Genomic DNA, 72,089 nt, shown 5'->3' on the forward strand with positions numbered 1-72,089 from the left:
ATGTGATCTATTACTTTAGATTACCCGATTACATTATGAGGGATCTCATATATGTAGCTTTTTTTAAATACATGCATGCATTCACGTATGGTAGCATGAAAGGATAGGACATAAAGGAAGGAAAGAAATATAAAAGCAAATGAAAATCCCTAAATCCAAATATATTAGGGTTAAGGAATAAAATATTTTAAGTTAAATGTAATCTAAAACAAGGTCATTAGATTAGACCAGACTTAGCCAATTTTGGCTGAGGTATAAATAATGTGAACAAGATATGTATTGATACGTATAATTAATGTACAGTCAGCCGAGCTCAACAAAAGAAAGGGATAACGATTAACGGAGAAAGAAAGAGGATTCAGGTGAGTTTCTAGCCCCATTTCCTTGTTATGTTTTCGGGGCTGTGTGCATACTCGATGTGACAGTTAATACACTTACCTTAAATGGTAAGTGTATTCCATGATATATGTGATAGATAAGAATGATTGCTTGTCGGTACGTGAACGATCTTTGAATATTGCACGTACTGTCAGGTTATAAATAAAGATATGAATGTTGTATGTAATGTAAGGATGATGTATGAACATTATGAATGAAGCCTGTCGGTACGTGAACGAACTCCGGATATTGCACGTATTGCCAAGGGAAGTGATTAGCTCCTTACATGGACATTAAATAATAACTTATATACAGTTTTCCTTATATGGATAATATATAGAGTTCCTTCAATAGATACTGTATAATGTTCCTTCTATGGATAGCATAGTGTTCCTTCTATGGATATTGTAGTGTTCCTTCTATGGATAGTATAGTGTTCCTTCTATGGATAATATATAGAGTGATCCTTCTATGGAAAGTATATGGAGTGTTCCTCCTATGGAAAATATATATAGTATGGGTAATAGTAATGGCCCTTTAAATAGATATTAAGTGACGTTCCTCTTATGGATATTTATACAAGGTTAGGGTATTAATACGTGTCTTCGGATACGGGAAGAAATGCATGAGAATGAATTGTATGTTGTCCGATTAACTAGAACTCACTCAGCATAGCTGACTTTTAGTATGCACGCAGGTGAATGTGTTTAATGAGCTAGCATGAGGAGGGCACATGGTATGGATTGAAAGGCTGGCATCTGAAGATAGAAGAGAAATGATGTTTTAAATATGATGTTGTATATTATGTTTTAAAGAAAAGATAAGATGTTTGTAATGAATGATTAAAGTTCACGTTTTCGCGAAAGTTTTAATTAACTCTGATTTTAAAGAACTGTGTTTATGAGTAAATCCAATGTCCAATGTAGGGCACCGGTAACGGGACCTTACAAGAAAACATCACTGATTTTCATGTCTAAGATCTTGAGTTTATTAGCCATGCCATTCAACATCATTATGTGTTCACACACACCACTTACCCTGTTATACTTTAATGTAAGCATCTTTAGAATTATAGTGCTCGCATGCGCTTTTGAAGATCCTTTGAATTGTTCCTCCACTGAGTCTAGATAAGTTTTAGCATTTTCAGAATCTGGCATGGCTCCCCTGATAGCAACTGAGATGGAATTTTTGATTATCATCAGGCACATTCAGTCAGATCTTTCCCACCTTTCATATTCTTGTTTTTGTTCTGCTATGCTTTCAACAGTAAGAGTAGCAGGAGCATCGTGGCTCAATGCATAATCAGGATCCAACATGCCAATAATAAGTCTAACTGAGTCCCTCCATGAGGCAAAGTTTTCCCCAGTCAGAACTTCAACTCCAAAATATGGAGTAATAGTGGATGCTAGATTAATACTTGAATATTGGCTTCACGTTGGATTTGACCACCATTCAAGTAATATGAATATACATATATAAAACAAGAAATTTGGCACATAAATACACACATCACCGTTGGGCAAAAGTGCATATTTATGCAAATTAGGCCTGTATTTTAACATATATATCATTAAACAACTAGTCGTTGGGTTCATTATTTGACGATACTCATTAAATAAATTTTATGCTCAATTGACTTGAGTAACTCTTCTAGATGGTTTCGTCTTTCAAATCATGAAGTATGTTTTATTTATGATGTAACATATTAGAATAAATAAAACAAATTTCATACAATAACAAGAGTATGATTCATTCATTCATAATTATACGGTCTTTATTCGCAAACTAGCTACGAGCCAATATTGTTTTAACTATTCAAAATATATAGTGGCCATATGAAAATAAAAATGCCAAAATAATATCTTATATTAAATCAAGCTATCCGAGCAATATCAACTAACTCTAAATGGATCATGCAAATTAAATAAGTCATCTTTAGATAGGGTCGGGCCACATACAATTATTTTTATGTTCTTGAGTTATGGGCCACAAAAAATGAAAGTTTACAATTTTGCATATCAGTAAGTGGAATCAAGTTATGCAAGAAAAACAAAATATGATTTACTTTTGTGTTACGGCAATAGATCAGTTTCATGAGTAAAAACAATTCTTTTGCCATCTAAAAGTTATGGGCCACACAAACTTCAAATTCACATTCAAAACTTTCACATGCAAATTAAACACAAAGTTAAGGTATCTTATCCATAAACACAATAAAATATTTATTATTATGGTCAAAGAAATCTCGATCGTGTAAACCATAGAATATTTATCAGATATCCAAACAATTTGTTTCACATAAATTACTTTATATAACAATTATTGTTCCGTAGTCGTAATCAATTAACAAAAAACGAAAAATTCAAATGGCAATATTTGGGATAAATTTTCAGTTTCCAAATAAACAAATCAATGTCAAATATCACGTTTAATAAAACTAATTAAACAAAAGCGAAACAACGTATCGATTATATGATTGAACTGATATAATCAACATACGCTCTGATACCACATGTTAATTATATCGGTTAAACATGAGCAATATTAAGAATCACTAACATGTAAACTCAATCGTGAACATTAGATAAATGAATTATTAACCATATTTACTTGTAGGGATGGTTATATTTGAAGATGATGAAGCCATTATACTAATCTTTCTTACTTCCCTTTAGATATCTTAGTTTTGATGGACATGATGTGGATATGAGATGGTCATGGTATTTGATTGTTTCTCTATTTATATGCAAGCAAGGCATCAAAGAGCAAGAGTGTTTTCATCTCATGTAGTTACATCCATCAAATAACTACTAATTTATGGAGACTTTTCATTGCCATTTGGCTAGGTTCAATGAATGATCTAAAAGACCAAATTTACTATGCATTATTTCCAACATTTACTTGATGTAAATAATTACCTCCATTGCAATAAAATATACACATTATGGATGGAAAGTCAAACAACTAGGTGTTCGACTTTATAAACGTTAAGGACATATAAACCCTAACTGCACTAACGTGAGGAAGGCAACCCATATCTTCCCAGCCTTGAATCTTCCAGTTCATCCAAATCTTCGTTTTGCCACATCATATTTGTTTTTAATTTAAAAAAAAACACCTCTTTTGTGCAATGAACACCTAAATCTGTTACCTTCGTAAGCTCCATGTAATACCTCCTAATACCATACCATAACACAACAATCAGATTCAAAAAGCTAACTTAACTGGTAAATAAACAATAAAAATAATCGAACCATGATAAATCCCGTTTTCAAATTTGAGAAAATACTATCCATGTTTCACAATCATTGTATTTCTTTCTTTGGTAGCTCTGATTAGAATATTAGCTTTTTTTCTTCAACTAAAAAGAGCCCTAATTAAGATATAAAAAACAACAACGATAACAAACTGTAATTGGGTCACATAAACGAATCTTTCTACTCATAAAATTACCTAAATTAGTGAGTCAATAAGCAAGGCTCTTCTTCTTGTTGTTGGTTCATACTGTACGGTGAAACCAAGCTACAATTATGCAAAAAAGAAGCGAAAAACAGAATTAGAGAAATTCAATCAACTGCAAGAACCAGCTAGTATGAAACGCAATAGAAACCCCTAAATTCAAAATAGAAATCCCAAAACAAATGAATAAAATAAAGATTACCTACTGAATTTGTCACGCCCTACCCAGACGGGGGCTATAAACATGAAAGATTTATATCAACTTAACAGTGGAAACTACAAATTTATTTATCTTATAAACATTCATTAATTCATAAGTGTTTTCAAAAGGAAACTTTAATAGGTTTAAAAGGTTTTTAGTCGTGCCCTTTTAGAGGATTCCATTGTTGCTCGGATGGATTGGTTGGGTCCAAAGAGATCCAAAGGTTAGTGGCACATATAAAGCGGCTAAACTTATGTTCGGATGAGAAAATGCTCTGCGGGATGCGGTATTCGGGGATTGTGATCTTTTTGTTGTGTTGGCAAATGCTCTAAAGGTTGCCAAACAATGGTTGTACGGTGAGTGCATGTCTTTGCAGGCCCTTAATCGGAACTGTCACCATGTAGACAAGGTTATCAAGTTCAAGGGTGATACGGGAGGGGTGGAAGACTTCCTTGTGGGGATCCCTATGCCACAACTTGCAATAGATGTAGTTGCTTTGGGCGGGATAATTTTGGACGCGACCTTCCTTGACTGTATTTTTTCACTTCCGTTAAAGACAGTAAAAGGCATCCCTCCTAGCTGTCGCATGGCATTTTCCCATGCCTTATCTGTTTCATTATGCAAGGTGGTGTCTAGGCTAGAGTCCAATGAAGCGTGGTTTAAACTTTTGATATTACCCCCGTTGCACATTACAAGTTGTCAAGCCTTCCAACAGACAGGAGCGTAGGTTGGGGAATAGGGAATCCTTACAATGCCATTCTATTAGGCAGGCCCTATCACCGTTGGGTGATGGAAGCGGATGTGTTGATCTTATCTAATCGCTCTTTAATCAACCGATGGATATGGGCTCAAGAGCCGATGAGGCCTCATTCGGGGGTGATCATTCGAGGGAGGGCCTCAATGCTAAGCAATGTATTCAAAAAGTTGCCAATGGGCACTTCACGACCGCAGTTAAATTTTATGCTCTTCGGGTGTTGCTCCTCTTGGTGATGCTACTATGAAAACTTTGCTTGATAAGCATCCCATCTTGCCCTCGCCCGCCTTGCCTGAGGCCTTACTCTCGGTGGCCCCTTTGGTTGTGGACATTGAAAGTTTTCTAGGGTGTATTAAATCTTTTCCTAAAGGGACTTCTTGTCGGAGAGATGGGCTTTGGACCCAACATATTTTGGATGCCCTATGTGGGGAAGGATCCGCGATTGCCGTGGGGTTTCTTAAGGCTATCAATGAGGTGGTTAACCTGTGGTTAGGGGGAGATGCCTTTTTGCTTTGGCAGAGTTTATGGATTCGGCCCCCCTAACGCCACAGCTTAAACCCGACAATGGGGTTAGGCCTATTTCCATTGGCGTAATTTGGAGAAGGCTTGTATCCAAAGTGGCTATGAGAAGTGTTGGGAAAGAGATGACATAATACCTTGGTGACTTTCAATTCGGGGTGGGGATCCCGAGTGGAACGGAGGCGGTGCTTCATAGCGCAAATATATTTCCTAACATGTTCCACTCTGATGGGTCATTGACTTTGCTTACAGTAGATTTTTCTATTGCCTTCAACCTGGTGGATAGGACCACACTCTTGCAGAAAGTTCGTGCCAGATGCCCATATATTTCCCTATGGGTTAGTTTTCTTTACGGGCAACCAAATAGGCTATATGCAGGGAATGATTGTATCCAGTAAACTACTGGGGTTCAACAAGGCGATCCTTTAGGACCCCTTCTTTTTGCATTAGCTTTACATCCCCTTATTCATCATGTACGAGATGGTTGCAAGTTATTTTTCCATGCATGGTACTTAGATGATGGAATGATTATAGGAGACGCCATTGAAGTGGCTAAAGCCCTGAATATTATTAGATCCAAGGGGCCAAGTTTGGGACTTGAGATTAATATTAAAAAGACCGAAGTATTTTGGCCATCGTGTAATGGGATAAAGGAAAAAATAGGTTTATTTCCTATCTGGATTGGGAGACCGGAGTTAGGGGTAAAACTCTTTGGAGGTGCGGTTAGCCAGGACACTGGGTTTATCAGCAGTTTGGCCATTACCAGATGCTTCAAGAGCTGTGGAACTAATGAGATGTCTTACTCGACTGCATGACCCTCAATGTAAACTTCTCTTGCTTCGCTCATATATGGGCGTGGCTATGTTGTTGTTCGGACTCCGAACATGTCAGCCTATGTTTGTTAAGGAAGTTGTCTCTATTTTTGACAAAAGGCTTCGAGCGGCGATTGAGAATATTGTGGTATGTGGGGGTCCGTTTTTTGGGGATTTTCAATGGAGACTAGCCTCCCCCTATCCATTTCGGTGGTTTAGGTTTATATTCAGCTGAGGATGTTTCCACCTATGCTTTCGTAGCTCGAGAGCACAATCTTGGAAGTTACAGGACCACATTTTGCGTGATTGTGGTGTTGATAGGTTAGATTCCGATTTTTGGTATGCGATGGATTATTTGCACAACTCTATTCCCGATCTTGATCTTGGCGGGGTTCGCTAATAAGGATACTGCCCCCCTTATAGCCCAAAATGCTTTGGCGAGTGCTCTTTATAGTAAAACTGCCCAAAGTTTGGGAGAAAAGTTTGGCATGTCCTCTCGTCAGAGAGTGGTATTAGAATGTCTTCAGGCTCCTCATGCTCAAGACTGACTGTCACCCCCATCGAAGGGTTAGGCTAGCACATGGCAGCATTGGAGTACCAAGCCATTCTTAAATATCGTTTAATGATCCCCCTGTTCCCAGTTGATGAGCCCTGCCCGGTCTGCCGTAAGGTTTGTTTAGATAATTTTGGTGAACGCGCGGTTCATTGCAAAGAACTCCCGAGGTTCAAATAGAGGCATGATTTGGTCAGGGATGTCCTTTGTGATGTGTTAAAATGGGCGGGAATCTCGGTAAGAAAATAGGCTCAAATGAATTTTTTTGTCGGATCCGCGTGAAGGAAGGTCTACTCTTAGACCAGCGGACATTCTTGTGTTTGGATGAGTGGGGGGAATCATGCTTGTGTGGACCTTACCGGGGTGTCCTGTCACACCCCAACCTAAGCCGGAAATGTCGGGGCGTAACTGATTGCTCACAGCTTTTCAAAGGTTACTATCATGAAAATTGATAAATGACAATATCTATTTAATTTTATTTACATAATACAATTACAGTTAAGTACATCAAGTATAAAGAAATTACAACAATGATTAATTAAGTTTGTATCCTAAAATGCATCTCTACGTGATCTTCATCTTGCTAAACAACCAAGCTGATAACCTGCAAATGCGTATAAAATATATTTTTGTCAACAACACATGTTGAGTGAGTAAAACACCAGTTTAAGAAACAACAGTAATAATATATAGTAAATAAAGAAAGATGCAAACTGTTCATGTGAGAATAAACAGCTAAGCCATATCACATAAACAATCAATCAAACCATAAAGAAAGGGCTCAACCAATCCATATAAATGGACATTGGTTACCAAGAAAGGACTAAACCATTGCCATAAAAATGGACATCGGTTGCCGAAGTAAGTAAACAACATTCAAATAAAGCAAGTAAGCAAATAGCATGTTAGGCATAAACCGATATACACACAAGGATTAACAGTTGTGGTTTTGAATACTAGATAAGAGATAAGTATATAAGATACGCACATGTCCCAAAATGATTTAAAAATAAGTAAAACGGGGAGTGATTACTCACCTAATCAGAAGAACGAAATTTAAATGAGGATGATGAGAAAAGTAAACCCTTCGGGATATACCGTCAAGGATTCCTACTTAGATAATATAATGTTAAATTAATTACAAATGATGTAACACAATTTAAATGAACTAAGATTTTGATGTGATTAAGTTATGTATGAGATTAGAATGGTTAATGATTGATTGATTGATTAATCTCTACGATCATTGTTATTAATTGTCTTATTAATTATAAATTCCCCAATAATTACCATGATATAATCTATAATTAAATACTTAAATAATTTAATTAATACAAGACACGCTTGAAATAACAAAATCTAAATAGATAAATGATTAAATATAAAAAAATTAAATAGAATAGTTTAATTAAATATAAGTTTATAAAGACGGTCAACGACAAGAATCCCAAACGATGATATCGGGTTTAAATAAGTTAAAGTCTATTATTAATATATACGTACAATACTTACACACACACACACACACACACATATATATATACGGGATAGTTATTCTAAAAATAAGTAGTTTCCTAGGAAGATTAGGAATAAATCACAACCATTAGATCATGTTAATCAATGGTAGAGATTTAAAATTACCAATAACCAACATAGATTCCTAGAATTGTTCTTTTACAATAATTTGTAATGTTAAATGTAAAAAATTTATTGGTTTTAGCAGTCCTAGAAAACTCCTTATTCTTATTTGAACATTTATATATATATATATATATATATATATATATATATATATATATTATGAGTTTCATTTAAGAACTCTTATATATGGTAAGAACTTTAAAATCTCATCTAAGCCATTAAATATATAATCAATGGCAAAAAATTAAAATGGCATTAGTGTAATTAAATTGAAAGTTAAGGAGATTAAATTAAAGAGGAAAGTGTAATAAAGGGATTATAACACATTATTGCCTTTAACCGTTCATAAATTATCAATTACCTATCATCCCTATATTTTCTCTTCTCTCTCTCTAATAACCACCATAGTTCTTTCTTTCAATCTGACATTTCATTTTTGTTTGAAGAACGTGAAGTAGCACCACATGAGAAAATAAAAATATTATTTATTTTTTGAATAGTTTTGAATGTGCACATATGTAAATATCTATGTTTTGTTTTGCATAAACATCTTTGGTTTTTATATATACTTTTTGTTGCATGCACATATGTAAAGTGCATGATATGATATTTTTGAAAATGAACAATGAGTATGAAAATTATATATCTTTAAATGTACATTCATTTGAAGAAATTAATAATCAGTTTCAAAATTTACATAAATGTAAATGATACATTTACATATATGCACAACATTTACATATATGTAAAAGTAGGTAATGTTTAAAGACTTGATCATCAACCTATAAGTAATGGAGTAATGGACGGTTGGACCCCCATATTTAGTAAGAAAAACAAATTTTATACTTCAAATATGTTTAAAAGGAAATATAGAGAAAAGAGAGAAAGTTAATTAGTTATTGGAGAGAAGTAATTTCTAATTTACTGATATGTCCCTTTTCATTTAAATTTTAACTTTTAAATTTAAAAAACATTGATTGGTTCAAATTAGTTCTTAGAGTTCTCAAAAATTTTGGAGTTCTTAAAGGATACATTCCCTATATATATATATATATATATATATATATATATATATATATATATATAGGGTGCAGTTACTGTACGCTAATGCTTAACGTACGGTAGGTACGCGAGACGCTCAAAGGCAAAAAACAAAGGCAAAACCTTAAAACGCTCAGAAAGCGCTCACAAAACCTTAAACGCTCAAAAACCGTATTCGTGAAAAAAAGTGAAAAATTGATCGATTAACATCCAAAATTGTTTTTTCGTTGAAGCAATGATTGATTGGATATGTATTGACGATTCCGAGATGTTTGGATGTGATTTCATGGATCGATTCGTGAAAAACGGAATTCGCGTACGTATTTGTACAATAAGCATTAGTGTATTGGATCTTTTCTCTCTCTCTCTCTCTCTATATATATATATATAGGATTAGGATTAGGATTAGGATTAGGATTAGGATCATGTGAGAACTATTTGATAATTGAGAACCTTTGAAAACCATTCTTAGCCACTAATTTTAGGGAAGGGGATTTTAAGTAAACTTAAAGAAGGAGGGGCAATTAAGGGATTTTTCAACTTTAAAACAGCCGGGGAACACCTACATCATAGTCAAAGTTCATACGGAAAGTCAAAATTCTATTAATAAGGAACAATTGAAGATCGATATATGAAATTAAAGGTTGGTTGAGATTATTTTTATGATTATGTGATGATATGAAGCAGTTTCTTCATTCAATTTCATGATTTTGATGGACATTCGCAAAATCAGAACTTCAAATCGAATCTATTGAGGTTAGGAATTTTTATAATCGGATCTCCTGGGATTAAATCAAAGTTTCAGAACAAGCGGAAAAATACATGTACGTTAACTTGAACTTGTTTAATTTGTACTTTCAGCTTCAATGATTTAGGTTTCTTATTATCTGAAACCTTAACACAAATCCAAAATAGTTATGGATTTGACTTTTGTAATGCAAATCTCCACTGAACATGTGTATAACCACTTACTTCTATGCATATTAGGGGTGTTCTTCAGGTTATTTTATCGGGTTTCGGGCTTTTCAGGTCATGTTCTTTGGTTTTCAGAGACAAAAATATAACCCAACAGTCGAACCATTCTAGGTTTGGGTTTTATGTTTCTCGAGTATATTGAGTCGGGTTATAACGGGTCAACAACCGAACCATTCTAGGTTTGGGTTTTATGGTTGAGTCGGGTTATATCAGGTCGGTTTAATTCAGGTTTTGGGTTAAGTGAAAGGCTTGTGAAAAGGGTGAAACAAAAGAACTACAAAGGTTGCACTACATTTATTTTATTAACATATAACATCTATGTGTTCGTGAACACTTCCACCAAAATCTTATATGAACGGATACGAATTTTGTGTCGTATTAAAGACTAAATAGCATTGTTAACAACATATATAGTCACAACAAGCACTTAACGACACCATTTTGAATCATATTAAAGAGTAAATACAAAAATTAAATCAAACTCAAAACGTTAATCCTTTGAATACAAGAAAAAAAATCCACAATATGAATTTGTGTCGGGGATTAGTGGATCACTGAATGGTATTGTAACTATAACGTGTAAGGGATAATTAGTTAGGAAACACTGGGATTTGATATTTGAACTAAATCGGGTTAATCGGGTTAACGTTAAATACAAAATATACATCCATTATCGAACCAATTAAGCGACCTCAGGTTCAGGTTGTATAGTTTTCCGGGTTTGGGTTAAACAGGTCTCTAGCTTGTCGGGTCTATTCCGGTTCGGGTTATATAGTTTGTCTGGTTTGGGTTAAACGGGTCTACTAGTTTGTCAGGTCTATTCGGGTTCGGGTTAAAATTGACGGTCCTAATGCATATGTAAATCTCCATGCTACTTATTCCTTATCAGATGCACATAGATCGTCTGAGATGCATCTATGAAAAACTTGAAGAACTTGATCTTCAATTTCAAGAAATACAATATTAAAATGAACACGGAAAAATGTGGTGGAAAAATAAACTATCTAATTGGTCCACACGAGAATTAAGGAAGAAATAGTTGCCGATACAAGCGAAGAATACGCAGATGAAGATTATGAAGAATAAGTGAATTATGTCATTTGGTATATGGATTTTTAGTTTGTATTGTTTCAATAGTTATGTTTTTCACTGAGGCTCAATAGACATTATATTGCTACAATTGTTATTAGTTGATGTTCAGCTTGGTATTAGTATATAGTTGAATAGAAGCAGTATATCCAATATTGAATGTTAATATACATATGTGTATAATATATAATTATACATATATGTATACTTTTACATAGTATATATAAATGCATATTGTCTAGAATTTATAGATTTGTACTTTTAGGAAATTCATTAATGTGTATTGACTAATATTTCACTAGTAATTATACATATATGTATATTTAGCTAACTATGAGTTTTTTTAACAATTTAATACTAACATTATGCATATATTTACACAAAGGAGATTGCAAACAAGCATTCGTAAACAACATTTATAGATGAATGTGCACTGACAACATAAGTATGTACCATTTCTACTTAAAACTTGCAACTACAAGGGTTTTACACTGACTATACATATATGTATAATCATATTGCACATATATGTATAATCACAATCTTTAGCTTGCCTTTTTCTTTCTAGTAATCTTTATGTTCCATGTTATTTTCTTGCTTTGGATTTTTAGATCCTATATATGTCACAATCTTTAGCCTTTCTAAGTTGATGTTCAACTATAGAAGCATTATTTCTGATTTATGATGTTATGATACATATGTGTATAACATATAGCTTATACATATATGCGTATCTTTACATATTTATATGTTTAATTCAATACAACTCAGTAAACGCGAGTATAGAGATGAAATACAATTACTACTCATATATGTGCCATTATGACACTTAAAACATGGATGTTCAAGTTATTAACACATACTATACATATATGTATATGTATATTTATATTAATATTGTACATATATGTATAAATAATTAAATATACAACATATTGTAGATATATGTATATTTCAATGCAATACATGTATTATTATGACTTAAAATATGTACATACAATGCATTTACATAGATTGTACATATTTGTATAATAATGTACATATATGTATAATCAGGTTGTAATTATGAATGAGGATATTGAAGATGAGGATATTGAAGAATACGTGAATGACTTCATTTGGAACACGATTTTTTAGTTTATATTGTTTTGTTAAATAATGTTTTACATTGGTGTTCAACTTAGACATTACAATTGGTTTGCTATTATTATGTTCAGGACTAGACATTACTATCGGTTTTTCGGATGAGTATTTGTTTTGAATACAACTATTAGAGATTATACATATACGTATATTATACAGATTATACATGCTTGCATATTATACATATTTTACATGTCTGTAAATTTAGGAAATTATACTTTTGCCAACTAATAAATCTTTAAAAGACATACATCGGTTTCTAGAGTGCTATACACTCAACTTCATTTCTCATTTTAGGTAGTTCTCTTTTACTTCTTTTTTTCTTGGTCTTTTTTTACACTAACCTGTATTATTATTTTACAACTTTAATTATAATCAATCTTTTTATTTTTTTGTAGTATTACATGTGTTTTTCTTCTTGTAACTATAATAAAACACCGACCTAACCTACTACAAAGTATACTTATATTTATATTAGCATATTATACATACGTGTACATTTATTATAGGAAAATTGGTTATAAATAATCCAAACTATGGCCTATTGGTAGATATCCCTCCCTACTTTACACTTGCCTGCTGGCAGTACCAACTACATATGCATTTGTTTTAAACCGGCCCGCGACTAACGGATGTTAACTCCATTAGTCTTTTGCTGATGTGGCCATCTGAGCTGTCAATAATTAAATTAGGTGGACGTCTACGTGGCCTGCTGACTGTGTATAACGTATATGTGTAACATTACGTGGCCGGCTCACTTTATATAACGATTTTTGAACCCTAAAACACTAATTTTGTTCAATTGAAGAACCCTAAAATACGAAATCAATCAATTGAACAACAATCGATAGATGAAAATGAGCTCATCGACCGTGTCTTCATCTCGTGCCAAGAAAAACCCTAAAAGGTTTAAGCTTGATTTCGATGGAAACGTTTATTGCAATCATGATATCCTTGCCATTCCATGGATTGCTGGGCGTAGAAGTATTTGAATTGGGGATGAGTTTTATGGTTGCCCTTTATGGCTGGTATGTACACTTATCTAAGTTTCATGTTTTTATTTACAAATCTAATTAGGTTAATTGATTTTATGAGTAGAATGAAGATTGTAAGTTCTTCATGTGGAAAAAAGAAATTGATGAATTCTTGATGCAACGTGAAGTATGCAACTGCAATGCAAGAAAAGATCAAGAATTTGAAGATATAAAAATAGAGAATTTGAAGTTGCACAATATTATCTTGCAAGAAGAGAACAAAAACCTGAAACAACAGTTGTCAATGAAGTCCAATTGGAAGAATAAATGTGTTTTAGCTTTAGTGGTCTTTCTCATAGCAACGTGGTGGATATTACATGTGTAATGTTAATTATGGTAATGGCAATCAATTGAATCTGTGTTGGTAATGTTATGTATGGAACCTTGTTATGTAATGTTAGTTGTTAATTAAGTAATGGAATGTTCGTTTGTTAATCTTTGTTTTGGAATTTTGATTGTTAGTGTTTGATATATAGTCTTTGATTGCTGCACATGTTGCCCCTTATGACAATTTGACCCCGATTGACCATTATGCCCATATTGACCATTTTACCCCTAAAGACCATCTGTGATCTCTAAACAAGTTGCTGCACATGTTGCCCCTATTGGCAATTTTACCCCTAATGACCATTATGCCCATATTGACCATTTTGACCAACCATATGTTATAAATGAGCATTTGATAAATGCTGCAACATATTGACCACTTTTAACAGGCTGATAAAACTTGAGTTGAATGTTGGGGAACTTGAGTTGACTTCAACATATTGACCAACCATATTGATACATGCTGACTTATCACATTGATACATTTTTGACCATTTTTGTTGCACAACAGTCAACTCAACCATTTGATACATGCTGCAACATACTGACCAACCATATTGATACATGCTGACCCTTATCATATTGATACATTTTGACCATTTTTGTTGCACAACAGTCAACTCAACCATTTGATACATGCTGCAACATGTTACCTCCCTAATGACCATTTTGCCCCTAATGACAATTTTACCCCTAATGATATTTTGGCCCTAATCATATGCTGTTGCCCATGTTGTGACCAATCACAACTGATACATTTTAACCTCTAAACAAGCTGCTGCACATGTTACCTCCCTAATGACCATTTTGCCCCTAATGACAATTTTACCCCTAATGACATTTTACACCCTATTCATAGGCTGCTGCATATGTTGTGACCAATCACAACTGATACATTTTAACTTTAATCCCCTTAATGACCATTTTTACCCCTAATGACCATTATGCCCATATTATCCATTTTACCTCCCTAAACAGGCTACTGTCTAAACAACTAACAAACAATCATGAATAGGAGACTGCAAAATACATGAATAAGAGACTGCAAAATACACATACACAATTTCAAAAGTTTCAAACATCAAACACACAAACAAGTTTACCATCATACACATTGTTTCAAAAGCTAAGTTTAGCATCATTCAAAGGTTCAAAAAACATAAGTTTCAAACATCAAAAAGTGAAAAAAACATTCAAAGGATCAAGCATCATTCCCTTTAGCTTTCCCCTTTGTGCTTCCCCTTGACCTTTGTGAAGCTTGAGTTGACTTCAGTGAAGCTTGAGTTGACTTTTGCTTTGCTTGATAGAACCTTCCTTTTGGCAATTCCCTTGCTCTCTTAGAACCTGATAACTTTTTGGAAGCTTGAGTTGACTGGGAAACTTGAGTTGACTGTTGGGAAACTTGAGTTGACTTTTCAGAATCTTTGTTTGACCTCCCCTTTGGCCTTCCCCTTGATCTTTTAACACCACCACCATCATCAATGGCTTTGCCCTTGGCCTTATCAGGGCATTTTCTTATGTTGTGAAATGTTGACTTGCAACAGCTACACTTCATCTGAATTCCATGTTTTGACAACTTTCCTGGCCTCTTTGGATCTTCATGTGGATCTCTTTTTCTATTTTTGTTTGGTTGTCTAGGCATTGCTTTGACTGGAGGTGGGTCAACGGGGTAATCTACAACTGGCCAATACTTTTCACTAGGCAAAGGTGGAATTGTGAATTGGTAAGACTTCAAGTATTTTTCCTTAAGAAAACTTTCATGAACAAACTCCTCAGAATTTCATTTTCATAATGCCAGCCACTGCACATACATGCTTACATGGTATACCAGATAATTCCCACCTTTTTGCAAGTACAAGTTTTGTTACCTATATCCACTGAAACATCATCCCAATCACTAACTTGAAACACAGTTGGGGATGATGGGTATACTTTACATTTATGGGGCCAACTTTTTTCTTTGTCAAGTTTCTTTTGCACCCTTGGACACACAAAAACATCTTTTTGTAACATTTCAGTGTACCTTGTAGTTAGCCTAGTCATTACTGACACTCTTATATCCTCTAACATGTGAATGATATGTTTGGATCTTGCCTGAACTATGGTTCCATTGAAGGTTTCAGCCATGTTGTTGACTATTACATCACACTTTGTATTAGTGTCAAGAAAACACCTTGAAAAACTTTTAGGGTTCTGTTTGACATAAGCTTCAACCGCATCTGGTGACAACTCTAACATATCCTTCATAGCAACATTGTAATCAGCTTCATTATAAGCCCTGCAAGCCCTCTAGTAAACCTCCTTATAATCTTCACCCTTATACTCTTTTTTCCAATTTGCATAAATATGCCTTGCAAAATTTCTGTGCTCAGCATTCTTCCACACCAAATTTACAGCATTAATCAGTCCCTGTCACATTAAAATTGTTAGAAAATATATGTAATTGAGACACAGTTAAGAGAATATATACTTACCTTCTGTTGGTCTGATATAAGTGTCCAACCTCTTCCACCATCTGTGACCTCTAAACATTTACTCAGCTTAGTCATATACCACTCCCAACTGTCAGTATTTTCACCTTCAACAACAGCCCATGCTACAGGATACATTTGGTTGTTTGCATCCCTACCTACAACAGCCAGTAAAATACCTCCTAGAAAGGTTTTAAGGAAACACCCATCTAGATATAACACCTTCCTACAACCTGCTAGGAATCCCTTCTTCAAACCATCAAAACACACAAACAACCTGAAAATAAACTCTAATGATCAAGATGAACTTAATAAACTCTAATGAAAATGAGATTGAACCTGAAAAAAGTCTCCAATGATGAAGATGCATCTGAATCCTCCCTAAGGAACCCTGGTGGGGCAGTTAGGAGTTCAAATGTTGAACTTGGGTTTGCATTCTTTAAAGCTGCTTATATATGATCCAAGTTTACTATAATGGTCCCTCATTCACCCATGAAGCTTCTTATAAGCACTCCTTTTAGCATTATAAGCCATCCATTTATTAATGATCACCTTATACTTTTCTCTAACAGCTGTTTGAATGTCTGCAGCAGGCCAATTAGGTTTTGCCTTGAACATTGGCATAAACTCATTAGCAATGAAGGTAGATGTCAATTGCCTATTCCTTATTGTAACATCCCGAAATTTCCAAAATAATAATAATTATATTATTTAATAATAGAGGGAAAGTTTATTCGGGTTATCGGGAAATAAATAAATAGAGTAGGAGTTGGTATGGGTCGGGCTGGTGTTGGGTAATGGATATGGGTTATGGACTTGGGTTATGAAAGAAGGAAGGAGAGTCCATGGGCTTGAGCCCATGATCCCTAAATATAAATACCATTAATCACCATTTAATCCACATTCTCACATATTCCATACAAAACCAAAACACACACTTAATATTTCTCTCTAGTTCATCCTTATCTCTAGCCGAAATCAAGAAGGAAACCGAGCACCGACCCAAGGTAATGATAGTTTAATACTGTACGAGCCTAAAACGTTAGTTATAGTCGCGTAACGACAAGCCGACACCGTTAAACCGTTTTAAATCACAAGATCCGGGTGGAATCGGGTTATAAACCGGACCTAAGATGAGTTTAGGGATCACCCTAGCTCAAATCTGGATCAAACGGGACGAAAAACGATTGAAAACGGTGGAAGAACGAGTGAGATCTCGTTTTTCCGGCGAAAACGCGGTTTTCAGGTGATGACGGCGCCGGAAAAGATTAAAGGTGTCAGGGAATGTTCCCTAACCTAACCCTAGTTCGCTAAGGAAACTTAGAGAACTAGAGGGTGATTCTTTAGCTAGTTCGCTAAGGAAACTTAGAGAACTAGAGGGTGATTCTTTAGCTAGTTCGCTAAGGAAACTTAGAGAATCAGAGGGTGATTTGTTAGCTAGTTCGTTATGGGAGCTTAGCGAATCATAGGGTGATTCGTTAGCTAGTTCGTTATGGGAGCTTAGCGAATCAGAGGGTGATTCGTTAGCTAGTTCGTTATAGGAGCTTAGCGAATCAGAGGGTGATTCGTTAGCTAGTTCGTTATGGGAGCTTAGTGAATCAGAGGGTGATTCGTTAGCTAGTTCGTTATGGGAGCTTAGCGAATCATAGGGTGATTCGTTAGCTAGTTCGTTATGGGAGCTTAGTGAATCAGAGGGTGATTCTTTACCCAATTTGTTAAGGGCAAAGTAACGAACTAAGAGTTTAATATAAAGACAGAATGGTCCCCGGACTTAGAAAAGAATTATATAATTACATAACAGCCATTGGAGTTTGGCAATTTATGAAAGATACCTTTAAAGTTTAATGAGTAACGATTAACTAACCAGGTAATGATTTAATGAAGTAAAACAGCTCAGACATGTAAGACTAATTAAGTAGCAATGAGATGACTAGAGCGGTAGTTAATACTGTAATTATTAAACAGTTAGACGCGCACAGCTTGAGAAGGAGTAACCGTTAGCAGAGGAAGTAATCGAGTTCAGGTGAGTTTCTAGCCCCATTTTCCTTGTTATGTTTTCGGGGCTGTGTGCATACTCGATGTGAAGTGTGAATACACTTACCTTAAGTGGTAAGTGTATGCTATAGATGTTATGCGAGGTAGCTAATATATAATACTTGCCGGTGCGTGAACGATCTTCGGATATTGCACGCATCGCCAAGGATAGTGATTGCCAAGTGGTTATTAGTGTGTATGAATGCTATGATGTGACTTGCTTATTATGTAAATGATATGAAGCGTGTTGTAGACAAGTAGAGGTAGAGTGTGTTAGAAGTGGCAAGAGTCTAGTAAGAGTGTTAGTGGCATGACGATAGTACGTGGTAGGGTAAGCCTATACGTGACTACGTCATTAAAGTGGCAAAGTGGCATAACGTTATACGTTATTAAAGTGGCAAAGTGGTAGGTGTAAATAAGAGGCTAAGTGGTAAGGTGAGCAGGTTAGATAGTGGACTACGTGTCTTCGGATACGTATATGATGCATGTAGTGGTTGTATGATAAGTTGCTTGATTAACTAGAACTCACTCAGCGTAGCTGACTTTTAGTATGCACGCAGGTGATCAGACCAAAGAACTAGCATGAGGATTACACATGGCATGGATTGAAAGGCTGGCATCTAAAGATGGAAGAAAAGATGTTTTAAATATAAAGTTTTGTGTTATGGTATCAAAGAAAAGATTTAATGTTTTGTAATGAATTATTTAAGTTGACGTTTCCGTGAAAGTTTTAATTAACTCTGATTGTAAGAACTGTGTATATGAGTAAATCCGACGCTAAAGTAGGGCTACCGGGTATGGGGCCTTATACTTATCATGTTCCTTTGGCAGTTGTGCTTGCCTGTTACTCCTTTAACAATATAGTAACTTTTGCTCTTATGAAATGAACAATACAAATTAAAAGGACACCCTGCAACACACTTGATACGTAATCTCCCACCTCTATTCTTGTTACTGTCACTGATGACTAAATTTCTACTATTTGTCACAGCATATTTCCCAACAGCATCTTTAAAAGCATCCCTAGTAGGGAACCTTATACCAACAACCCACTTGAAATTTTCCCACTCAATTTGCTGACCTACAACTGAAACATCTTGTTTGTACTTGTTCCCTCTGATGTTATCATCTTCACTCTCTCCAGGTGAGTTAACATCACCATCTGAATCCTCATAGCTGCTGTAAGTTTCTACAAATGAGGGCCCTGCATCACCAGATTCTTTCAAACCTACATCAACCAATTTACCAGTTTCTTTCAAGCATTCCTCAAGCACCTTATTTTGGGTTGCAACAACCTCTTCACGTACTGTTTTCTTGCAACAATTGAATCTCCCAGCTCTTCATCATCAGATTCATCATCATCCAAATTAACATTGTAAGACTCATCATCAGAATCATCACAGTCTTCATCTAACTCATCTGAACTACTATCAACTGGTGAAGTGTTTGTAACTGGTGGTAGTTCAATTGGTGGTGAAATACTGATAATTTGTGGTAGTTGACTAGGTGGTGAAGCTGGAAATACCTGTTTTCTTGCTGTAAGCTTGCTGTACCTCATAGGACTCAATGTTGGATGAGAAATGGTTGGCTGGGATTGTGGTTTACTATGCATTGTTGGATGAGTTAAGGGGCTAGTGGGCTGCATAATGGGCTGGGCTTCAGTGTTAGTGGGCTGGGATTGAGTGTTAGTGGGCTGGGATTCAAGGATACTGGGTTGTGGTTTGGGTTTCCTTAGTTTTTCGGTTTGAATGTATATAACTAACCTTTCATCAGATCCAAGCAGAGATGCCATCTCGTTTACTACTCCATCACTATTTAAATGTTTTACCCGACCATCACCATGTATTAAGCAATATAAGAACAAATCCTCCTTCTTTTCATATGAACCATAATCCATTGCATAACCTAGTATCTCAAAATATGAAAGCTTATCAACATCTAACCCTAATGATGTTGTTTTCCCCCCAACATACCTTAATCTATGAGGATTGACATCAAATTTCCCACCAGTCTTGAAGTCGATATTGATTTTATCACCCATTGTTTCAATCGTCTGGCTCTAATGATGTTCAATCGTCGAGCAATTAGGGTTCGTTCTTGAGTTAGGGATTTATATTACCGTCAATCATCAATATTACCGTTGTTGAGATAGAATTAGGGATTGTATTGTGTTAGGGATTTATATCGAGTTAGGGACTTGTATTTTTATACAGATTGTATAAAGTGATCTGGCCACATAATGTTACACATATACGTTATACACAGTCAGCAGGCCACGTAGACGTCCACCTAATTTAATTATTGACAGCTCGGATGGCCACGTCAGCAAAAGACTAACGGAGTTAACATCCGTTAGTCGCGGCCGGTATAAAATAAATGCATATGTAGTTGGTACTGCCAGCAGGCAAGTGTAAAGTAGGGAGGGATATTTATCAATAGGCCATAGTTTGGATTATTTATAACCAATTTTCCTTTATTATATGTATTAACACATTTTTAGCATGAATATTGATTTTATCATTTCAATGGAGATTATACATATATGTACATTACAGTAACAATTGATCAACATATGTACAAACATTTTATCCTTATAACTGCTACTCATTATACATATAAGCACAACATACAAAAGCTACAAGTATCAAACACTAACTCAGTATACATATATGTTCAAACAAGAAAATTACTAACTGTACACATACATATAACATACACAAGCTATATTTACCATAACAATTGATCAATATACACATATGTGCAAACATTTTATCCTTATAACTACTACTCATTATACATATAAGTACAACATACAAAAGCTACAAGTATCAAACACTAACTCATTATACATATATGTTCAAACATGACAATTACTAAATGTACACATACATATAACATACACAGCTATATTTACCATAACAATTGATCAATATACACATATGTACAAACATTTTATCCTTATGAATGCTACTCATTATACATATAAGTACAACATACAAAAGCTACAAGTATCAAACACTAACTTATTACACATATATGTACAAACAGGACAATTACTAATTGTACACATACATATAGAATACACAAGCTATATTTACCGTAACAGTTGATCAATATACACATATGTACAAGCCTTTTAACCTTATAACTGCTACTCATTATATATATAAGTAACATACTAAAGCTACAAATACCACAAACTAATTTATTATTATGCACATGTGTACAAACTGAACTATACCATATGTATAATGACGTGCACAAGCTAAAATTACCAAACACTTAATATATGTAGAAATTCTATCATGTTAGGAACTATCAGTTATTCAATATCAAGTAATCAAATTAGTATATTCAATATATATTTATTTCTACGTTTATTTTGTATATATACACATATATGCATACTCAATATTTAATTCATATGTGCTTAATGCACATTATTGAATTGATATTAGAGCTATGATTTAGGCAACTCAGTAGGTTTATGCAAGTTATGTTTCACATTTGTAAGAAAATATATTCAACAAATACACACGACACTAATCAACTAAAGCGATTATATCATTCATAGAAAATAACATGAATTAGTAGGAATGCACACTAAAATAAGAAACAATAGAAACACAATAAGAGGAAATCTCAATTTCAGTTATAATTGAAATAGTAAATTAAATTAGAAGAAAAACTTGATGGAAGTCACTATAGCCTGAACCGGTGGAACCACCAGAAGTACTTTTAACATGAACGAAAGCACAATTTTTGATAAACCAATCTACAAAGAATCGATTAATCATAATCAAACCTTCTAGATTTTGATTATGCAATGAGCATATACTGATTTTGTATAAGATCATACCTGAAATCTCAACATCTTAATCTTGTTTGGATGAATCTGATAATCCCACCTTGAAAATCGAACTTCGAAACATCTCACTGTAGCATCTAAACGATCTCGTCCAGTCCCACCGGTTAACTATTTCCAGCTAACGACCTCCGAAGACATAAAGGATTCAACAGATCGATGAAGATTATCCCAAAAACCCTAACTTGTTCGATCGTATGCATAAAGAGATCAAAGCAGAGAGATAAAAGTGATTTTGATTTTCAAAATTGATTTGAGATCTGTATGTAAAACATAAAATAAGAATTTACAGATTAGCCCCTCCTTCTAATACTATTTACAAAACTGCCATTATTTTAAAAATCCTTGATTTTTTCAATTGGTGCCCATATTGGTTCTCATAGTTCTCAAAATCCTAACGGTTCTCTTAGGATCCTCGCCCTATATATATATATATATATATATATATATAACTTAACGAGATTAATTGATAAAAACGTAACCTAGTAACGTTGGTTTGACAAAACAATGTTTGTTTTATATTTAATAATAATTATAAATCATTGAAAACCATAAAAAATAAATAAATGAACAAAACTGATCTGGCCGGGGATTGAACTTGCGACCCTAGCCGATTCAGATCTTAAACATACACACTCAACCAACTGCACTACCAAGTCAATTGGTTAGAGAATGAAAACGAATGTTTAAATACAATATCTGTTAAAACCCCCAAATTGGATTATAAACCCTAGGATCTACAATTGATAAATTTGTTCTATGTTTGATGATTTGATGTTAGGGCTTTTATAATGTGGGCAAAAAAGATCTTTTTGAAGTGTTTAATTACCTGAAAAGATGGCTAATCGAGGGTGAACGGCCTCTAACAGTTGCATCGGCCAAAGATGGAATCAAAACAGCAGATTCAGACGAACTTAATCCAATTCGCTTAGGACTTATGATCTTCAGGGTTAGGTTAATGTGACTGCAAGCTTAATTTGATTATTATGATCATTTATGAGTATAACATGTTTGATCTAGTGTCGGCCTGGGTATTATAAGAAACGAATCACGATTGATTGTATTAACTTAATTAAGTTGTCGATTAGGCCGATATGATAATGCATAATACGCGTATTGATTCAATTTCCATTTAGATTATGAAACTTAGGGTCCAAGACACGAATTGTATATATGGGTTTGTAATACGGGTCTGGGTTAACGGGTCTGGATCTTAGATAAACGGATTATTTGGTTTATAATAATATTAATATGTAACATTTGCATTTTGGCCCTGAAATATATAGATGGAAACATTTTTGGACAAAAGTTTAGTTTAGGCTAAATTTGTAATGTTTTGAAAGTGTATATATATTAAATAACTAAAAAATATATTATAACAATTAATTAGTTCGATAAAGGCGGGTACTTTTATTGATAAAATTTCCCGAGTATATTAACGAGCCGGGTAATATAAATTGGGAAATCCGAGTTGTTACATGCCCCCTCTTGTTGGGTTTAGGGACACCGGGTTTGTTGCTAGGCAGGCTGTGCGAAATGCAGAAGCAGGTAAAATTGCTAAGCACGAGAAGGCGTGTCTGGAGAATTAACACGTCTTCATTCCTTTTGCTTTTGATACATTTGGGTCTCTTGCCCCCGATTCTGCTACATTTCTAAAAGTGTTCAACGGGTCATGCACAATAACTTAACAATGCCGAAGAACAATAATATTGTTTTAGTAGGATCGGTTTTGCCATTCAATAGAGGGTGGCGGCGCAGCTCATTGCCCGCTTACCTGCCTCTATATTGTAATTGGGTCCTTTTATTTGAAATGAAATTGGTGATAAGATTCAACATTGAAACTTTAATACAACATAAGATTTTAAACATGTTGACTCCATGTAACATTTATTTATACACAATATTCCTTCACGAGGCTTCGTATTTCCCTTGATTTCTAATTCCCTGAAATACATGCCCCAAAATATATGTGTTAACATAAAGTTGGTGAGTTCATGAAAGTAGAAAACCGTAATCATTTTAAGTGTATCGTCTTGTAAAGTACAAACATAACATGCCGATAAATCAATTAATTCTTGCAAGAATATATGCTAACATATATACTTTTAAGTTCACAACATCCATGAACACATCACTCCACCCTTCTACTCCCCATTCTACGCAAGAATGTATTTCTTTTTTAAATATAGTAACGGTACCGATTACTATACGTATATATGCCACGAGTTAAGAAACTTAATGATTAGCATTTGTTTACTTCAAACAAGAGTTGCTTTAAAAATATTCAAACTTGATAAATATTTATAGCATGTATCCACCCCAAAAATATATCATGAAAAACTCACCTTCTTGGTATATAATTATTTCTCTAAATGAAAACTATAGCTTGTACACGTCAATCTACATGCAACGTAATAAATATTTATTATAGGGATTATGGTAAATTTCTAAGTTTGTTTTCCGAGATAAAATATGTACAAAGTATAAGCTTTCATAGTTATAGATGTTGGAAAGTGTTGATGAGCGTGCTTGAATGGATAAAAAAAGGTTCATGAATTTTTATAACAAATACTTACGAAATTATTATAATAATAAAAATTTGGTTGTGTTGTACCCAAAGAATAAAAATCTTTTTGATAAAAGAATAGACCAGTGCCATACGAAAAAAATATATACAATTAATAACTTTAAGGAGAAGAACTATTAAATACAAAAAAGTAATCAAATTAACTTAATAATAGAAAGCATCTCATGTACAACATCTATCTATACTATTAAAAGACTACCCATTTTTGTCGCTTGTCAATCTCATAGCCCTCCTTACATTTTTTTTTTTCAATTATTTCAATATACGGTCCTGCGGCGTTTACGCCAGACGGTCTTTGCCAGCAGGCTTATTTTTTTAAGTCATTTCAATATATGAATTCAATTTTTTTATTAAATGTAAATCTTAATAGATTCATTCATTAACACTAATGGTGAAATAAGAAAATAAGGAAGTATTAAAACTGAAGTTGCAGGTTTGTTATAATAAAATTTTAAAATCATATGTAATTGCAAATTAATGAAAATAAAGGTGCATCATTGTCGAAGAATTTCGATTTGTATGGTAAACTACAAATTGTTTTTAAACTGAGATTCGAGCAACAGTGCATAATTTTTTATATAAGATTGGTTTCAAATTTGGATTTAAAATTTTCTCATATGCAATTGAACTCACGAAAATATGATTTTTTTTTTAAATTTCTCCAAACATTTTGTATAAATATTGCAAACGTGGAGAATACCTAATATATATATATCTTGGTGTTTAGCATTAAAATATTGAAGTTGAATGTAAGGCCCCGAACCCAGTGCCCTACTTGGACGTTGGATTTACTCATAAACACAGTTCTAGATAACAGAGTTACTTAAAAACTTTCGCAGAATATTAATAATGGTCAATCATTCATTAGAAACGTTCATAAACTTGTCTTTTAAAACATAACATAAAGTATAATATCAAATCATCATGACGAATCTTCAGATGCCAACCTCTTCAGATCTTACCAAGTGTCCCTCTCAAGATAGCTACCTTAGTCTATTAACCAGCGTGCATACTAAACGTCAGCTACGCTGAGTGAGTTATAGTTAATACATGTAACATACAATACATCCACATATTTACATATATACGCGTCCGAAGATACATATAATATAATTAGCTTTTTACCTTTCTTCATACTTTCATTCTTTTGTACATACATACATATAATTATATATATACATTCATTTCGTCTTATAACCTTCGCATATCTTATTAGGGCATGTTCCCTACATTCGCATATATTATTTGGGTTTGTTCCCTTTATTCACAGATATTATTAGGGTATGTTCCCTTCATTCGCAGATATTACTAGGGTCTGTTCCCTACATTCACAGATATTATTAGGGTATGTTCCCTACCTTCACTCTACCATACTTTCATACTAACATTCATATAACTCCGTACATACCCTTCTTTATCATTCAGTCACACACATTTACGTATTCTAACACTTACTTCCCTTGACGATACGTGCAATATCCGAACGTGCCGAAAAGCTTTCATTCATATTCACATTATAATAGCTATCACATATATCATACATGCATACACTTACCACTTAAAGTAAGTGTATGAACTAATCACATCGATTATGCACACAGCCCCAAAAACATAACAAGGAAGTGGGGCTAGAAACTCACCTGAGTCCTGTTACGTTCACAGTTAATGGTTATTCCTTTTTTAGCTGTGCACGACTAAGTGTATAACAATTACACGTATCAATTAATTATCACTACCCATATCGTGTTTCTAGTTTAATTATAACCCTCAACGAACAGGGATCCAGGGGCAGCGCCCCTGGCAGCAGGGTTCTAGAAGCGGCAGCCCCTAGCGGGGTCCAAGGGGCAGAGCCCCTGGCTGGGGTTAAGCTTGGAAAAATTTTATTTTCATTAACTGTTCTTAACAAATTTTCCATTAGAATTCTATAATAATATTTTAATGTTAACTCATTAATCCTTTAAGGTATCTTTCATCAATTAATAAAGTCTAGGGGCTTCTATGTAATTAAGTCATTTTATTCTAAGTCCAGGGACCTTTCTGTCATTCCTTAAAATCTAATTCGTTATCAGCTTCTTAGAGAATGGGGCTCATTCATTGCTTCCTAACTCGCGTGTTCTTTCATAACGAATGGACTCATTCGTTACCTCATAACGAATGGACCTTTATAACAAATGAACTTTTATAACAAATGGTCTTTCATAGCGAATGGACCTTCTAAGGAATTGACCTTTATAACGAATGAACCTTTATAACTAATGAGAGTTCATTCGTTAGTTCTCCATTAACAAATGGCAGTTCATTCGTTATTATTTCCATAATGAATGGGCACAACAAATGGCTTAACGAATGGGTTTCCTTCGTTATTCTTCCTTAACGAATTGGCATAACGAATGAGCCTAACGAATGAGAGCTCATTCGTTAATTTTCCGTAAAGAATTGCTTAACAAATTCGTTACACGCGCCTAGGGTTAGGTTAGAGAATGTCAAAAACATTCTCTAACATTCGCTTCCTCGTACGTCGCCTTTCCGGCGCCGCCATGCTGGAAAAACGTGTTTCTACACCATTTTCACCGTTTTTCATCCCGATCATTTCCGATCAATGCTAGCGTGACCCCTAAGCTCATCGTTCGATCGGCTTATACCGGATTCCATTCTAATCTCGAGACTTTAACGGTTGAGGGTGTCGGATCATCGTTTCGCGACTAGATCTAGCGGGTTTGGATCCATATAAGGTCAAAACATCATTACCTCGGATCGATGCTCAGTTTTCCTTCTTGGTTTTAGTTAGAGAAATAGAGAAAGAGAGAGGGAGCTTAAGTGTGTGTTTTGGGTGGTGTAAGGAATGAGTGGAATGAATGGATTTAATGGGTAATTATGGTTTATATATTATGGGTCATGGGCTTAAGCCCATGGTCTTTCTTTCTTCCTTATAAATCCAAGTCTATTACCCACATTTACTTAACCCAACACAAGCCCAACTCATAATACTAATATTATTATTTTATTAACCTACACAAGAAACGGGATGTTACATTGAATATTATGGTTATAATCCATATGTGTAAGGCCCCGAACCCGGTAGCCCTACTTTAACGTCGGATTTACTCATAAACACAGCTCTGCAAATCAGAGTTCATAAAAATTCTCGCGGAAAAGTTAACTTCAATCATTCGTTACAAAACATTTAATCTTTTCTTTAAAACCATAACATAAAACATCATATTTAAAACATCATTTCTTCCAGCTTCAGATGCCATCTGTTAAATCCATGCCATGTGTCATCCTCAAGCTTGCTCTTTCTGCTCACCTGCGTGCATACTAAAAGTCAGCTACGCTGAGTGAGTTCTAGTTAATCAAGCAACTTACCATACAACCATTATGTTAGTGCACGGTTTTGCGTCTAGAGTCTTTGTATTTATCCTTAATGTTTTATTTATTAATTAATGTAATATTTAATGTTTATTATTAAGTAGTTCGTTAAGGTTAAGGTTAAGTCTAGTTCGCTAGGGATGTTAGCGAACTAAGACATTATAATGTATTCCGACCTAATTCGTTAGGGGATGTTAACGAATCAGGGGGTGGTTCGTTATGTTAATTTATGTAACGAAGGGGAAGCTGGTTCTCTAGGGGATGTTAGCGAACCAGGTCACCTTCTATATATAGTGAACTACTGTTCACTTTAATTAAAAGAGTTGAGAAAAAGTTTTTTTGAGTAATTGCTCTCTCTCAAGCTTCACCTTAACATTATTCATCTAATATATTGATAATATATACACATACATAACATTAAATCAAGGTTAATTATGAGCTAGATCCTTAGGTGTTCTAATCGGATATTAACAGATCTGAGATCTGTTATTGTTATCGATTGTTAATCCGGGGTACCAACAAGTGGTATCAGAGCTGTTGGTGCTCATTACACTTGATTTTGTGTTTTAGTTGTTATTGTTATTAAGTTTTTCGGTTTTGTTTGGTTTTGAATCAATTTTGATTTGAATTGATTGAATTATGGATAATTTGGATTGAGTTTGTGTTGGTTAAGCTATTGGATAGGTGTGGATTAAAGGAATTGAGGTGTGGATTGGATTTGTGTGTTTTGGATTTGGATTCGGTTTAAGTCCGAAACAGGGGTGTGTTTTTGGTCAAATTGATTTGGTTTAAGGTGTTAATCAGATACGAGATTATGTGTATTGGATTCGGATTTGGTTTACGAGGATTTTGGTAGGTTATTTGTGCATTTTGGTTGAGTAACGAGGTTGTATTACGAATTTGTTACTGTTGAGTTTCTGGGTTTGATCTTCAAAATTTCAGGAAAATTTCTGAAAAATTGTTTGAAGATTTGAAGATGAACGTAATTCGTTATCTTCTTCCTGGTGATTCGCTATATGTTTCACGGTGATTCGTTATCAACTGTGTTACTTCGTTATCTAGTTCGTTAGCCAATTCGTGTGAGTTATTGGTTCGTGTTATCTAGTTCGTTAACTAGATTAACCGATTCGTGTGACACGTGTTCTTCTTGGGATTTGTGTCATAACAACCTTTGCCACGTGGCATAAGGTGTCAGAGTTTGTTACAAACGGTTGTAACAACCTGATTCGCTATAGTGTGATTCGCTAATCAACTGTAGCTGATTCGTTATATTAATTCGCTAAGCATTTCTTAGTGATTCGTTACTGATTATCATCTGATTCGCTAAACTAATCCTTTGTGATTCGTTTGGTCGATTCATTAAGTTGACTTGTGATTCGTTAAATCTTCATCTCATTCGTTATCTGTTTCGCCATTTGGTTGATTCATTAACTTTATTTGTGATTCGTTAAGTTGACTCGTTAAGTTGACTTTTGATTCGTAAAACACTTACCTCATTTGTTAAGGTACTTCGTTTCTGATCAGTCTTAACTTCGTTAAGAGTTAATTCGCTATAACTGTTCACAGTTCGCTATAACTGTTCACTGATTCGTTAAGCTATTTCACTATTTGATTCGTTAAATAATTAAATTTTCAAAAATGGCCGGTATGTATGCATTAGCGTCTCAAAACATGTTGATGCAACAGATGTTGCAACTTGATACCGAGATAGGTTCACATTCTAAATGTCCAAGATTGATGAAGTTCGGTGACTTTGCCAAGTGGGAACCTTAGTTTCGTGCACATTTGGGATCTGTTCATCCTGACTGCTCATTTTGTCTTGATGAAGTTTATGTTGCACCAATGATTGGTGATGATACTATTGGGTATACTCCTAAAGCTGTTTCTCAATACTTACAAGAAGAGAAGAAAGCTTTAGAAATCAAGATAAAAGCATATTCTACTTTGACTATGGCATTACCAGAAAATATCTTTCATCAAGCTGGTAGTATCAAGAGATGTGCGTCTTTATTTCAACATCTGCGTATGAGAAGCATGGGAAACACAGCTGAGAGTAAGAAAGTGATGCTCAAGTTTCAGTTTCGAAACTTTAATCTATTAAAGGGAGAAACAGTTGAAGAGATGACTACAAGATTTAGTCATTTAATTGCTGAAATGGACAAGATTAAAATGGAAATTTCTTAAAGGGATAAAATTGACACTATTAAAAGTGTGCTTCCAAGTTCCTACTCAACATTTCTAATGGTTTTGAAAGAAAATGACTATTTTGTGAATGAAGACTTGACGGCACTTGAATTTCTACAAAAGTTCGAAGCTAGAAAATATGATCTTAAGTGTCAAAAATCCTCCAAAGAAAATCAAGATCCAGCTTTCTATAGTGGAAGTATGCCTGTTAGTTCAATGATCTCTACAATCACTGCTTTTCTTACTCATGCTGCAAGTGAAAAAGAATCAACTATGTTTAATGATCCAAAAGTTTGTTTCTACTCTGCTGGTAATTCGGGTGGTTCTGGAAGTTCAACTAATACCAATCCATTTGCTACACCATCTAGTGTTAATATGAAGGAAGCTGAGCAAAACTTTGCTTTTCTGACGGCTTTTATGTCTTCATATGAAAACTTAGTGAGTAGTAAGATTGCCAGAAGTGATTTAACAGATGAGGACTATGATCAGATAGATCCATATGATCTAGAAATCATGGATTTAAAATGGAATATGGCTATGATCGTTCGTAAAGTTAAAAGATTCATGCAGAGAACTGGAAAAGATCTTCCAGCTTTAAACAAAAAGTTGGGTTTTGACAAATTAAAAGTAAAGTGTTATAATTGTCAAGAATTTGGGCATTTCACGAAGGAATGCGACAAACCAAGGAAAGAATACACTGGACCTCGTGGTCAAAGTCAAAATGCTTCTACACCATAAGGAAGTGATGCTGAAAAGAAACCATCTTCTTCTACAACACAAGCAATGTTAGCAGATGGAACTGATTGGTCACAACGATTACTATGCAATGATGTTCAAGTAAATTTGGGTATGTTTGGGTTACATAAAGAGTGTCAAGATGCTACTGGTAGTGAGATGTCTTCCGATAATGATTCTGGATCTGATTCTGACGACTCTTGTGACAAGCCTTCTGAATCAATGTTTGCTTGCATGGCCAAGATCAATGAGGTTAGTAACTCTGTTTCTGCTACTTCATTTGTTAAAGCATCACGTGTTGACTGTGAATCTAACAAATCTAAGTTAGAAGCATTGAAAAATCAAAATGATAATCTTATAAGAGAAATTGCTTCTCTTAAGGATACTTATTGACAATCTCTTGAATCTCAAAGGAGATCTCGAGAAAAGATTGAAGCATTGTCGACAAGTAACCACGATCTCAAAGCCGAGTTATCTGTGAAAATGACCATTAATGACCAAAAGTTTCAGGAAATTTTGAAACATCGTTCTAAGATAACTGAGCTTGAGAATGAGGTTCTTGAGTTGAATAACAAATTGGGGAAATTTAGGAATTCATCTTTTCTGTTGAATGAAATTATTGTAGTATCTGGAAAACAAAAAGATTCCAAGAAAGGTATTGGTTTTGTTGAAATTCCACCACGTTTTCATAATGATTATAAAATTAGTCCTTTTGCAAGAAAAGAAGATGATTTGATTCAAAAAGAATCTGTGATTTCTGAAAAACCTAAATTGATTAAACCTGAAATTGTCAAACCCCAAGTTGCTCCTCAAAACCCTCATGTGGAAAGTAAAAAGGTCTTTGTTGAAAATGTTGACAAAGTGATTATTGAAGATGTGTTTGAACCTGAAATTATACACAACAATAAGAACATTCCTAGTTCTAATCATATTCTTTGCGAACTTCAAGAGTTTGAGGAAGTTGTTTATGGTTCATTCAAGTCTCAAGTGAACAAGGAAGAAACTGTGAAAACCAAACCGGTGAGGGCAAAGAAGTCAGTTAAACCAAAGATTTCTGACGAGGACTTAATGCGTTTCATTAATCCTCCGAGTTCTAACTCTTCATCAGCTAGAGTTTTTAAGTTAAAGGGAATGGATACGATGTTCACTGAAAAAGATATTCCAATAAGTATTATCAAACCTGAACTTATTGAGAGTGTTTTTATCAATGAAACTTCAAAAATTCAAGAACTTGAACGTGTGTATGCTCAAACAAAAACATCAGTTCAATATGACTCATTGACTAAGGCAAAACAATTTTTAAAACAAGCTAAGAAAATTAACTTTGTGAAGTCAACTGGAACAGTTACACTTAAAAGTTTTTCGAACTGTTCTAATTTAGATTTTTATTTAAAGAAGAAATCTGAATTATCTGATGAGTTTGCTAAGAGCATGACTAAAAATGTGAGTCATCATCAACCGTTTGCATCATTTATTCCAATTACTTCTCAACATCATCATGTAGACATGCGAAGTTGTTTTCTTTGTGGTCAACAAGGTCATGTTGTGAGGAATTGTAGTCAGCAGAACTATCAGAATCTTCATCCTTTTATCAAGGACAAATCTAAGCCAATTCCATTGGTCAAGGAGATCTTGAAACGACCTGTGTCGTATGCTGATGATACTCATATTTTGTTCTCTAATGTGAATCCTCGGAAGGTTCTTCATGTCAATGAGACACATGGTCAAGTGAAACCAAAATTTGTTCCAACTGAACCCATATGTCAGAACAAGAATTCAAACATTGTTCAGGCAGCTTACATAAGACGAAAGTCTAGGAAGCCGGTAACTTATTCACAAGTGGCTGAACAACAGTTGAAATCTGTTCAAGTTAATGATCAAAGAGAAAAACAAAAGGTGTCCAAGACTGAGGCCTGGGCTGCCTTTTTGAACTAATCACTTTTTTTTGTGTGTAGGGTTCATCCAAGACCATTTCTGGTGAAAACTGGATCATGGATAGCGAATGTTCTCGTCATATCACTGGAAATCTCAACCTCTTATCAAATGTGAGAAATATTCAAAGGAGTTATGTAGCATTTGCAGGGAATTCTGGGGGCATGATCACACAAGAGGGTGAAGTTTCAAATGGTCACATTACGTTTGAGAAAGTGAATTATTGCGACAAAGTTGATCATAACTTATTGAATGTATCGCAGATTTGTGATAAAAAGTACAATACGATATTTACTAACAAAGAATGTCTTATCTTAAAACCGGGTTATGTTATCCCCGAGGACAAGGTTGTCATGCGATCACCACGATCAAATGATATTTAGGTCTTAAATAGGAGCTCTAAGGTATCCACATCGATCGAAACATGTTTTGTCTCGAAACAACCGAGAAAGACTCGATTCTATGGCATCGTAGAATGGGTCATATACATGTCAGAAAGATGAATTATTTAATGGAAAATGACTTAGTTGAGGGTATCTCGTTAAAGAATTTTAAGTTATCTAATCACTGCGTTGCATGCAAAAGGGCAAGCAGAAGAAGAAGACACATCCCTCTAAGTTATTGAATTCCATTGATACTCCTCTTGAACGACTTCATATGGATTTGTTTGTTCTTGTGAATCGTGGCGAGTATTTCTAGAGACTGGCATTGTCTTGTAGTGACTGATGATTATTCAAGATACTCTTGGGTGTTATTTATGAGTTCAAAGGATCAAACACCGGTTTTGGTACAAAATCTTATTACTAAGATCGAATCACTGTATAAACAAAAAGTGAGGAGAATCCGAAGTGATAATGGTATTGAATTCAAAAACACTATATTGGATTTCTTTTGTATTCAAACGGGGAATTCACCGAGAATATAGTGCACCTTATGTACCTCAACAAAACGGTGTTGCTGAACAGAAAAATAGAACTCTGATTGAAGCTGCACGCACCAATTCTTGCTGATTCAAAGCTTCCTGTCCAATTCTGGAATGAGGCAGTGAATATAGCTTGTTATACGCTTAATCGAGTTCTAACTGTGAAAGGACTCAAGAAAACAAGCTACGAGATCTTAAATAATAGAAAACCTAATTTAAAGTACCTGGAACCATTTGGGTGTCCATGTACTATGTTGAAGAAGGATTCGGGTAAATTTGAAGAAAAAGCCATCGAAGGTTATTTCTTGGGATATGCATCTCCAAAGAAAAGGGTTTTTAATTTCACATCTGGTTGTGTTGAAGAATGGTACAATGTGGACTGTCAAAAGTACACAACTCCTCCTCAAGGGAAAGTCCAGACTGGATGTTTGACTACGATAGTTTATTTAATTAATTCACTCCTTCGACTGAACACATCGATGAAGATCTGGTTCGAGCATACTTTGAAGATCATTTGACTACTCCAAGGTTTTCAAGTTCTAATGAAGTTGAAGCTCAACCAGATGCTCCAACTGAAGAATCTCAAGTCGTTTCTCCATTTGCTATTGATAATGTTTCTACTTCTTCTGATGATGATCAAGCTGAAACTCAAGTTATTGACCTTGACAGTGATAATGTTTCATCTTTTGAGTTGGGTGAACATTACACTAACTTATTTGATAATGTTGTTGTTCCTGAGAATCCCACTCTTCGGATTCATGGATATCATCACAGGAAAACATCATTGGAGAACTTGATGTGGGCGTTCATACACGTCATCAAGTTGCTTCGTCAAGTGATAATAACATAGTGTGTGATTATACTAACTTACATTCTTCGAGAATTGTGAATCTTGCTAAATTCTATTGCTTTCTATCTCAAGTTGAGCCAACGACAGCTCGTAAGGCACTTGAAGATCCTTCTTGGGTAGAAGCTATCCAAGAAAAATTACAGCAATTTGCCCGTTTGGGTGTTTGGGATTTAATAGACAAACCTGCTAGAGTCAAGAAAGCCATTCCGACTAAATGGGTATTTAAGTGTAAAAAGGACGATCGAGGGGTGATTGTCAGAAACAAAGCACGTCTAGTGGTGCAAGGTTTTCATCAGTAAGAGGATATTGATTACACAGAGGTATATGCTCCAGTTGCAAGATTAGAGTTGATTCGAATCTTCCTGGCTTATGCAGCTTATAAGAATATCAAGGTCTATCAAATGGATGTTAAAAGTGCTTTTATCAATGGTGAATTACACGAGGAAGTGTTTGTCCAACAACCACCTGGTTTTGAAGATCCTGATTATTCGGACCGTGTTTACCGATTAAACAAGGCCCTGTATGGTCTACATCAAGCCCCGAGAGCTTGGTATGGCACGCTCGCCGACCATCTGACAGATAATGGCTTCAAACGAGGAACTGTTGACTGCACTTTATTTCATAAAACTGTTGGTGACGATCTTCTTCTAGTCCAGATTTATTTCAACGATATTATTTTTGGGTCTACAAACGACACATTGTGTAAGAAGTTCTAGAAGTCCATGCAAACAAAGTTCGATATGAGCTCGATGGGAGAGATGAATTTCTTTTTAGGGTTGCAGGTTCACCAGTCTGCTCACGGAATTTTTATTCACCAGACTAAGTATGTGAATGACGTCTTGAGCCGATTCAAGATTTCTACCGGAAAAATCCCTTCTACTCCTCTTCCAGTACGGCACAATTTATCACCGGATGAATTAGAGGATTCCGTTGATCCTACCCTCTATCGTGCCATGATTGGTTCTTTAATGTATTTAACGGCTTCTCGCCCTGATATTATGTTTGTTGTTTGTCTTTGTGCTAGGTATCAAGCAAGTCCACTAGTGACTCACCTAGCTGCAGTCAAGAGAATTCTTCAGTATTTGAGGGGAAATCCAGACATCGGGTTGTGGTACCCCAAGGATGATACTTTCGATCTTACTGCCTACTCAGACTCAGATTATGGAGGATGCAAGATCAATTTCAAATCAACGACTGCAGGATGTCAATTTTTAGGAAACCGGCTTGATTCCTGGAAGTGTAAGAAGCAGACAACGGTCTACACTTCAACCGCCGAAGCTGAGTATGTTGCCGCCTCGAGTTTCTGTTCCCAGGTTTTGTGGATACAACAACATCTTCGCGACTACGGTTTGAAGTTTCTTACTACTCCTATTTTGATTGATAATTCTGCTGCTATTAGTATCACCAAAAATCCCGTACAACATTCTAAAACGAAATATATCGAAATTCGATATTATTTTATACGGGATTGCTATGAAAAGAAATTAATTGATCTTGAGAAAGTACACATTGATTTTCAGAAAGCCGATCTGTTTACTAAAGCTTTTGACAAAGCGCGTTTTAAATTTTTGCTTGATTTAAACGGATTGAAGACCTTCGCTGATATCCTTAAACAAATATGACTATCTTTATTTTCTGTCATATTTTTCTTTTAAAATTTATTTTGGTTTTAGGGGGTGAAAATCTAGAAAATACAAAAAGAGTGTGTTTTTCGTTTGTATAGATAAAATCCAAAAACATTAAAAAAATTTCAAAATTAAAAAAATATTATGATTTCTGTCTTTAATGTTTTTCTTTTAAATATTTAGAAAAACCAAAAACATTTTTAAAATTTTGAAAATCCAAAAAGAATGTGATTTATGTTTTGTACAGAAAAATCCGAAAATCCAAAAAGATTGTGAAGTTTATTTTGTTTATAAGAAAATTGAAAAAGACAAAAATATTATGTTTTTAAAGTTTGTATAGAAAAAAACCAAAAAGATTTTTGCAGGTGTTTATAGATTATTTTATCGCTGAAAATTATGTCGATTATTTAAGTTTGTGAAGCATGCTTGCATGTCTTGGTCCTATTATTCACTTGTGAATTGATGGTTAGCCATTTATTATAAATTTAAGTTAACTGGGGCGATTAAATTTATCTTTTCTTTATTTTATGCTCCTCAAAATTTTGAGTTTTTGAAGCAAAAAGAGAACATGATACTACATTGATTATCGTGACCCCAAATCCAGCAAAAAGTAAGCTTAAAAGACTGTGTGCTTAATTGCATTGGTGCATTGGTAGGTCTTAAAGCAACCCAGTAGAGTAAAGTATGTGATATAAAAATAAAGAAATGCCAAATTGAAAGAGGTGTTAGTCTCTAGCAAAAGTCTCGGTGAGGATGGCAGAAATGTAATAACCAGTCATACTCAAGCCTTATATTTGTTGATCACCCAAAAATAAAGTACAGCAAATAACAAACGTTAGAGTTCTGGACATTGTGAGTCTTTATACGGCTTAATCATCTGGGTATTCATAAGCATGAATATTTCACTCGCTTTCAAGAAGCAAACCCAAAGTCATTAAACTTGATCACCGCTGTACTTTGTACAATTTAAAATACTGACTTGATCAAAATCCGCTGTTAGTCATACAATTGTTCCTCCCTTGCGTGCGTCTTAATATTAATAAGAAACGGACCCCAGGGGATACAATGTATGTAAGCCGACAGATGGACTCGTGCATACTCACTCATAGTAAAGGAAACTTGATGCATTGCTCAAAATTTCAAAATTGGTATCAAAATTTTGATCAAAAATATAATGGTTTAAGTCAAGTTGGGGTGATTTGGCAAAAATCAAATTAAGCTTGAACCGAGATTAGAGGCTGATAGTTTCTGATATTCTGTGCTTTAATTGAACAATTTAATCATATCACAAAAATACTTGAATGTGTGTTATTAGATTTATGTGGACAATAATACCAATGACCGACTTATCACCTGTCATAATATCGTTGAAATATAAAACTGTGATGGAAGAGCAATTTGGTCAATATGATTCTCTGCTCAAACTCAACAAAAATACAAAAATATGTACTGTTTTTGATAAATCATTAAAAAAACACAAAAAGATTGTCTATTTTTAATTGTTCGGATATTCTTTTGTAAATACATTTTTATTTTTTATAAAATACCAAAAATATTTGTGTTTTTAAGTTATGTTTCGGAAAACTGAAACGTTTTAAACGTATTTGGTTGTCGGGATAAAAAGATTCTCGATAACCTAATTTATTTATTTATTCATTTACTTATCTATTTAATTCATTTAATTATTTAATTTAAAATTAAATAAAATATTTTATTTGGTTAAAATCCAATTCGTTATTTATGGATAACGAACTAGGTGATTCTTTAGCGAACTAGCTTCTGGTTCGCTAACCTAATTCGCTTCCGCACTCTGTAACGAATCATCCCTTCGTTATGCATATTTAACGATTCGCGTCACGAATCATGTCTTGATTCGCTACCTTTAATTTAACGAATCAAGTAGCGATTCGCCAACATAAGGTAACGAATTGAGTTAGCGAATGGGCTAATTCGCTACCTTTAATTTAAACGAATCGTCTGATTCGTACAAGCTGTACCTCGGGTTGCGTGCAATGTTATATAAGACAAGAAAATGAACAGTCTTCCACTGTTCGCCTTCTTTCTTCACATTTAAGAAACCCTGTTCAAATTTTCTCTGAAATCTCGACTTTCTTGTTTGGATATTTCAAGGATATATTTGAGTTTCTAAGGTATAGCCGATCATGGCGATATAATTTTTTGTCAAAAATGGCTACCAGTTGATAGTTAAATCATGAACTTTTAAGAGTTTAAGGGTTTCCGAAGTTTTGAAATCCATTTGTGTATAATTTATGTTAATAACTGTATGATTTTGATGTCATTGTGATCAGAATCATATTCCGATACCCTTGGTGGGCTTCAATCATGATTTGATTGTTGTTTGCCGGGTTAATTATAGTTTTGTGTTATTGGTGTTTATAGTAGGTTCGTCTAACCTATGTACTTAGAGATTTTGAGTCTTAATCTCATTCATCTTCGATTACGAACGTAATTCCGAGTACAACGACCTCATTATTGCGATGATTCGACGATAGTTATGGCCTAATCGTCCCCGGGTTCATATTGTTGACTATCTATGTTCATCCTAATTTTGACCTTGACTTTTTGAAGAAAAAGAACAAGTCTTAATTATGACCATTCGTTAGTCTTAGCGAATTGGAACTGTTTCGTGTCCAATTCGTTAAGATTTTACACGAACTAGCTAAGCGAATAAGATGTTACACGAATCAGATATGGATTCGCTTAAAATATAACGAACTAGCGCGTAGTTCGTCAAAATTAAATAGTAATTCGCTATGTTCAGTTCGTTAAAGTATTTACTTGATAGCGAATCGCCTGATTCGTTATCTTATTATAACGAATCAGTGTGATTCCCAACGAATGACAATTTTTTTTAAAATAAATTAATTTCAATATTCATTTAATTTAATTAAAGGATTTAAATCGTCTAATACGTAAATAGATTAATTACACATATCTTTTGAATATATATTCTGATATCTATTCTCATATTCGGTTTTCTTTATACATTAAAACATGGCTGATCAAGAACAACAAAATCAACCACCACAAGAACAACCTCCACAAGGACAACCACAACAACAAGATCAACAAGCTAAAGTGATCTTATTGCCGTTTGATAAAAAGCACAACATTTGTGCTTATGTTGATCAAGATGTGACAGATTTGGAAACGTTTGAAGCTATGTTGACTTTCTTACGACGTTCAAAGATTCACTATGCAATTATTGCTAAACCTAAAGTGTATCTTAGTATAATCAGGCAATTTTGGAACACGGCGGAATATGTTGAGGCAGATAAATGGGTTCGAGCTACAATTAATCAGATTCCAATTACGATTGATGTTGAGGTCATTCGTCGGGTACTTCAATTTGACGATAATGATGATAACCCGAGTGAATTTGACAGGACATTTGTTAGAGGTTTATTCACACGCTTGAACTATGGTGGTGATATTCGTAAATCTATGCTGAACAAGAATGGGTTGTGTCCACCATACAAGTATTTGTTGCATGTTCTACTTCATTGTATTAGTGGACGTCGCGGTGGGTTTGATGAGTGTAGACTAAGTTTGCAGTCGGCGTTTGTTGCTCTAATCCTGAACAAGCCCTTCAACTACTCAGAACTCATCTTTGATCATCTAAAATAGCAGGTTCAACAAACTCTACAGTCAAAGAAGTTCTTGATGTACCCTTGCTTTTTACAGCTAATTATTCAGGATTTGATTCCGAATTTGGTGATTGATCGAACGTTGGTGAACGATGTTCTTGATATGGAACATATGAAAGCTGAAATGGTACATCGTATGTTAATTTATAGAAAGGAAAAGCCACAGGACAAACGAATGATTAGTCATATAATCAAAATCCGGATTATGTATGTCCTCCTAATGAGCGCTGGATCCACGATGATTCGGATTCCGAGCGTGAAGGGGGAGAAGGTGGGAACAATGATGGTGGAGATGATGATGGTAATAATGATGGGAATGATAATGCTGGTGAAGCTGGTGAACGAGCGCTTAAAGAACAACAAGATGCAGTCGATGCTGCTCTAGCAGCCACCATGAAAGCTCAGCTGGAAGAAAAAGAAAGGGTAAAGCTGTAGCTACTGGTGAACCATCAAAGAAGCCCCGTGTGTCTGTAATCATTGGAACCCCACCACCACGTCAATCAACTCCTCAAAGCTCGGCGGTGCCGCTAACTACTAGCACTCCGATGCTTACCTTGACGACGACGTTGGTGTCACATGAGAGGCTCGGTCTTATTCCTCAAATGGCGTTAACCGAGATACCGAGGCCTCCTGCTGTAATGTCTACAGTATCTTCTACTACATGAATGAGACCTCCTCCTCCGCCAACAACTACTCTTCCTCCACCTCCGCCTAGTGATGTCTCATTCATGAGAATCACTCGGCCTCAAGGACATGTTCAACCTGTTCACCTGTCCGTATACAACTTGCCACCAGGTCGTCAAACTGAAATGCTGCTAAATCTGCTACATCTATATGAAAATCAAATGGCAGCTGACCGTCAATCTCAAGAACGAATCATGGAGAATCAACGACGAATGATGAGTTATATTTCTTTTTGTCAGAAGGAGACTAAGTCCTTGCGTACGATTGTTGAGTCTCATGGGGTGAAATTAAAGGAACAAGAAGAGTTGATTTTACAATTAACTTGTAAAAAAGATGCCCTCAAGAAACTTAAGAATGACGATGATGATCTTGACGAATCTGATGCAGGAGATGAGCCTAAACAATCGCATGGTTCATCCTCTGGTGCAGGTGTTAGTGGCGGTGATGATTCGAGCAAGCAGATAATTATTTATCAAGATCCAACAGCTGCCAAGCTAATTGAAATGATTGCAGCTAACACAGTGATATTTGTTGATGGATCAGGGGTGGTTCGTAGTGTGGTAAACAAAAGAGTTGAGATAGAGGTTGGTTAGTTTGTGATTAGGTCCTTGACACGGGAGCAGATTTCGATTCTGCTTGGGCTGAATGACGATCAGTTGACTGCTTTAGAGACTGAGCCTGATGTCGAAGTGATAACTGAGAAGGAATTGGAAGTTGATCCGTTGTTTATGAATGAGGATGAAGAGATTGAGATGGAGGATGTAACAGCTGAAGAGTACCCAGACTTGTATCACCACGCAAACGTTGATCAAGGTGCTCCGGTATTTCATGAAGAAGTAATTAAAGAGACTGAGGATGAATTGGAAAAGGTTGTGCAGTGAACAGTACCCTCACTCAAAGAAGTGACTGATGAGGACGTAGAAAGATGGTTCAAACGTCATAAAGTGGGTAAAATTATCAGTGCTTATCGTTATGTAGATCAAGAAAGAAAAGATACTACTGCTGCTTGGGTTGAGGCTAATCAGATGACTACCTTCAAGACTGTTTCAAAGGTACACGGTGATATTGTTTCTTGGGCTTATGACTCTGACCTTAAATGTCATACCCGGCCCTGAACGGCGGAAACAGCCGGGCGCGCGCGAGTGGGGATTGATAATTAAGCACGGGCCATTGCAAACATTCAAAGTAAGATTTTCATTGCGCATGAAATGTTTAATACAAATACATTACATTGTTTAAAGATTACATAAAAACATCCAAGTATAAAAAAACTGTTGAAGATTTCCACGCCATATCCCCTTTGCGTGGCGGGAACAACCGCGCGCATCGAAGGGATAGAACTAAAATCTTCCAAAAAGCTAGTTTTAGATGTTCAGCGTGAGGTGGTCTAGGTGTGACTCCATGCGCTACCTAGTTATCTCCTGAAAGACACGTAAAACATTTGAATCAGTATAAACTGAGTGAGTTCACAAGTTTTAGTAACTTGATAAATCGTATTGCATCATAGTCTTGATAAAAAAAATCATTCTAAAACATAATTCTGATAGCATCATTGAAACACATGCTTAGTAAAACATAGTTCTGATAATGTTTCCTTTGATAAATCCGTCCCGCGGGTTACGCGCGAACATTTCTGAGAACCGTGCTTGTCTGTGTAAGTGGCGCTGCCACTACGAGCGAATAATACCGTCCCGCGGGTTACGCGCGGACGTTGTGCCGGAAAACAAGGCGCTCGTCTGCGTAAGAGGAGCGACCTCTACGAGTGGGCTCAATCCCATAGTACTGCCCCGTGACATGCTAGGCACTCGTCTGTGTAAGAGGTGCGACCCCTACGAGTGGGCGGATCAAACCAGCAGTCCCTACCCTTAGAGTTCCAATGGTAAAGTGATCGCTTACTCGAATCTGGTGCACTAACATCGAAAACCATAGATAACCGCTTGCATTGCTCATCATAAAACATAATTTAAACACATAATCGCTTGCATAGCTTGTAAGTATACCATGATAAAACATTATTTCAGTACGTGTCCCTCGCCCTGAAAACAGTTTAAAAATAGTGAAAACAGTGAAAATAGAGGCTGTGAGGCTCACCTGTGGTTCTTGTTAAGGGATTAATCGAGATTCGGGCTTTCTTGGTGTTGGCCTCGGAATTGAAGGTCTAGAATACGATTAAATAACAAGTATATATATTAAGATCAAGAAATAGGAGAATATAAGGGTTGGAAAGTAGATCTCAGGGTTATAATCTCGGCTTACCTAGTAACAGGAACGGAATTGAAAATCAAACGGATGCTTGGACGATGATTAGTGCAATTTGCAGTTTTAAGAGAGAAGTTTGAAGTGTGTTTGGGTGATAATTTGGGTTACATATTTATAGGCAAGATTTAGGGAACACAATCCCTTGCTTTAGGGGGTTGTAATCTTTTCATATCTAGGTGTAATGATGATAAAGTATGGAAATTATTATTATTTATTTAAAAGTGGAGGAGTGGATAAAAGATTCTGATTTGATTTGGACAGGACATGCATGTCTGTGGTTGGTGAGAGTAGGGTGGCTGACAGTTGACTTTTCATGTTACAGTATGTTTTTTCAGGTGCTTTTGTCAGTGTACAGTTAAAAAGTAGAAATCTCTGAAACACGCAACTGTTTCCTTTTTGGGCGGGAATAATCCCCTTATATCTAGAGATTAGGCTAAGTGTTCTGCGCGTATAGCTTTGTGCGCATAGCTTTCTGCGTGAAGGACATTTCTTTGCTGCGGGTAGGTACGTAACCTTCTCGCAGTCAGGGACATTGAGTTTCATTTGTAGATTCTCCAGGTGGTCTTGGTATTTCAACATAGTGATCAGTTATGTTGAAGTCAATTCCATCTTGGAGCTTCAGACAAACTAACTCTCAATGTTCCCGCCATGCGGGGAGGTTAGTTCTCCTTCCGCACTCGCATAAACGATTTAGGATGCACCCGCCTTAGCATCATGCGGGACGGTCAACCCATCAGACAACATAAAGTTAAGTTACATGAAAACATAAAGCCAAAACATTCGCGCATGGCGCACATAACATATGCCCACGCTGGTTCTTACATCGCGCGCTCGCGCAGGGCGTACATAACAATTGCCCGCGCTGATTCTAACATAGCGCGCTCGCGCAGAGCGCACATAACGTGCCCACGCTGATTCTAACATAGCGCGCTCGCGCAGGGCGCACATAACGTGCCCGCGCTGATTCTAATTTAGCGCGCATAATATTCACAATCACCTAATTATTAGGTTGATTACTTAGTTTATAGGGTTGGGAGATTACCGGGTGCCACATTTTCCCCCTGTTAAGAGAATTTCGTCCCGAAATTTAGGAGACGTCGCTGGCAGAAGCCATGCTCTGAAAGAGGTGTGGGTATTTCTTGCGTATTTGATCTTCCCTTTCCCAAGTGAATTCAGGCCCACGCCTTGAGTTCCATTGAACCTTTACTAACTTGATTCTGCTTCTGCGTAAATTTTGTTCTTTCCAATCGGTTACTGCTATAGGTTCTTCTACGAAGTGCAGTTGTTTGTCGATGTGAATCTCTTCCAATGGTAAAATCAACGTTTCGTCAGATAAACACTTTTTGAGGTTGGACACATGAAACGTATCATGAACTCCACTGAGTTCGGCGGGTAAACGGAGTTTATAAGCAACCGGACCGATCCTTTCCAGGATCTCGAATGGTCCAATGTAGCGCGGATTCAACTTTCCTCGCTTGCCGAAACGGGGGACTCCTTTCCATGGAGAGACTTTCAAAAGTATTCTATCCCCTACTTGAAACTCCAACGGTTTCCTTAGCACATCTGCGTAGCTCTTCTGTCTGTCGCGCGCTGTCTTAAGGCGATCCCGTATCTGAAAAATCTTGTCTGTTGTTTCTTGGATCAATTCTGGACCAGTCATTTGCTTGTCACCCACTTCAGCCCAGCACAGTGGGGATCTACACTTGCGCCCATACAAAGCTTCAAACGGTGCAGCCTTGAGGCTTGTGTGATAACTGTTGTTGTAAGAAAATTCAACCAATGGGAGATGAGTATCCCAGCTACCTCCGAAATCGATTGCGCACGCGCGCAGTATATCTTCCAATGTCTGGATTGTTCGCTCGCTTTGTCCATCCGTTTGGGGATGATATGCCGTACTCATGTCAAAACGAGTACCTAAAGCCCCTTGTAACGATCTCCAAAACCTTGAGGTGAACCGACTATCTCTATCAGAAATGATGGACACTGGGACTCCATGTTTTGAAACTACTTCTCGAATATACAATCGGGCTAACTTTTCCATCTTATCGGTTTCCTTGATCGGCAGGAAGTGCGCTGACTTAGTTAGCCGATCTACAATAACCCAGATCGTGTCGTAACCCCCAGGTGTCCTTGGCAGTTTGGTGATGAAGTCCATAGAGATTTGTTCCCACTTCCACATGGGAATTTCTGGCTGCTGAAGTAACCCCGACGGCTTCTGGTATTCAGCCTTTACCTTCGAACACGTCAGGCACTTACTGACATACGTCGCGATGGCGCCTTTAAGATTGGGCCACCAATACAGCACTTTAACATCTTGGTACATCTTGTCTGCGCCCGGATGTACGGAATACCGCGTCTTGTGAGCTTCGTTTAATACTTGCTCGCGCAATCCTCCCTTGAGAGGGACCCATATGCGGTTAGCAAAATATCGAGTGTCGTTTTCTTTGATCTCCAAATTCTTAATCATACCCCCAAGGGATTCGTTTTTAACAAACTCTGGTTTCAAGGCTTTTTGCTGAGCGTCTCTGATGCGGGTAGAGAGATCTGCGCGAATGGTCAACCTTAGAGCCTTGACTCGTAGCGTTTTTATTCGCTCCTTCCTACTTAGCGCGTCTGCTACCACGTTCGCCTTTCCAGGGTGGTACTTAATTTCACAATCATAATCATTCAACAACTCCACCCATCTTCGTTGCCTCATGTTTAAATCCTTTTGATCAAATATATGTTGAAGGCTCTTGTGATCCGTAAAGATTATACACTTTGTACCATAGAGGTAATGGCGCCAAATCTTTAACGCGAAGACAACCGCTCCAAGTTCCAGATCATGCGTTGTGTAGTTCTTTTCATTGGCCTTGAGTTGGCGCGAGGCATACGCTATGACTTTGTCTCGCTGCATAAGGACACATCCGAGTCCCTGATGTGAAGCGTCGCAGTAAACGACGATGTCATCCGTCCCCTCGGGCAGAGACAAAATTGGCGCACTACATAACTTCTGTTTCAACATTTGAAATGCCGCTTCCTGATTTTCGCCCCAAACAAACTTCTTGTCTTTCTGAGTTAGCGCGGTCAGAGGTAGAGCTATCTTGGAGAAGTTCTCAATGAAGCGTCGATAGTAGCCAGCTAGTCCTAGGAATTGCCTCACCTCAGTTGGGGTTTTTGGCGCTTCCCAGTTTTCGATGGCCTTGACTTTGGAAGGATCAACGTGTATTCCTTTCTTGTTTACAACGTGACCGAGAAAGTGAACTTTTCTAAGCCAAAACTCACACTTGGAAAACTTCGCGTACAACTTTTCCTTCCTCAACAATTCCAAAATCAATCTCAGGTGTCACTCATGCTCGGCCTTGGTCCGAGAGTAAATCAGAATGTCATCTATAAATACAATCACAAACTTATCCAAGTATGGTTTGCACACGCGGTTCATCAGATCCATGAATACAGCCGGCGCATTAGTTAGCCCGAAAGGCATCACTAAGAACTCATAATGGCCGTATCTAGTTCGGAAGGCTGTTTTCGGCACATCTTCCTCATGGACCCTAAGTTGGTGGTATCCTGACCGTAGATCTATCTTCGAATAATAACTGGATCCCTGCAACTGGTCAAATAAGTCGTCAATCCTCGGTAAGGGGTACCGATTCTTGACTGTCAGCTTGTTCAGCTCCCTGTAGTCAATACACATCCGGAAGGAACCATCCTTCTTCTTTACAAACAGTACTGGAGCTCCCCAAGGTGAGAAGCTTAGGCGTATGAAACCCTTATCCAATAGTTCCTGTAGCTGATTGGATAGCTCTTGCATCTCAGATGGAGCTAATCGATAAGGCGCTCGAGCTACTGGCGCAGCTCCTGGGACTAAATCAATACGAAATTCGACTTGTCGCGGCGGCGGTAATCCGGGCAAATCTTCAGGAAAAACTTCTGGAAATTCGCGCACTACTGGTAAGTCTTCAATTCTTCGCTCATCTCCTTCCTTCTCTACTACATGCGCCAGGAAGGCGTAGCACCCTTTCCTTAGGCACTTGCGCGCCTTTAGGCATGAAATCAGTTTCGTCGCAACTCCCCTTCTTTCCCCTTGAATCACCAAGGTTTCTTCGTTCAACAGTGGGATCCGAACCTGCTTCTCATGGCAAATAACCTCCGCGTGGTTCTCGACTAACCAATCCATACCTACCACAATGTCAAAACTTCCCAAGTCTATTGGCAACAAGTTAATATTGAACCCGTGACTTCCCATGACTATTACACATTGTTCAGTTCTTTCGTTCGCGCATAACTGCCTACCATTGGCTAGTTCTATAGTATAAGGTGTGTCTAGCCTACTGGTTGCTAAGCCTAGGGAGTCTTTAAACTCAGCGGATATAAAACTTAGGTCAGCGCCAGTATCAAATAAGACAGATGCAAAATGGCCATTAAGTAAAAACGTACCGGTTACCACATTCGGCTCTTCTTTTGCTTCGCCTGCGCCGATCACAAAAGCTCTCCCGCGAGCTTGGTTTCCCTTTTGTGGGCAATCCCGACTGAAATGCCCTGGTTTCCCGCATGCGTAGCAGTTGTCACTGGCTCCAGTTTCCTTAGCACGGCAATTCACCGTCTTGTGCCCTGGCCTGTTACATTTGGCGCACATGACGCTCGCGCATTCACCCTCATGGTGAAACTTGCATTTGTTGCACCATGGGTAAGGCCCGCTGTATCCTTTCCTTGATGGCTCCGCGGCTTGGATCGCGTAAACCCTTGCGCTTTCCTGCTTCTTGAACGGTGGCTGCTTGGAGTCGGACCCTCGGTGGTGAGAGTTCCATTTCCTCTTGGAGTCAGAGGTTCGCTGCTCGTTTCCGCGCGTAGTCAACATACCCGCACGGACCGTATCCCTTGTAAGGGTGATGGCCCGCGCTACCGCCTCATCAAAGGTTGGGGGCGCTGCGGCGTTGAGCGGAACCCTAACAACAGGAGGTAACCCAAAGATATACCTCTCGATCTTCTTTTCCTCCGTGTTTGCCATGTCTGGCACCAACTGGCAAAGCTCGTTGAACCGGTTGTTGTAGGCGTCGATATCCGTCCCTATCATGGTGTGGTTCCAGAATTCCTGTTGCAGACTCTGAATTTCTGCGCGAGAGCAGAACTTTCTCATCAACATTTCCTTCAGTTCCTCCCAGGTCTTGTGAAGAGCAACTTCTCGCCCCAAAGTCTTCACTTGAAGCTTCCACCAAGACGAAGCTGCTTCTTGGAACATGCAGGTCGCGTAAAGGACCTTCTGGTTCTCACTACATCTGCTAATGGAGAGAACTGTCTCCATCTTGTCAATCCAGTTGTAGAGCCCAATGGCCCCTTCGGTACCCCTGAATGGCCAAGGCCTACAGGCCATAAATGTCTTATAGGAGCACCCTTTGTCCAAGGCTCCTGATTCGGGTTCTGGGGTCTCGTTCTGACGACCCTGACTAGATTCGGCCTTGCTGGCCTCATGTGTCGCGATCGCCTGCGCGATTATTTCCACGAGTTCCTCGGGTGTCATGGTAATTCCCTTGGCTCTGGTTGGAGGCATTCTTGTTCTTAAAAAAAGAGAAAATATAACAAACTTAGCGCATGTACCATGAGCACATAGTGTTTTTATCCTTAATGTTCACTAGACATTGTGTGACCCGTGTTCCTAAGTGTGTGTGGTTTTTCTTTTGAAAATATTTTCCTTGAAAAATACTTCATGCGATTCCCCGACGGTTATAGTCTAGGTTAAAACTTCTTTTCCTAGTTCGCTATAACCAGTGCTCTGATACCAATCTGTCACACCCGGCCCTGAACGGCGGAAACAGCCGGGCGCGCGCGAGTGGGGATTGATAATTAAGCACGGGCCATTGCAAACATTCAAAGTAAGATTTTCATTGCGCATGAAATGTTTAATACAAATACATTACATTGTTTAAAGATTACATAAAAACATCCAAGTATAAAAAAACTGTTGAAGATTTCCACGCCATATCCCCTTTGCGTGGCGGGAACAACCGCGCGCATCGAAGGGATAGAACTAAAATCTTCCAAAAAGCTAGTTTTAGATGTTCAGCGTGAGGTGGTCTAGGTGTGACTCCATGCGCTACCTAGTTATCTCCTGAAAGACACGTAAAACATTTGAATCAGTATAAACTGAGTGAGTTCACAAGTTTTAGTAACTTGATAAATCGTATTGCATCATAGTCTTGATAAAAAAAATCATTCTAAAACATAATTCTGATAGCATCATTGAAACACATGCTTAGTAAAACATAGTTCTGATAATGTTTCCTTTGATAAATCCGTCCCGCGGGTTACGCGCGAACATTTCTGAGAACCGTGCTCGTCTGTGTAAGTGGCGCTGCCACTACGAGCGAATAATACCGTCCCGCGGGTTACGCGCGGACGTTGTGCCGGAAAACAAGGCGCTCGTCTGCGTAAGAGGAGCGACCTCTACGAGTGGGCTCAATCCCATAGTACTGCCCCGTGACATGCTAGGCACTCGTCTGTGTAAGAGGTGCGACCCCTACGAGTGGGCGGATCAAACCAGCAGTCCCTACCCTTAGAGTTCCAATGGTAAAGTGATCGCTTACTCGAATCTGGTGCACTAACATCGAAAACCATAGATAACCGCTTGCATTGCTCATCATAAAACATAATTTAAACACATAATCGCTTGCATAGCTTGTAAGTATACCATGATAAAACATTATTTCAGTACGTGTCCCTCGCCCTGAAAACAGTTTAAAAATAGTGAAAACAGTGAAAATAGAGGTTGTGAGACTCACCTGTGGTTCTTGTTAAGGGATTAATCGAGATTCGGGCTTTCTTGGTGTTGGCCTCGGAATTGAAGGTCTAGAATACGATTAAATAACAAGTATATATATTAAGATCAAGAAATAGGAGAATATAAGGGTTGGAAAGTAGATCTCAGGGTTATAATCTCGGCTTACCTAGTAACAGGAACGGAATTGAAAATCAAACGGATGCTTGGACGATGATTAGTGCAATTTGCAGTTTTAAGAGAGAAGTTTGAAGTGTGTTTGGGTGATAATTTGGGTTACATATTTATAGGCAAGATTTAGGGAACACAATCCCTTGCTTTAGGGGGTTGTAATCTTTTCATATCTAGGTGTAATGATGATAAAGTATGGAAATTATTATTATTTACTTAAAAGTGGAGGAGTGGATAAAAGATTCTGATTTGATTTGGACAGGACATGCAGGTCTGTGGTTGGTGAGAGTAGGGTGGCTGACAGTTGACTTTTCATGTTACAGTATGCTTTTTCAGGTGCTTTTGTCAGTGTACAGTTAAAAAGTAGAAATCTCTGAAACACGCAACTGTTTCCTTTTTGGGCGGGAATAATCCCCTTATATCTGGAGATTAGGCTAAGTGTTCTGCGCGTATAGCTTTGTGCGCATAGCTTTCTGCGTGAAGGACATTTCTTTGCTGCGGGTAGGTACGTAACCTTCTCGCAGTCAGGGACATTGAGTTTCATTTGTAGATTCTCCAGGTGGTCTTGGTATTTCAACATAGTGATCAGTTATGTTGAAGTCAATTCCATCTTGGAGCTTCAGACAAACTAACTCTCAATGTTCCCGCCATGCGGGGAGGTTAGTTCTCCTTCCGCACTCGCATAAACGATTTAGGATGCACCCGCCTTAGCATCATGCGGGACGGTCAACCCATCAGACAACATAAAGTTAAGTTACATGAAAACATAAAGCCAAAACATTCGCGCATGGCGCACATAACATATGCCCACGCTGGTTCTTACATCGCGCGCTCGCGCAGGGCGTACATAACAATTGACCGCGCTGATTCTAACATAGCGCGCTCGCGCAGGGCGCACATAACGTGCCCGCGCTGATTCTAACATAGCGCGCTCGCGCAGGGCGCACATAACGTGCCCGCGCTGATTCTAATTTAGCGCGCATAATATTCACAATCACCTAATTATTAGGTTGATTACTTAGTTTATAGGGTTGGGAGATTACCGGGTGTCACATTTTAAACACATGTATAGTCAATTGGGAAAAGGGTGTCCAGTATTACGAGAGGATAATGGATGTTTTAACTCTACCGCATTGGGATGTACGTACCCTCGCGAGACGTCCATTTATCAATCGTGGGGGTTACCGAACAGCTGAGTGGTTTCATCAACACTTACTGTTTGAGGTCAATCATGGTTTCAAATTCTTCAAGCCCCAGGTCGCAAGACGTAAGCGCATTGACAAGATTGATCCAAGGACCGGCTGGAAGAAACTAGTCTTGAAAGTGAAGCCGCCAAAGACGATGAAAAAGGTTCCTGTGAAGACAATGCCTCAAGATATTTATCTGTTTTTCAACCGTTGGTACTATGACAATGGTACTTGCGAGGCCGTTATTTTTCGGGGTCGAGGACTACAGACCGAGCTCATCAAGATAATCGACCCGATGTGGTTGGTTAATTTATCAGAGACAGACAATGATGTGCTATATAGGAAGCAGATTTTGATCGAGCACCAAGAAGATTACGACCTGGCTATGCAATTCCAACGAGTCGTTCGTGTGTGTCATGAACATGGAATTAATTGTTGCAGAGACTGGCAGTCCAAGCGCTTCAAATAAGTTAAAGACAAAGAGCTCAAGACGAAGGGGTGTCTGCTAGTGCACGGTTTTGCGTCTAGAGTCTTTGTATTTATCGTTAATGTTTTATTTATTAATTAATGTAATATTTAATGCTTATTATTAACTAGTTCGTTAAGGTTAAGTCTAGTTCGCTAGGGATGTTAGCGAACTAAAACATTATAATGTATTCCCTCCTGATTCGTTAGGGGATGTTAACGAATCAGGGGGTGGTTCGTTATGTTAATTTATGTAACGAAGGGGAAGCTGGTTCGCTAGGGGATGTTAGCGAACCAGGTCACCTTCTATATATAGTGAACTACTGTTCACTTTAATTAAAAGAGTTGAGAAAAAGTTTTTTTGAGTAATTGCTCTCTCTCAAGCTTCACCTTAACATTATTCATCTAATATATTGATAATATATACACATACATAACATTAAATCAAGGTTAATTATGAGCTAGATCCTTAGGTGTTCTAATCGGATATTCACAGATCTGAGATCTGTTATTGTTATCGACTGTTAATCCGGGAACCAACACATTACATGCATTATATACGTATCCAAAGACACATAGTCCACTGTCTAACCTGTTCACCTTACCGCTTAACCACTTAATTGCCCCTTACGTCTTAGCCACTTGTTTACGGAAACACATAGAGGCTTGCCCTCCCACGCACTCACGTTATGCTACTTTAATAACGAACACCCGTATAGACTTACCCTACCACGCACTCATGTTATGAAACGTTAATAATGAAGGCACGTATAGGCTTACCTTACCACGTACTATCGTCATGCCACTAACACCCTTACTAGACCCCTTCCACTTCTATCGCGCTCTACCTCTACTTGTCTATAACACACTTTCTATCATTACATCATTTACATAATAAGCAAGCTACATCAAAACATTTACACACACTAATAACCACTTGGGGATCATTCCCATTGGCAGTACGCGCAATATCCAAAGATCGTTCACTCACCGACAAACGTTACTTTCCCTGTCTACACGTGCAATATCCGAAGATCGTTCACGCATCGACAGACATCCATTCATACCATATATATATATATATATCAAACATCATAGCATACACTTACCACTTAAGGTAAGTGTATTGACACTTCACATCGAGTATGCGCACAGCCCCGAAAAACATAACAAGGAATGGGGCTAGAAACTCACCTGAATGTGGTCACGTTCACCATTTACGGTTATTCCTTTCTTTAGCTATTTGCGACTAACTAAATAACAATTACACATATCAATTAACTATCGCTACTCGTATCGCGTTTCTAGTTTAATTATAACCCTTAACGAACGGGGTCCGGGGCAACGCCCCTAACAGCGGGGTTCTAGGGGCGGTAGCCCTTAGCAGGGTCCAAGGGGCAGAGCCCCTGGCTGGGCTTAAGCTACCAGGTCAGCTTGAAAAAAATGTTATTTTCATTAACTGTCTTAACACATTTTCCATTAGGATTTTAAATTATTATTTTAATTGCTAACTTATAAAGTTTGAGGGCTTCTTTGTAATTATATCATTCTTTTCTAAGTCCAGACACCTTTTTGTCATTCTTTCAAACCTCAATTTGTCCCAGTCCCTTAACGAATGGGGTTCATAACGAATGAACCCATTCGTTACTTCATAACGAATTGACTATTATAACGAGCTTGTCATCATTATAACGAATTGGACTTTAACGAACTGGTCATCATCATAACGAATTGGACTTAACTAACTGGTCATCATCATAACGAATTGGACTTAACGAACTGGGGCTAGTTCGTCATTCTTTCATTAACGAATCAATTCACGAATTAAGGCTAGTTCGTTAAACCTTTGTTAACGAATTAGGGTTAGGTCAGGGAATGCCAGAAACATTCTCTGACTTCCCTTACCTCGTACCCACCTTTTCCGGCGCCGTCATCTCTGGAAAACCGGGATCTCACCGGAAAAGCGAGATCTCGCTTGTTTCACCACCGTTTTCACCGTTTTTCTCCATGTTCGATCCAGATCTGAGCTAGGGTGACCGCTAAGCTCTCCTATTGACCGGTTTATACCCGATTCCATCCGAATCTCGTGATTTTAACGGTTTAGGGTGTCGGCTCGTCGTTTCGCGACTAGATCTAAGGGGTTTGGATCCATAAAATAACATACTATCATTACCTCAGGCCGAGATCGGTTATTCTTTTTTATTTCGGCTAGAGAGAGAAAGTAGGATGAGAGAGAGCTAAGTGTGTGTTTGGGTGGTTTATGGAATATGTGAAATGAATGGATTATGGAGTAATTATTGTTTAGATACTATGGGTCATGGGCTTGAGCCTATGGTATATCTTCCTTCCTTTTTAATCCAAGTCCATTACCCATATCTCTTTAACTATTTATCTACTAGTCCAAGTAAATTTTCCCACCGTAAGTAAATAATATATTTACTACTATTTTTAGAAATTTTGGGATGTTACAATTTGTATGCCGTTTTACTATATGAAGTATATGTCATTCATTTATATGACACTTTTGTGTATTACAAACAGTTTTAGCAATAAGAAGATCAATATTTTCTTCTATAACTCATACCAAAATGCTTCAGAAATATATATTCACATTAATTTAAAAAAATAGTTAATCCGGTTAAAGAAATTTACCATACTTCCATAAAATCCGAAATCTTTGTGTTTTTTTCTATAAGTTGTTAAAATACACACACACACAAACAAACACACACACACACACACACATATAATTATACTAATAACACGGGACTAGTATTCAAAATTTAACCATTCCTTATCTAATACTTTCATCTATTATAAATAAGAATCACTACATTCACTTTATACAACTTTAAATCTTCTAATATTATGCTAGCTCAGAATAATCAAACATGACTTTAAGGTTAGTATGTCTTTGTCAATTTCCATTAATATGAAATAAAAATTATCATTTTGTTATATTTTAACTTCCGGTTTTATATGTTGCTTGATAATACAATTGTTAATTGTAAAATATAAAATCAAGTAAAATTTTGTCATGCACATAATATTATTGACACCAAATTAATCATGATCAATCAATTTCAAATTCTAAAGATTATAAGGATGACTATATCATCAAAGTTCAATTAATTTGGTTTTTTGGATAATCACGTTTTTGGGATAAACATGAGCAAATGATATCAAATGACATTATATTAATTGATTAAAAGTTATAATATTTTATGTGTGTGAATATAACTTTTTGTTATCTAGGATTGGTATGTATTTGAAGAATCTTTTTGTCACACGGACAACTATACGTGGCTATATTAATAGTTATAAGCATACCTATATGTTACCTTATCAAGAGTTACAAGTAGGTATGTACTAAAGATTTTGATTTGTGATAAACAATGTATACCAACCAATACAATTACAAATGTAGTGTACACGAAAGGTTTTACTTATTTGTAACATATTTGTATAATCTTAGTTATGTAATGTCAGTAATTTTAATGTAAACTGTAAATGTAAAAAATATATGATCATATATGATCATAAAGTTTTCATCAATTACCCATGTAATTCGCGGGCCTTAAACTAGTAGATTTACAAAGTAATGTTGTAAAATTAGGTCATACTCATATTCTTCTTTATTAAAGCAATTTGGTCAAATATTTTAAGAATGTAACCAAATTAAAAGAACTTCTTTATATTTCGGTTGCTCAAAGTAAACAGAGGTTCAAAGGATTTCTAAACCTTTTATTTTATTAGCCAATGAATATTATTGATTCTTTGGAAACCTTTAAAGAAAACAAATTACTTACTTAGAAGGATGGAGATAACATAGAGTTGAAAAGTAAAAGACTTCGAGCTTCTTGCACTTAACTTTGAATAAAGTAATTTTTTTTGTAGCGGTGGGTTTTGAAGTGTTTAGGATGAAGTAGGTGAATGAAATTTGATTTTATAATTGAAGTGAGAAGGGAGAGATGGTGAAAATTCATCCTGGGAAGCTTGAGAGTGGCAAAACGTGGCAAAGCTTATGATGTACCTAGGGTGGATCTTAATAGAGTTGATAAAAAATTGCATATGCATGTGGAGGCTTTTGCGTTTCCTTTTTATTTTATTTTATTATCATATTTATTATTTTGTTTTTATTTGCTATTTACTTCATAGGGTAGAGAATTTGTTTATGGTATTCAAGGTCTAATTGATAAGTAGGGTTTTATGTCCATTTTTATCAGAAGTCAGAACCCACTACACTTTCATGCAAATATTGACATTACACAAGAAGACTCTCATCGAATCTGAATAGCATTGATTTCGATTTGAATACTAAAAGTATTATATGCCAATCGTTTGGAGAGGAGATCTATGATTTCCCCAAAAGAGAAAGAGAGAGAGAGAGAGATAGAGTGAGAGATGAAATATGTGAACATAAAAGATATCAAAAGACAACTTTAAGAGGAAGATAACATTATTCCAAAAGCTTTTGAATGAAGCCTTGTAAAAGGGGAGGTTAAAGTAGATTGCTTCTAATTTTGACACTTAAGAAAGTGACCACAAATTTTGATACATCAACACATTACATGAGCGGGTGACAAGTGTCCAAAATGTTCTTCATTTATTACATTGGTAGATACACACACACACACACGCACACACACATACATGAATATATATATATATATGTTCATGCAAGAAGTGAAGTTATGCTGAGAAGGGTGAGAATTCAATCATGGCCTTTGATGTTGTTTGATCAATGGTTTATAATGCAGATGGAATTATTGTAATAATGAATCCTTTATTTTAATACTAAAAGGGTAAATTGGTATAATTTTTTTATAGAAGAAGATTATGTAAAGGTTTCATCATAATTGTATGCCTAAATCAACTCTCAAAACATCTAGTCTCTCTCCCTCTCTCAGAAATCTTCAAAACCATTTAATCGATTCCCATTTCTTCATTAATTTCTTAAAGACTCTTAATCAAGTGTATAAGAGAGCCATGCTCTATTAATCATCGGAAGAATTATCGTCCTTGACGTCCAAGGTAAGGGTTTTTTTTCCTTTTTATAAATAACCATTGAATACAATAGCCATATCTCAGATTCGATTCCTAAACTGAATAATCATATCTTTAATTTTATTGATCTGGGTAAAAATTTAAGGTTTTTGTGTAGGTTAAATTCCGGATAATTATGCTATTTTGATATTTGGTCGTCCACAATTACTATTATTTTATTTTTAACAAATAAAACTCTTTAGATTTGTGAGCTCGATTCATGTGTAGGTATGCTCGAAACCTGTGTAGGTATTCACTATTCATGCGCAAGTATGCTTGATTCCTGTGTAGGTATGTTCGATTTATGTGTAGGTATGCTCGAAACATGTGTAGGTATGCTTGATTCATGTGCCAGTATGCTTAATTCATGTGTAGGTATGTTCGATTTATGTGTAGGTATGATAAAAAGTTTTTAAATGCTACATGGTGGTTAAATATATGAAATGGTTTGTGTTTAAATTCTATGTTTAAAATTATTTTAGTGTAGGTTTGTTATCTTTGAACAAGTTACCCGTGTATTACTTGTGTATGGTGTTTTGTTGCATAAGATGTGTATTTTGTGTACGATTACTGTGATGAAAATGTAAGATACGTTAAGTTGGTGATGTAAATAATATAATTTTTGTAGTTTTGATGTTGTAGCCATGTGTAGTGATTTAAAATTATGTAGGTATCTATTATATTTTTGTGTATGTGTTTTGGTTAGATGTTAAAAGTCCCAGCACAGTACATTATGAATGATATGATGATATGTGTAGGTGATATTATGAACATGTATAGAATGTGTAGGTACATTCTTCAGGTTTCTTACAAATTACAATGATTAGCCCCAAAAATTTTTGTTGTGTTAGCTGGAAATTCAAAACATAATTGGTAATTGTGTACGGTATGTTGTTGTTATGTAGTGAATGTTGATATTGTACATGAGTGTTTGTGTTTTTATTAGTGTTTATAGGATTTGGTGTAGGGGAACTAGGTTGGTTATGTAGGTTAAGTTGGTTAGTAGTCTTGTTGAACTTGGTTTGTTATGTAGGAGAAACTAGAATAACTTTGGTTGTTGATGTTGTAAAAGGAACTTGGTTAGTTATCTATTTGTTGTGTGTACGAGGTTATGAGTTGTGTCATGTGTATTTTTTTTGTTATTATGTATATGATGTTTTTTTGTGCATAGTATGTTGATATTTAGGGAAAATTGATGTTGTGCAGCGGTCTATCTGTTTTCTGTTGTTTTGTACATGATTTTTTGCTTAAGAATCACTGTTGTATCGTAGGAGACTGTGCAAGATGTGTATGGTTACGTGGCTTGTGGTGTTGGTTGACTGTGTTATGTTAATATTTTGTGGTGTAGGTTGATTGTGCAGAGTCAATTATTTATACGATTATGCATATGGAGACCTTCATGAGGAAAGAAAGTTGTGATTGTGGGATAGGACTTAGGATACAAGACATCAAAGCAACAAAAAGTACTTCCTGCTTTTAAGGACAAAATACATTATAAAGATTTTGCTATATGCCTTTGTGATGTTCAACGTTCGGAACGAAAATTTGATTAATACAAAAATGAAGATGACACGTCTATTCGTTTTTGTGACTTTTAAATTTGTTTTTTTGGATGAACACTTTTGTCTTTCTATTATAACTATATACAAATATTATTAATGTAATAGGTTTGAAATTTGTTTGTGAATATGAATTTGATAGTCCGTGTATAATTAAGTATTTTAAATAGCATTCATCTAATTTATTTGCTAAGTTGGTGAAATATATTTTATAATAAACAAACTCCACCATAAGCTTTGCATGTTATAAGTGAACTACCGCTCCATGAATTTAGCTTTACTTTTTGATAAATTTAAATTAGAAATAGATTAATTATTTTATGAGAAATGGAATAATAGCTATCAGGAATAGATTGATTAATTACTAGGAAATAGAATAATAGTTACTATATTATAAAAATAGTTAATTAAAAAAATTTTAACTATCCCAAATTGTTGTTGCTTACCATTTATAGAAATTAATGTTCTTACTAAAATACCCCTTTTATTAAAATAAATCATAAACAAAAGAAAATTTTTGATTGGTTTAATTGATTTCTCGCACTTCTCGCGATAAGAAATACTTCTGAAATTAACCTAATCCGATATATATATATATATATATATATATATATATATATTAAAACAGAAAAAAATAAATAAAAAGGTAGAGAATTATGACCACATGGGTATTCAGAAAAGTAAGACTAGTGACATGAAAATCACAAGAATAAAACTAGGGTCAAACCCCTAGTTTATAACCCTTTCTTAAAGGAAAGGTAAATAAATAAATAAATAGAAATGTTTGTTCTAAAGAAAAAGTATTATATCTTGGATATTATAACAATACAAGCTTATGCTATAGCACGGTTAGAAACAATGGTCAAATTAATAATCATAATTTGTTTAAAAGTTGTGAAATAAAGTTGTACATGCCTTACGTGTTATACAACTTATAGTGCATACTTAGACTTCCCATACGAGAAATAATTCTTGAGTTGTTGCGCAGGAAATCTTGAGAAACAACCTTTTACAAATTCAAAAGTGTTTTTCAAAGAGGAAGAATCCTTCCTGAGGAACTGCTAGTTTTCTCCTAAATAGGGGAAAAACCCCATCTAAATAACAAGGGATATGGAAAGTCCTTTCCTTGAAGAGGGAAGCAGTATCATTATTCTTCGTCAACGAACCACCACCAACTTGGGTAAACAAGACCGGTTCCAACAAACGACATCCAATCTTGATGGGAACACTTTCGAGATACGATCTTTGAAGCATCAAGATAGCAACTTTCTTTATAAAGAGCTCGATCGAACGAGGAAAAAACAAAATTATTTGGCATAATATAAGACCCATAAGCAATGAAGAAGGTTTCGGATATGAAAAGTAACTTCGTATTGTAATGTGACAATCGTCAATCTCAGGTTAACTCCGTTAACTCAACTCCGTCAATTCAAACTTAAGATCACTAAATCTATAACGCACACTTCATTACATTTAAACTAGGGTTTAAATGACGCTTAACACTTACTACATGTGTAGTCTTTCGGTTATTGCACCGAAACGCAAACGAGTTGACGCAAACGATTGGTGAATAAACGAAAAACGTCAAAACAGTAATTATGTGATAATTATGTGTTAGACTTATGTGTTATGTGATAACATGGTTATAAACGTTAACTCAAGATGTAAACTAGTTATTTAAGTTAGAAAAACAACAATTGAAAGTGGAGGGACTTGAGTGTAACATATTATTATTATAAATAATACTAAAACTAAACCCTAACTTCTTCTTTTCTCTTCTCCCTAAATCCCGATCGGACTCCCCCCTTGGTGACCTTGGCTGCCGTCGACATACACACACATACATACAACAAATTTCAAGCCTTTGATTGAAGAATTAGGTGCTAGGAAGGTATAATCGATTATCCTATGCATCCTTTATACTTAATCTTGACTTTTATTGGGTTAATTACAAACCCTAGCTGCCGATTTTTATATGGTTTTGTGTTCATATGATTTTGTTTGATTGGATGATGTATTGATGATGATTTGATAAGTAGATTGGATATTGTTACATGTTAATTGCTTATGTCTTTGATTTGAGTTCAAACAAAAACCCTAATCATGTATGTAAGGTGTAATTGATGTGCATGGATAGTGATTATGGAGTCTAGAGTGTTATATGAATGCATGATGGTCCATAGATAGTTAATATGTTGAGTTTGGATGAAAACAGTTTCTGGACAGATTGTGTTATTGATGTTTAACTGACTGTAACGAGGTGTAAATGTGAAAATTGGTTGAGATTATTGATACTACAGTAAACTAGGTTGAGTCTAGTTTCTAAAGAATATAAATTTGTAATTTTTGGACAAGTAAAGGTTAACTTTTATGATTTTACAAAAACGTTGTGCAAAGCTGAGTTGTTAGATCTGCTGTTAGGTGGTTTTGTAAATGTTATATCTCATGAACTACGAGACCAATTGGGTTGGTTACACTTCTGGAAGTTTACTCATTGAGTTAGGAACCTAACCCAAGTGGTCTTGCATTTATTGGATTTTTCGTTTAACAGGAATTTCAAACAACATTCTGTTGCGCATGAATTTGACTGTTATGAGTTTGCTGTAATGATTTGATGATTGTGAGAAACCTATGCGGAATAAAAATATAATAAAATATGTTCTGGAAACCTAAGACATATATGCTTCTGTGATGATTTTTGGTAAATTAATTGAGATGCTATAATCAGTGGAATAGTATAATCTTTCAAGTAGAATTTCTGTCTCGGTGAAACTAGCTGCTAAATTGTGTGAAAATGCATGAAACATGATACTTGCTATATAAATGTTATGGTTTGACCAAATTTCCCTCATGGGGAATAATTGCTAGTTAATTGTTATGTGTTGACCAAATTGCCCTTACGGGGAGTAATTGCTAGTGATGTACTTTATGAATACATGACACGTATATAATTGCTTACACATGTAACGTATCACAAATACATTTGTTAAAGTCACACACGATTCACAAACGAAACACGAAACATGTTATGTGCATAGGTATTATGTGCCGGGTCTAGAGACTCGATAATTTTCCGACACTTAGAAAAATCTCTTTGTTGTTTTAGAACGCTAGAGAGAGTTTTTCTGTGACGCGCATCTTGGTGAATTATTTTGGGAATACTTCGCAAAGAGTGAGTTTCACGTTCCCCTTTTAAACTTTTTAAACGCTTTTCACTTGGGGGAGATAACATACTCCGAAAACGCATTTAAGATTTTGTTAATATAGATTATATATCACTTGTAAAGACTAAGTGGCAAACGCGTTAACTAAAGTCCTTCATTCACATCGAACCATTTAATATTGGATAATAGCGAGTCATTGTTGAGTAGTACTACTGGGTTTGACAAACCCCACCCAACGCTAAACTCAACTGGAGGTCGAGCGGGTGTAATCTTGGCTAAACACATACCATGGTCTGGATGACCTGGTGGCAAGGCAAATTATAAACAGTCAGCTTCGGTGTCGAACACTTAGTGATACTTGTTTTATAGGCTAGCTACCTATAGATATATAATTGACATAACACTATCTGGTAACGTTGTAACGCAAACCGCTGTAACGCAAAACGCTTAACGCAAACCGCTGAACGCAAACGCTAAACGCTTTATTTTTATATAAACTTGTGAACTCACCAACCTTGTGTTGACACTTTTAGTATGTTATTCTCAGGTAGCCAAGGCGGGCGCGCGGTTTAGGAACATGCATTGCTTGAAACACTTTTAATTATGCAAAACTTATTTTAAACTATTATCATTGGGTTTTAAGTCGTCCTGCGTGACGTAACATTGTTTGCTATGGTTTTACACTTCCGCATTTAATTACTCGTAAACGTTTTCATGGTTTTGAAACTTTGTTTTAGGGTTTGAATATAACCAATGATTCCGATCCTGTTAGTTCACACCCTCTGACGGTAAAACTCCGTTAGTGGATTTTGAGGGTGTGACATGTAACCGCAAGATCTTAAAATAACAACGCCGATACAAAGCTTCACAAACATCACATCGCAAGAGTTTATCCAAAAAGAAGAATCTTCTTCCAATGGATGGGGTGTTTACAAAAGGTTCATCCATAAAGAGAGGAATAACCTCGAGTAGGAACACTTTACATTCCAAACGCTCCCTACTTAGAAACTCCTTCATAATGAAGCCCCATACATAGCAATTCCTTCATAATGAAACCCCTTACTAAACAGTTCAGTCAAAGCGAAGCTTCCTACTAAACAAATCCTTCAAAATGAAGCCCCCTACTTAACAATTTCTTCATAATGAAACCCCCTTACTAGACAGTTTGTTCAAAGCGAAGCTCTTTACTAAACAATCAACTCAGAACGAAGCCTCCTACTGAACAATCCTTCAGAACGAAGCCCCCTTAATAATAAAGCTCCTTCCAATACAAGGCCCTTCACAACATATTATGGGGATGCAACGATGACTTTGTTCGATGATAGTGATCGATGCTACAACTTTCCATATTGCAAGAATCTTCTCCTAAGAAGAAGATTTCCCTTCCAAGGTATGAGGTGTTTAAAGGTTCCTTCCATGAAGAAGGAATATCATTTGGGCAAGAGTTTTCTCCAAAAGAAAAAGAACCCCTTCTAGAATTTTCTATAAATAAGAATAATCCTCTTCCAACAAATGAGTTATTTGAAAAATCCATTCCATGAGAAAGGAAAGCCTTCTACAGAAACATCTCATATTTCACGAGTTTCCTTTTAAAGAAGAAGTCCCCTTTTTAAAAATAACAAAGTCTCTATGGAAGGAAAAAACCTCTCTATGGAAGACATATTTGTCATATCACAGAAAAGGGCTCACCTAGTGCACTCATGTTTTGAAGTCATTCTTGCATAATAAATTGATCCTGGAGACTTTTGAGATTCATTATTCAAATAGCTGTGATAAAAGAGGTTGATGTGATCATGGAACAAACGGAGGCATTCTCATACAATATGATTATTTTGAAGACATCTAACATATATCTAAACTAATTTTGATTTTATATTTATGATTAACAAATATAATTGGTCGAAAATTTACGTATAATTCCCCCATATGGATAAAGCCCTGTTTAAGATGCACAATACTTATAATTCTCCCAGGTGGGATAAAACCCTCTTTAAGAGACACAATTCTTATAATTCCCCCAGATGGATAAAGCCCTCTTTAAAAGAACCCCCCTAATGGGAAAATGGCATCAATTCTCCTTCACAAGTGTGAAAGGAAGGCACGGCTGAGGGGCTTGGATCCATATAAAAAAATTCCCATATATGAGGCTCAATAGTTATAATTTCCCACGTAGAAAATAGTCCCATGTGTGAGGCTCAATACTTATAATCCCCCCCCCCCCATCTATGAGGTTTAATACTTATAATTTACCCAGAGGAAAATAACCCCTTCTAAAAGGCTTAGAACTTACATTCCCCCTAAATGAGATATGGCCCCTTATAGGAGGCTCACGACTTATATATTTCTCTCTAAATAGGACACCATGTATATACGCCCCCTCCCCCCTAATGGGGAAAGTAAATCGAACCATCTTTACAACAAGTGAAAGGAAAGCCCACCTACAAATTGAGATCTATCCTACTACATCCAAGTCACAGGTTGGAAACCTCATAATACATCCGCATACAAATTTAAAACATCATGATACACCCGAAAGCAGGAGGTGAACATTATAGCCCAAATTTTTCTTAAATTCACCCTTGAGTTAATACACAATATCCACTAACATCTTTAACTTGCTTTGTTCATATTAACCGACAAGACCTTGTAGAAGAAACTTATGAAAATAATTCAAATCATCATAATTATTGTCGGTGGTTTGATAAATTTTCATCATATATTATCACAATGGAAATTGTTTTTGTCTTTGTTTCCATGTCCCGTACTAATAAAGCAAGAATAGCATGATCATTATTAGAGCATGTTAATTGGCTACTAATAACTTTTGTAGGGTTATTCAACAAGAAGAAAGAGATTACGTACAACCAACATAGTTACCCAAGAAAGAAAACTTAACCTTGTCTTGGTTATGTTAAAGAAACTTAGGCTTAAATTCCCTTATCCCAATCATAAATAATTAGCATAAGGGACTGGGGGACTTGAAGAGATAATTCCAGGACTGCGCCCATTGTATGGGGATGAGTTTAGATATGCTTGGTACTTACCTCATACCATGACTTCGCCATATCAACCTTATTGGGTCCAAATTTAATAAGTCAAAATGGAGTCAACCCACTAGGGTTAGGGTTCACCCATCCTTGGTTATATAAAAGATGTACCGCTTATTTCTATCATGGTAGATTTAAATCATTAAGAGAATTAGGTCAAGCCCATGGGAGATAAATGTCATCTACCTCAGCTAAAGTATCAAAAAAGGATGGACCTATCTTGGATGTTATGAGAAAAATGAACCAGGATTACATTAGTCATTTGTCCTTATCATAAAGATTAAGGACTAGAAGGACTTGTAGAGCATGCTATAAATATGGTCTCCATCCCACGCGAGGACCAAGCCAGGTAAGCCTAGGAGAAACCAAGGTACCTAATTTGTACTAGTTAATCTAACCAAACTCCCAACCAACCAGATAAGAAGGAGATAGGGTGAGATAAATGCAAATTTGAAAGTGTAAAAAGGGAGCAAGCAGTTAAGAGAGAGGCATGCGTTTTGAAAGGTATCATGACATCCTCAAAGAAGCATGAGAGGCATTTTCAAAATTGTCGCCCATTTAGGTGTGTGCCTAGTGATGGGCTGTGAATATAAAGGGGGATTGCCTAGTGATGGGCTGTGAAGATAAAGGATGAGTTAGGTCGGTTAGTCCATTACCCTTTATCATTAATGATAAGGATAATAGACAGGGGAGACTTGATGAGGCTACCCTGGAAATGAGCCCAACAATAGCATTCTCACTTTAGCAACTATTGAGGTGATGGTGAGATCGAAAAAATACATCGACAATAACCTTATGAAGAAAGTTCGAAGATGGGAAATTGTCTTTAGAAGATACATAGAGAAGTGTTGAGTCGTTTAAGATAACACGAAAAGTTAGAGATAATCTAGTCTTTATGTTTAATGCAAATATGGTCATTCTCTATGGATTTGCGAATGGGTCCATTCATTATAGACTAGGCTATTCGTTAAGTTAGGAGCCCATTCGTTATGGAGATATAACGAATGGATGCCCAGTCGTTAAGTTAATACCCCATTAGTTATAGAAACATAACGAATGGGAGCTCATTCGTGATGAGAATACCACATTCGTTAGGGATGTCAATGAATGAGGGTGTGCCTATAAATAGGATGATTCTATTCACAATAGGTAAAGATCCGAGCTTAACTTATCTATACCGTTACCATGCTAGATTCTCTCGAGCTTAAGTTGTTCAATATAATGTATTCAAACATAAAGTATTTATAAATTATTCCTTAACGTATCCTTATTCGTTTAATGTATTGATGTATCGTGTTAGTGGCTAGATCTTGGCTCATAAACGTGTTTCAACAAAAATAGGGCCAATAGAGAAAAAAACATAAACATACACTTCCAATGAATAAAGAAAGCGTCTTGGGGGGCGAATTTAACAATTAGCAGAGAAATTATATAAGTCCATTTTATTTGTCATAAATAACGAGCATAATAGGCTGGGGAGACTTGAAAAGATGACCTCATAATTGGGCTCTTCAACTTGAAGAGACTACTTAGTAATTTGGCTTCAAGGAAGATCTTAGGTAGGATGGTCAGGCCCAACCATAGCCTAAGTGGAGAAAGACAAAGCAAGGAATAAAATAAATGGGTGGAAAACCAAGGTTAAGGGAAAAGTCAAATATGAGAATTGTCTCCTAAAGAGATTACCTTTGAGATAGGCTCTTCGAGTGACAAGAGAAATAGGCCTGGTAGCAAACACATGCTCAAAGTAAAGGTGGCTAAAAAAGGAAGCCCAAAAAAGAGTAACCAAAAGACCTCCCAAAGTAACTAAATGAAATCAAAGGTTCTGGAAGGATTAAGGACTTGTCCAACCATTCTAAACAAGTGGTACTGTCAACCCGAGTGAAGGAATTAGAACAACGCATGTGTCAAGCCATGTAGCTGGAAGGGATGGGACTTGAGTCAAATAGAATAATGGCCCAATAGAAAGCACCTAGGTCAAGAACTAGCATGCAATATTTCTATGGATAGTCTTTTTGTATCAAAGAAGCCCCCTAGCTATATAAAAATCAGAGATCTTTCATGTGTACTCACTAACTTCCCACATGAAAGAATAAATACTCATAACCACTTAGTCAATTGGAGGTTAAGGTAGATCACACAAGAGGCTACGAGAGAGATAGAATAGAGACTTGTTGTGAGTCTGTTATACTCATATAAGGCCCTGTTCCCGGTACCATACATTGGCGTTGAATTTACTCATAAACACAGCTCTAAATATCATAGTTAATTAAAACTTTCACAGAAAAAAATAAAGGTCAACCATTTATTACAAAAATTCATAACTTATCTTTTAAAACATAACATAAAATATAATATCACATCAGCATGACAAATCTTCAAATGCCAGCCTCTTCAGATCCTGCCATGTGTCCCCCTCAAGCCAACTGTCTCAGTCTATTTACCTGCGTGCATACTAAAAGTCAGCTACGCTGAGTGAGTTCTAGTTAATCAGGCAACATACAATGCATACACTTACTTTCATATATGCATCCGAAGATGCATATTACATACTTTACTTGTTTACCTTTCTTTCGTACATACATTTATTCATACGTACATTCTTTCATACTTTCATGCTACATACATAATTATCCTTACCATCTCATATATTATTAGGGTCTGGTCCCTAATTTCTCAGATATTTGTAGGGTTTGGTCTCTTCTGTCTCAGATATTATTAGGGTCTGGTCCATTCTATCTTAGATATTGGTAGGGTCTGGTCCCTTCTTTCCATACAACCATACATTCACTTCTTTACACATACATTTTATTATATACATTCATACATACTCTTAAATATTCCTGTATCTTTCATGCATCTTATATAAAACTCACCTTTCCTGACGATACGTGCAATATCCGAAGATCGTTCATGTACCGACAAGCATTCATTCACACTCTCAATCACTATCACATAAATCATATAAAGCATACACTTACCACTTAGCGTAAGTGTATTAACTAATCACATCGAGTATGCACACAGTGGAGAAAACATAACAAGTAATTGGGGCTAGAAACTCACCTGTACTCGGTTCCTCTCAGAGTTAATGGTAACTCCTTTCTTTAACTGGGCACAACTAACTGTAAAACAATTAAACGTATCAATTAAATATCACTACCCATATCGTATTTCTAGTTTAATATAAACCTCAACGAACGGGGGTCGGGGGCAGCCCCCCTGGCATCAGGGTTCTAGGGGCGGCAACCCCTAGCGGGGTCCAAGGGCAGAGCCCTTGGCAGGGGTTAAGTTGGCAGGTCAGCTTGGAAAATTTTTATTTTCATTAAAGGCCTTTACTAAATATCTATTAGAATTGATAATAATATCTTATTTGTTATCCCATTCGTTATGACGAATGGCTTCTAGTTATGCACCATTCTCTATGAAAACGTCATTCTGGTTAAGTATCATTCGCTATTCTCTTTGACGAATGGTCTGATCTGAGTATAACAAATGACTAAGGCTATTCATGCTTTCAATGAGACGAATGTAAGGTTCATTCATTACAGGAGCACGCGAAGGTACCTATAACGAATGGCTCCTTTCTTTGCCTCCTTATGGCGAATGAATGGGTGACGAATGAATTAAGTCATTCTTGACTTCTGTCGGATGAATGAGGGCTCATTCGTTATGCCTGCATTCTCATTCGTTATGATTGCCTAACAAATGTCCAGCGATTCGTTCAATCATGATGAATGAGCATCGGTCTTATCCAAATCATTGACTCTGGGTCAAAGTCAAAATCGATAAGAACACCAAACAGTCAACCAATATCAGTTTTGCAATTGACCTTCAAATCATGACGAAATAACACAAATTTGGTATCAATCTACTCGTATACCCAGCGCCTACAATCCCCAATCAACCCATCATCCAAACATCGTGTTTAAAAGGTGTTTTTGATTGATATATACATGAGGTTTAACTTACGGTTAATTAACCCACCAGATGTTAGTTTTGACGAGAATCGTTGCGTTTGATTTGTTTTTACCATATTCATACAGATCTAGGATTACCAAATAAACCGAGCATAAACGAACAAGTTTTTGTTATAAACGTACCTTTAAACAAATCAGTTTAACCACGCGATCTAGTCTTGGCTCGTTACGATGCTCTGACGCTATTAAGCTCGGATTCTCACCTTCGAATCGTGGTTCGGGATATAGGAGGGTGTTTTGTGTGTGTTTTTGAAGGTGTAGGCTATGGGGTAGATATGGATAAAAAAGGAAAGGATTAGGGTTTAAAGGGTATTTATACTCCCTTAAGCCCATGGACCTAATGCCCATTACCATCCCGTATTCCATCTTTTAATGTCCAAGCACACCCACTTATAGTTTGTTTATCTAAACTGATACAAACACGTTATTAAATGACTAAATTTCTTTTATTATGTTCAAAAGCAGGATGTTACAACTCATCAAAAATAACAAGCACAATGGACTGGGGAGACTTGTAGAGCTTACCTCGGATATAGGCTTCCGAGGCGGCCCATAGCGAAGTAGGTCAAGAGGCATGATGGAAACTCAATAAGAAAAGCCTAGAAAAGCCCAAGAGAAATAGATAAGAAGAGGGAAGAAATCAAGGAAAGATCACATCGGGATCTTTTCTCAAGTCTACTGTCCAAGTGAAAGGCTCAAGGCACCCATGTCTCTTGAACGTTGCTAAGGTCCTAGAGATAAAAGACTAAATGGCAAAGACTCCGTGGGGAAAGGAAGAAACCAGACCAAAGAGTTTATTGTCTAGGAAAAGTTAAACATACAAAATGTAATAATAATTATGTCGCACCCTCAAATTTAGACTAACAAAGTTTTACTGCGAGGCGTGTGACATACTAGGATCTAGCTCATTTGTTACACCAAACAACCAACCTAAAATATTTGTTACACTATTTAAGTCTCATTCAAACATGAGAAAGCAAAAACCAAACCAAAAAATTTAAAAGTGTTGCGGAAGTGTTAAAGTAAATGGTTTAAAAAAACAATAAACCATGTGTTCAAACACGCACAACCCATCAAATTATGTAAAAAAAATGAAATAAAAGTTCATGCGACAATTGTGACTCCTGACATATGCAATGCAACCTGCTCCTTAGCACATCTAGAAACCTGGGCAAGTATAAATACTCAAGGGTCAACACGAGGTTGGTGAGTTCATAAGTTGTATAAAAAGTAGTATGTATAGTATATGCAATATACGTAGCATAAGTAATATATGTGTATGTATAAGTAGATTTAGCACTTTTCAAATATACCAAGGTAGCTAACCCATTTACAAGTTACTAGACGTTTGAACCGAAGCTGATTGTCTGTATGCCTTCTTACCAGGTCTATCACAAAATATTGGCGCAAGTATGTTAGGACAATTTACACTCGTCCGACCTCCAGTCGTATTTTAGAAGGTGGGGTTTATCAAGGTATGTAAGGACTTTAAGGTATGTATAAGAAACTACATAAATTTCCCCGCAATCACATCTTAAAGGTTCAAGGTTTGTAAGGACTTTAAGTGATATGAGGGCATCTAGTATACACTTGTGATATATAAGAAACTACATAAATCCAAAGTAAGTCGCTGCATTTTCGTCTAGAAAACTAGTATGTAGGTATGTTCGTGTTTTCAATCCAGAAAACAAGTACAAGCCAATGTTTTGGGTTTTCAATCCAGAAAACCAGTAAGGAAATTGTTTTGTGTTTTCAATCCATAAAACAAGTAAGGGAAAATGCATTGTGTTTTCTCTCCAGTAAACAAATAGGAAAAAGCATGAACTCACCCGGTGTCGCATGTAATAGACTTTTCTCAAAACCCAAAGGATGTACTTGACTCGCTAACTGTTACATAGTACAAGTGTTTAACTGATAAGAGTGTATTCAACAACACATGACTCTTAGACCCATGTATGGACTCACACACAAACACAAACTTGACCCGATGACTTGTTAGTGATTTCAAATAATGTCGATAGTTTTAGGTTGTTCTAACATGCATCCTATGTCACATCGTGATCAAACCATCAAGCAATTGTCATAAAATTCAAATTTTGATCAAGCAGTTTACAAGACAGATTATAACACGTGCAAAAGGATTTTATTCACAAAGAAAACCTTATAAATAAATTCTACAGAATTTACCACAGTAGAATATATGAATTGTGTTTCTCAAACAAGTTTTACTATGTTTTTCTCATGCATACAAAAGTCACAATAATCCATTCATTGCAGATAGGTACCAACAGTTCAGCAGATTGCGCAACAAACAATAGTTTCATGGTTCTTTTAACTCATTTATTCAAATTGTGAAACACCAACTGCGTTTTCTTCTAAGCCCATAATACTAACTACCCGAATCAGCTTTAACCTATGTTTTTGTAAAATCATATAAACTATTCAAAACTCGTCCAAAAATTTTACAAAATTTACCTTTCTGGAATCTAGACTCAGAATACTATATCCTAGAATCAAGAATTGATCAAATACAATTAATTTTCATCGAGTTACAACCACCACAATAAACAAGAACGAATCTGTCAGTAAACTGTTGCCATCAAAACTCAAACTCAAACATGTTTTTGACTTATAATTCACCAATTAACAACAAAATAATCAATATTACATGTTTATGACTTATAATTCACCAATTAACATCAAAATCATCAACAGTGGCGGATGTACCTTAATACGAGGGGTAGCCTCCGCTACCCCTCAACTTCTCGTCAGTAGTGTAAAAAAAATTATTTTAGGTCGAATTTCGTGTTTCGTTACCCCTAGAAAAAAATAGCTTTACCCATATGCGTTTTAAGCCCAACCGATTCAAAATTCAACCCAACTAAAGCTTAAACAAAGGTCTAAAGCCGAAACCAATAAAACTCATTAACCCTTAAAATAATATATGTTACACTTAAAATAATATATATACACTTGTTGTATGATATTTTAGGCCTCACAAATGCTCTATCAAAACATCTTCAAAATAAAATCAAGACTTGTTAGAAGCATCTAAGCTGTTAATGTAAGGCCCCGGTTCCGGTGCCCTACATTGTTGTTGGATTTACTCATAAACACAGTTCTAAATATCAGAGTTAATTAAATTTCTTCGCGGAAACGTTAACTTCAATCATTCATTACAAAACATTCAAACTTGTCTTTAGAACATATCATAAAACATCATATTTAAAACATCATTTCTTCCATCTTCATATGCCAGTCGTTCAATCCATGCCATGTGCCATCCTCATGCTAGCTCCTTATTCGTATTTATCTGCATGCATACTAAAAGTCAGCTATGCTGAGTGAGTTCTAGTTAATCAGGAAACTTACCATACAACCATTACATGCATTTATATACGCGTCCGAAGACACATAGTCGTCCATATAACCTGCTCACCTTACCGCTAACCTCTTTACTGCTCCTACATCTTAGCCACTTAATTACGGAAGCACACTGAGGCTTGCCCTCCCATGTACATACGTTATGACACATATTAAATGAAGGCATGTAGAGGCTTGCCCTCCCATGTACTATCGTCGTGCCACTTGATAACGAAGACAAATA

This window comes from Bidens hawaiensis, unplaced genomic scaffold, assembly GCF_021521415.1.
Source record: "Bidens hawaiensis isolate Kalapana, Puna unplaced genomic scaffold, B.hawaiensis_p1.1 tig00055022_1, whole genome shotgun sequence".
Taxonomy (NCBI): Eukaryota; Viridiplantae; Streptophyta; class Magnoliopsida; order Asterales; family Asteraceae; genus Bidens; species Bidens hawaiensis.